The following is a 66,503-nucleotide window of genomic DNA, read 5'->3' as shown; positions in this document are numbered from 1 at the left end:
TAAGTTAATATTTTTTTCTTACCTGCACTGATGATAGTCATTGTTTGGATGCTTTTATCCATTTCTGCAGTTACACGGTCAATCAATCAGTAGCTGAACTGGGTTCCACACAGTCACAAAAACAAATTAACTGAAAAAGCCTCAAAAACAAAAATACAAAATAAATAGCAAAAACAAAAGTGCCAAACCTAATCCATTATGGAAGTCCATTTTACTTCCCAAATGTTCAAAAACCAAGGTGCAGCTTCTGATTGGTGCAGCCGCCCCGGAAACAATAACCAACAACCACATTGGCCGTTCGGCTTCCGAAAAATGTTCAGAAACCAGAACACTCCTGGGTTTTATGGGTTTGGGAACCAAGGCGTTTGAGAACCAAGGTACCACTGTGATGGATCCAGAAGTACCCCCAAGGCTTTGTAGCTTTAAGTAGCTATGTGTTAATATATGTAGATAAGTAGATATAAGCATTGATACTGGACTTGGATTCTTAAATCTCACCTCAACTAGCTATCACTGAGTGGATTTCAGCAGGTTGCCATCTCTACACATAGGTAATTGTTCTATGAGGTGGCTTGCTTCCCATGCTATTTGGCACATCCTCCTTCTTGCAGATAGTCATGCTAGCATGGTTATTTAAATCATCTGAACCATGTGGAGTCTAGAGACCAGCTTCACATGTGAAGGAACAGCATGCACACAGCATCAATTGCGAGTGACCACCATGGCACCGGTCTTCATTTGGCTACATGAACAAACACATCAAGTGGTGATTTGCCACCTGTAAATGTAGACTATCTCTATACAGTACTGCTGTTCAAATTCTGAAAGTCACAGTGTGGGTTCTCTGACCAATGGGTTACATGCTTTGAAAATCCGCATTGAAATCAATGAGACTAACACTGATTTCAGTGGATATACTCTCAGCAGGATGCAATCCTAAACATGGGAGTAAGTCCTGTTTAATTAAATGGGGCTAACTTCTGAGGCGCTGCGGTCTAAACCACAGAGCCTAGGACTTCCCGATCAGAGGGTCGGTGGTTAGAATCCCCACAACAGGGTGAGCTCCTGTTGTTCGGTCCCAGCTCCTGCCCACCTAGCAGTTCGAAAGCACATCAAGTGCAAATAGATAAATAGGTACCACTAAGGCGGAAAGGTAAACGGCGTTTCTGTGTGCTGCTTGGTTTGCCAGAAGTGGCTTAGTCATCCTAGCCACATGACCCAGAAGCTGTACGCCAGCTCCCTTGGCCAGTAAAGTGAAATGAGCGCCGCAACCCCAGAGTCATCCGCAACTGGACCTAACAGTCAGGGGTCCTTTTTCCTTTAACTTCTGAGCAGACATAGCCAAAATTGCACTGCTTACCAATTACTAAACAAGTGTCTGATACTTTACAGGAAATGCTTCTTGATAAGAGAGGTTAGCCCAAGAAGTGTTGTATCCTCATGTCAGGTACTGCATTATCTAGTAATGGTTCCTAAGGAAGACGCCAAATAGACACTTGAGTTTTCCAGTTTTGTTGGAGCAGTGACCTGTACACTATGCAGTTATACTGTCTGCATTGTGCTGAATTATTTCAGTTACAGAATAATCGTGTTATGGAATGGAATCCCGTGCCCTAGAAATAAGAGGAAAGAAGGACAGAGTATGTATTGTATCTCAAAAGGCCGTATCAATTTATTTAATTATGATTTGTCATCATGTTGACTTACACGTTTCCTTTTTATCACACTGAATAAAAAGTAAAAGATTTACCTTCAAATTATTCATCCTCTATTTGTTTAAATCAAAAGACCAGCAGATGGGCAGTTAGCAGTTCAACAAAGGCCCAGTGTCCTTCAACACCATTTTAATGCCTTTGTTCCAGTGAGAGAAGCGACCAAGAAACTCAATCACCACTCATGTGGAAACTGCAGGTGTTGTGGTAAAATTTACGCTGACACTTTTATCGCCTGGTAAAGATTTTGTTAGTCTTTAAATCAATTATCTCCACTTGGGGACATTTTACTATTTAAAATAGCTGAGACAAACCAAATGTAATTGTTTCAACATCTGCCCCCCCCCCCCAGGATCCTTCTGCTGTAGTTCTTGCCTAAGAGCCATTCAGTCGACAAATGCAAAAAAAATAAAATATGTAACTTTACACAGTATTTGGTGGAAAAATTAAAATGGGCGAGGCTTTTTTACTTATTTTTCCTTTTCATATTTAATTATTAAAGGAATATATTTTACTCAACCTAAAAATGTTGTACGAATCAAGTCAATACAAAAAAGATGTACAGCCCCCTTAGAGAATTGCTCAGTGTGACATGGATTTTTGTCGGTACAGCCTATTTCCATTTCCTTCCTTATATCTGCTAACAGTTTTCATGGAAAGTCCTTCTCATGGACCCGTCAGTGGGTAGGGCCTATTTGTCCTTAGGGTCCTTTTGCGGTTCAGTTGCTTCCCTCAAAGTCTCTTTCACTTTTCTGCATCAGCTTAAGACACATCTCTTTTAACTCCATTGCTGATTTCCTTTATTACTGGATATTGTGGCTTTAATTTAATAGTGTTCAGAGCTATTTGAATGGGATACTATAGAACAAAAAGTGGTTTAAAATATAATACATAACTAAATACATGAAGATGGTGGCTGCTACAGAATAACATAGTGTTATGGGCCACCCAATCTCCGTTGAGCATTGTGGGATTCAAGGGGTCTTGGACTGTGTTTCCTTCAGAAATTGGGCAAAGTGGAGACTGCAGTGTCTTTCAGCTATATGGTTCTAATTACACATACATACACTTGAGTCTACTGTGGAGAAACTTCAGAGCATAGATAATATTGGGTGCAAAAAGGGGACCCAGGCTTCCCACTTACTGAGCTATGCTATAGGCAAACAGACAATGGGCCTATTTTCCACATGGATAGACACAGAGCTGGCCCAACCATTAGACAGAGTGAAGCAATCACTTCAGGCAGCTGATTATTGGTGTCCTGAAATGGCAACAGGCTGTTGGTTATTACAGTATTTTGTTATGGTATTTTCACTGCCAGGGATGGGAGGAGAGACACTTTTGATATTTTCTACCTTAGGTGTCAAAGCAGTTTGACCTGTATTGGGGTGGGATGAGGTAGAAGGCATCATTTACTGCCTTTCCTTGGACACCAAAATGTATTGGGCCAACCCTGGCTGGAAGGATAGATAGGCCACATAACCCAGAACAGAGAAGACCTTTGCTTCAGGCTGTAGTTCACTAGAAGAACATAGACTTAAAATAGTACAAGTGCTCAATCACTGGCTTTTGCACCACAGGAGAAAAGCCAGGTAGCCTTGAAACAGTACCTTGGCTTTGATCCTAAAAGAAAGTTTATAATGTACCACCAGCAGTAGTAATCAACAATTAATTATTGTTGCCTACAAGCAAAAGATGGTCATGCCTCTATGCCTAACCTAGCTCCGAAGGTTGCTGTGGGGATTAAATAAGGAAGTGCGTCACCTTAAGCTCACTGGAGAAACAGGTGAGGTATAAATGCAATAGACTAAATAAATCTCCAGTTTAGAGTGATGTCACCCTATCAAGCACACTTTGGATGGGTATGGGATACTTGCTAACCTGCTCCTCTTTACCACCACATCATAATTCCATCCTTCACTGGGTCTTCATGCACCGGCACACAGTTCTGGCATAGCGTTTCCGCACTGCATAAAACTAGTGATATAGTAACACACTGCTGCCATAAATCCACTATGTGTTTGGTTGTTCCCTTGTCATCAGGGATTTAGTAGTCCCATTTCCACCCAGTGAATGTAACATGCAGATAGAATTGTACCACAAGAAATCCGTTAGGAAGATGTTGCTAAGGTTTCCCTTCAGTTTATGGTCCTGTCAGCCTACAGGACTCAAGTGCGTATGGGAACACAAGGCATTACTCCTGCCATTTTGAGCTGCTGGAGGACTAATGGGGTGGGGGAGCCTAAAAAGTGCTTATGTTATGAATGTGCACATTTCATCATATGAATAGCCAGAAATCTGAATTTTATTGAAGCAGACAGGTCAATGGGCTCCTTTGTTCCTCAGAAACAGTTTGCTGTGGATATTCCCAGACAGATGAAATTAAGTAACTATCCTCAACTCCCTGTGAAAGGACAGTAATTTTAATCAGCAAACATTTATTATACCATAAGCTGCCTGTCCTAATTGGGACATGAAGCTCAATTTATTGCAACTACTCATGTGAAAGAAAGGGGACAGTTTTAAAATATGTACAAGCACAACACACATGCTTTCAACCACTTTATGTTTTGCCAAACATTTTGTAGGGTTAAGGGGCAAGTTACTTCATCAGTGAAATATTTCTGCCTTCACAGCTTTTTCAAAAACATGTTGATTTGAAGCAAGGTACTTTTAATTATATGTTGTGGCGGAGCAAATAAACATCTTTTAGAAGTTATAACCAGCAAATCATAAGATGCATAATTACTTTTAACCAGAAGCCCTTGAAATCCACAGCATAATGCAAAAGAACTGCAGCAAGAAACAACAGTGCGACAGCAAGGTGTTTTAAAGTGTTTGGCTAAATGTAAACATCTGAAAGCCTGTCTCCATCCCTACCAACCTTTGGGTACTGATATTTCCAAGGGGGAAGGGGGCTCTCTTGATAGTTTCACCACCCTCAGAAGTGCAGGGAAGTGCCTGGAGTGGAGAGCCCTTCCCCTGTGGCTGCCCCAAAATTGCTGAACTCTATTCCCAAAGAGGTGTGTTTAGCATCTTCCTTGCAAAGCTGAAGATGCATTTTTTACCCTGGCCTGTGACAGTTAAAGTAATTTGCTTAGTTGGACCCACCCCTTTTATACGGTTCTGTTCCATCTGGCACTGTTTTACATGTTTTATTATGGCAACAGTGTTACCAGTTGTTATAATTATATAGTCTATTGTTGGATCCTGCCTGGGACCTTATGGTGATGAACAGGTAACAAATGAATAAATGCCCAAGTAGTTTCGTTGTCTTCCGGGAGTCAGTTCAGCTCTGTGAAATGTTAAACATACAGTGCAATCCTATGCATGTCTACTCCAAAGCAAGTCCCCTTAGGTCCGCTGAGGTTGACTGCCATGTAAGTGATTATATATGTCCGTCGCCTTATGTGCCTTGAAAAATGGGCCCATAACATTTCTGTTCCTAGTGACAGCTTAATTATTGAAACTTTATGAAGTTAGAAATGAACACTGAGACCAGCGCAAATGCAATAAAATAATATTTAAATAATGAGCTATTTGCTGACAAAACCCAGGAATGAATAAGCTGAGTCCTTTACTTTCATCCTTCAGCAAAAACATGGTTGAATTTATTACTGTTGCTCTTGAGTGGTGCTACTATAACAAAAGTTCTGTAAACACTCCCATTTTAAAGTCCTGTTTCTGAAGATTAATTCTACTGAAAAAAATTGCTTCAGGTTGACAATAGTGGGAATGTTTTCAGAATGAGTAGGCTATTTTAAAGCATCAGCTAATTAGGAGACTGAGATTTACCATTTTCAAGTGCATTTTTAAATTGCCTGATCACTATTTATTTTTCAAATTGCATTTGGCTGGCCTCAGTGTTTATTTCTAACTTCATGCCCCCCCCCCCAAATTAAGAACCTCTTCATTTTCTTATTACACCAACTTGAAAATTGAGTGTGCCGTTTAAACAGAGGCATTTAAAAAGCGAATGCACATTTCTGACCATGGGGTGGGGAGTATTTCACATGCAAGTACAGATGTGGGAAGTTCCGAAAACTGCTGTCAGCCTCATGTGCAAAAAGTTTGCAGAGTTTATTGATCTGAATCAGATGCACAGCGAGCTTCTATGCTTGCAAGTTTTGAGTTATGTGGTGGATACTGCTTTTGAATAATCACAACATTTTTATTATTTGAAAGAAAAACAAATATTTAGCCAGAAGTTTGAAGGGCTCTGCTTTAGTAAACAAGTTGTTTACTGCTAAATACCCGCTTTCTGTGCTCCGGGGGACGGGGCAGGTACTTGACTGTAAGAGAAAAAAGTGGTGGGGAGATCCGTAGCTCTTAAATCCAAATTTTGCTGCCCTGACGTGCTTTCTGATGTCAGTCTGATCCCCAGAGTTTCTCGATGCTGCTGTTGCTGTTGATTTGATGCCTAGCGGTTTTTATCATGTCTAGAGCCGTTTAGCAGGCCTGCTGTGGTGCTGGTTGCTAATATAAACATCTAGCAAACCAGGAGGGAGGCGCCTTCTCGTTTAGCAGGGCAGGGGCGGAGCGAGGCAGGGAGGCGTGGCCCGGGGAGCTTTGCCTGTCCCGAGCCGGGGAACTCGATTGCAAGCGGGAAGCATGGTCGGAGGGAGCGGCAAGCTGAGTTGCGAGGAGGCGGCGGCGGCGCGCCAGGATGGAGCCATCTGATGGCTGGGATCCCTACGGCCGCCCGGCCCGCCGGACCCAGTGGCTGGTCAGCGCCCTGGCATACCACTACGGGCTGGACCGGGGCGTGGAGAACGAAATCGTGGTGCTGGCCACGGGCTTGGACCAGTACTTGCAAGAGATCTTCCATCACCTGGACTGCGAGGCCGAAGGCAGGATCCCCGGCGAGGACTTCCGCACCCTGTGCGGGGTGCTGGGGCTGCAGGCGGACGGCGGCGAAGAGGCGGCCGCCGACCCGGAGGAATGTGCCGGCCTCTGCGAGGACGTCGCCTCGGAGCTGACTTTCCGGCAGTTCCACGCCAAGCTGTGCGGCTACTTCAGCGCCAAGGCCGGCTGCCCCGCGACGGGCCGGGGCGTCGCGGGGGTGGCGCGGCTGCCGGCCGGCAAGGAGAGCGAGCACATCGAGACCCAGATCCGGCTCCGCAGCCCGCTGCGCCGTCGCCGGGAGAAGGAGGCGGGGGCTGGGCGCGGGCCGTCGAACAAGAAAGAGGGCGGCCGTCGGAGCAGCAGCAGCAGCAACAACGCGAGGGGGTCTGGTTCCACTTCGTGCACCTCCTCGCCGTCGTCCTCGTCGTCCTCTCCGCCACCTTCTCCCCCCGGGCCCGGCTCGGATCGTCGGCTCGTGCCGTCGGGCTCGTGCTCCCGGGAGTGCTACGAGGAGATCGTGGCCCTGGAGCAGGCGGAGGACCGCATCGTCAAGCTCGAGGACGAGAACGCCAGCCTGCGCGAGCTGGTGGAGGACATGAGGGCGGCTCTGCAAAGCAGCGACGCCCGGTGCTTGGCGCTGCAGGTGAGTGGGCCGAAGGGGGTGGGGGGGGGAGGCAGCTGTCCAAGCGTGGGCCCACTTCGTTGGAATTCAGGCAGAAAAAGAGGTCATAGGAAGGAAGGGAGTGCCTGTGGGCTGTGGGTATGTGCAAAAAGGGTCTTTCTCTCAGCACCCTGTAAAGTTTCATCAAATAGTTTTCAGATAGTTGAAGGACTGTTACATTGACAGCGCTCTCTGGCCCTGGGAAATCTCCCCAGGCCACGCCTCCTCCACAGGCACGCCCACTCAAGGCCACGCCCTACAGCAGTGTCAGTTGCCACCTTCTACTCTGACCTCTCTTCAGATCTTATAGATCACCTTTAATTCCCACTTTTCTTGAGGGTTTTTACCTGAATGAAATGTGTCCTTAATTCTGAATAATGGCTCTCTTTGTTGCTTGGATGAAGGAAAGAGACATGGATATGGGGGTGGGTGTAGAAACTAGCCCACCGAACAGAGGCAAACTTTTCATTTCTTGCTTCATGCACTTTTGTCTCTGGTCCTGCCCAGCACTATCATGTGGCTGCCAGAAGGTTGTCTACATGGGAAGGAGCCCCTTGATGTGAATGGTGTTCAGAGTTCTGGCACAGGTGGTGGAGCAAATTTGTTTTCAGTTGCCCAGAGGGCAGGACCTGGAGGGAAAGGTCAACAACTAAAAGAAAATGGATTTTGACCAAGCATGAGAAATAACTTTCAAATTGTAGCACTTGTCGCTGCTGTCACTCCCCACAAGTTTTCCTCATCTCCTCCTCCTCCAGCCCAGGAGATGGGTAGTCATAAATACTCACCAGAGTTACTACCAAATCTGACTCTGCTATGCATAAGGTCCCTCACCTACAGACATCTCTGAGAAGGTGTAATCCCACTCTGTGATAACACAAGGCCTTATTAGTGGGAGCCCCCACTTTGGGGAGCTTCCTACCCAAGGAGGGCCCTCTGGCATCCATGTTTCCTCCTCCTTTTCGTATCAAAATTGTCCCATTTCAAAAGCCTTTTTGGTTGTGTGCCTGTGTGAGCACACTTTGTAATTTCCTTTTAAAAAATACCCGCTGTGCTATTTTTGTTGTTGTTGTTTTATTTATAAGTGATGATAGGTTGGAGCAACTCTTTTGAAAATGGAATATAAATGTTTTAAATAACATTTAAGACTCCTGCCTGTGCAACATGACTTCCTCTTCCTCTCTCCCACCTCCCCACGTGCACCCCCAGCTCTGTTCCAGAGGGACCTCCAACTCCCTGGAGCAGATTGTGAGGAATTCCACTGCACAGGCCGAAGCCTATTCTCATGCAGGGACACCACTGGATACAACCCAATAAAAATAAATAGTCATAAAAGCAGCTTTATCCTGTACTGATGTGTGGGTATATTTACCTTGAAGGTAAACTTAAATACAAATTCAAAAGAACTTAAGTTTGTGTTCATAGTGATGATACAGCCTGCACTTCTACATTTGGTGCAACAAATCATAGTATCAGACTGTTTGTATGGGTAGCCTGATGCACTTCTGAATTTCTGGCAAGCAATTACATCATAGTGTTTGTGTTTGTGACTTTGTGAGAGTCAAAGATACACAGAATACACTCTCAATTGTGTGTTCTGCAAGTTTGTTCTTGTATGGCTTCTAATGTGTTCATTGCTTAGCATGCATCATAATGGCCAACCTCAAAAATTGGCAGTTTTAGTACCATTCTCCTAAGAGCCTATGACCCTTCTTTTCACGGGTGTATTGTATGCCTTGATCAGTTCTTGTATTACAAGGAAGCTACCCCATGTAATTGAAATGGAGGTGGGGAGGGAAAATTTGAGTACGGTAAGCCCACAACTTACACACTTAACTACAGCACATTCAGCTTTGTACACTTGGCTCTTTTATTTGTTTAAAAATAATAATTGGGGGCAGTCTGGGGGTGAAAAAAGACTTTGGCAATCCCACCCACCACTGAACCCAACATGTTTTGACCATATGTGATTTTGGCTTTAGGCGTGATCCCCAAAATGTGACCCTGTGTAAGTTGCGGGCTGACTGTATTCATATTAATGTAAGAAAATGTAATGTTCGGTAGTAACAAGTCTGTGCATGGGTGGCTATAGGAAGGAACGTAAAATGGCAGCAGTTTTCTTTCCAGCCTGTAACCATCACAAGGCAGTACTGTTTCTGTTCCACTGCAGTTTGGTTTCCACCATATACTAGGTTATTTGTCTGACTGCCCACTATTTTAATGCTACTGTTTGATGTAAGCTATATAACATACCAAACTGTGGGAGGCAGTGGAAGACAGGAGTGCCTGGCGTGCTCTGGTCCATGGGGTCACGAAGAGTCGGACATGACTAAACGATTAAACAACAACAAACAATATAGCATACATTGTTTTTACATTTCATTTACATTAGAAATCAATGTTAAAACAATCCATTAATTATGTGTTGTTTGGGGACTTAAAACAGTGATGTTAACAAATATAGGTCATATTTGCTGACTGATTTCCATTCCTGACCATAGACTAAGATGCAAACTATAGCAATTTCATTTCCTTTTCCTGTTTTCATTGGAAATTTCTGACATCTATAGGTCTATGGTTCAGTCTTTGTGGTACATTAGCCTTGTTTGAGACCTATATGAGCTGGACTTTCTGAAACATCATAGACCAAAAGTGAATTTGAAACAAATCTGCTTGATTAAAGTTTAGCTTCTTTCCTTCTAATTTATATTTCTACCTCTGCCCTGTTGATTGTAGGTAGGATTGTGGAAGAGCCATGCTAACCATAAGAATAATGGGACCTGTTTTATAAGCAACCGGAGACAATTAGCTAATGGTCAGTCCCAGACTTCCAAGTGCCTTCAAAGTGTTCTAAAGGAGGTTGAATTAATCCGGAGTTCTAGGGATGGACAAATTGAAGAAGCAATTAGGTTCAACCAAGAACTGGAAAAAGAACTGAGGAATTCTCACGAAGCTCTGGTTGCCCTGGAAGACTGCAACCGCAGTCTAAAGAGAGAGCAAGCAGAAATGAGGAAAAAGGTTGAAGAAGCACGGTATGCTGTCCTTAACAGCCTTGGAAAAGTAAAGGAACTCGAAGCTAAAGCCCATAAATTGCCACAGCTGCAGATATATATTCAGCAGCTAGAATCAGAGCTACAATATTATAGGTAAGCCTGAAATCGCCAAAAATAAATATCAGATGCAGCGCATATGTGTGGTTTGCAAACTCAGTTGTAAACGTCTTCTGAAATGTGGTGGGTAAAGAATTGGCCTCTACCTAGTTATTTTCTTAGTAGGGACTCTCAGCAAAGCGTCACTTATCTCCCTTCTAGTTAAGGCCACAGCAAGCATGATTTAGTGGGAACAGGAAAGGCTATCAAAGAAAAGCCCAACACGCCATTGACAAAAATCGGCAGATGTTAACAATCTAATTTAGGAGACATTATTAATGGTCTTGTGGGAGTTGATGTTTAGAAAGGGCAACATGTAATCTAATGGGAGAGGCTGTGGGGGGGGCACCAGCTGGTTATCATTAAGGGCATTGGTTGCAGGCTGCATTTTAGCTTTATGTGAATATTTGTACAGCGCTACCCATTGGGAATCCTTGTGTTTTGGCACTTCATAACTTCTCTTTATGCTGTTATACCAAATATTTCGGGCTACACTTGAAGAAATTTTCTCCAGGAAGTTAAGAATGGTCATATATATTGTTGTTTTTTAGGTTAGGCAACAGCTGCTGTGGCAGGATGGTCTTTTAAAGTGAACTGCATTTGTGGGTTTGTCCATTTAAAACTAGTTTTAAAAATCGAAACTTAGTTATCAATATGTCCAGTTACAGGTGGGTAGCCGTGTTGGTCTGCCATAGTCAAAACAAAATAAAATAAAAAATTATTTCCAGTAGCACCTTAGAGACCAACTAAGTTTGTTCTTGGTATGAGCTTTCGTGTGTCTGAAGAAGTGTGCATTCACACGAAAGCTCATACCAAGAACAAACTTAGTTGTTCTCTAAGGTGCTACTGGAAAGAATTTTTTATTTTATTTTGTTTTATCAATATGTGTTACCATAACTATATTTACTAATCAAAACAGCAGTATGATGTGGTATGTGCTAGCATCTCGTTTTGTATATAGTTGTGAGCAATTATTCCCATTTCCCCAGTCATGATGAAAAGAGCTAAATGATCCTGAGAAAGGGGATCATGCCACTACATGGATGTACTATGGAAGCTTATTACTGTGCAGTCAGAAGGAAGTCCCATTCAGTTTAATGGGACTTGTTTTCCAGGTAAGTGCATATAGGATTCTTGCTTTAATGACTTTACTTTCTTTGCCTTACAGAGGTGGGGTGAAAATTTAAGGAGGGAGCCACCTCTGCTTGAATTGTTGAAGGGCTGTGGCTCAGTGGTAGAACGTCTACTCTGCACATGGAAGATCCCAGGTTCGATCCCTGGGATCTCTAGGATGCCTAGGAAAGATACCTGCTCCAAACCCTGGAGAGCTGCTGGGTGTTAGCATTCATAGACACTGTAGTGATAGATGGACCAATAATTTGATAAGGCAGATTCCAGTGTTCCTAAGTAATTTGACATACTAGTATCTTAAGTCCTAAATGGTGCATCTGCTTGTATTCGCTGTACAGTGCCCTGCCAACATAAAGGAGCTTTGAAATTTATTTATGCATGCAGGCACACATTTATTTATGCACACATGCATGCACGTACATTGGGGCTGTGTTTGGCACACTTATTTGCAGGTGCAGTACATTTTTTAGGACTGGACTGTAAGTGCCATTAGTAAAGTATAAATGTCTGCTTATAGTCCTTTTTTTAAAAAAAAGGTTAAGATAGTATCCATCCTTTCTCATGGTTAAACTCAGTTCATTGATAAGAACCCTTAGGCTCCATAGATTCTGGTAAGACAAGCATCCATAGATATGTGTAGAATTATGGGCTAGTGTTTACTACTGTAAAGAAGGCATTTTGTTGCTTCGTTCTGTGCTTCATGGGTAAAACCAGATGATGACCCTCCAAGACAAAACGAGCCAAGGTTCATAGCTCTCATTATTGCTGACATAGTACACTTGGCTCTCCAAACAAACTTAATAGTAACACCAGTTGTGGATAGTACCGATTCCATGCCTGGTAGCCACTAAATAGGCTTTCACTCAAGACGGACTAAATCAGAAACCAAAGCCAGAAGCAATTGAATAGACGGCTTTGCATTTTTTAATATACCTGGGAGCTCACTTTACTGTTTTTCTTAATAATGAGAACAATTACAGCATTAATTTGTATGGGGTATATCTGACCAAGCATGTTGCACTGAAATCTCATACAGCCCTAATGTAAAGAGGGTGGAGGGGGTTGTGGGCCAAAGATCTTTTAGCTGGAATGGTTATTTCCAGTGTTATTTTTCTAGAAGAAGAGGTGCCGGAATTCACCATAAACACCTCCCTCGTTCTCTAAGAATGGCAATGGCACCCAGCTGAGAGGTGCCGGAATTGAGTTCCGGCTGAAAAAAAGTCCTGGTTATTTCCAAAGTGGCCTAAAGTGCATTATGGGCTTAGACCACTCAAACACGCTATATATGTGCTAGGTGCATTTATACAAGTTATTCAAAAGCAGAGATTCTGAAATCTAGCCATTTCCCTCCATAACCTGACATTTCCTCCCAGTCGGCTTACAAGAGTTCCAACTGAGTTATATGGGGAATCAAAGCTATTTTGTCCTGTAATTGTGAGGTAAAATAAGTTTTAAAAATAGCCCAGTACCATTTTTATAAACATTGTATAAATTCTTATCTAGAGGTCTGCAAAAATGAAACAGTGTGTTAAATGGTTGAGGTTTTTGGTTTTTTAAAAAAAGTTAATCAAAGCTTTTGTCATTGGCAAGTGGATTCTTTTGACTTTCATCCCAATTTTAAGCACATTTCTTAAAATTTAGTTCCATTAATTTTAGTGGTGGACAGTTCCCAGTGCTGTGTAGAATTGGGGCACTGTATAGTTGTCAGTGGGACGCAGGAGGCGCTGTGGTCTAAACTACAGAGCCTAGGGCTTGCCGATCAGAAGGTCGGCGGTTCGAACTCCCGCAACCGGGTGAGCTCCCGTTGCTCAGTCCCAGCTCCTGCCATGCGCTGCTCTGGTTTTGCCAGAAGCAGCTTAGTAATGCTGGCCACATGACCCGGAAAAACTGTCTGTGGACAAACGTTGGCTCCCTTGGCCAGTAAAGCGAGATGAGTGCCGCAACCCCAGAGTCGTTCATGACTGGACTTAACTGTCAGGGGTCCTTTGACCAAGAATGCCCTCTGCATCATTGTTGGGAGAAAAAAGGCTCGCAAGTCGGTATGTGCTGGCCTTGGTACTGAGGACTGAAGCTCAGGTCTAGAATTTGCAAAGTTGTTTTTCCATTGTTTAATGTTGCATGAAATTCATCTTTTAAGAAAAGGAAGATTAACTTGTTACAGATCAATGGGAAATGAAGCCTGGGCTTGCCCAGGGAACGCTTCAGAGAGCTACAGCAATATGACAATCTATGGCTGGATTGTTTTATGTGTCTATCATTTGAGTAAAGGCATGTTCCTTGTAATAAATGATCAGCTTATCAGGCCTGCTTGGAGGAAAATGTGAAAGCATGGGATTTGGGAAATTCAGAATATGGCTTCCAATGCACAGTGTAGGAGGGCCCATATAAACCTGGAATCTTTACTTTAAAAGAGAGAGGAAGTGAAAGAGGAAATTTATGTGTAATTTAATAAACTGTAGAATTGTGGAAGAAATTCTGTAGGAACCAGAATACGTATGTGCTTACCTCTGTATCCAGCTAGGGCAGGTGTGGCTCAGATCTCTGTTCACACTTTATTATTTGATGAGACAACTCTTCCCCCTCCCTTCTTTCTTTTTTTATTTTTGGAAGCCCCTTTAGAAGCTTCAGAATTTAATGGCAGAAGAGGGGAAAGGAAACAGGATACACACAAGCAGGTCATGCTTCCTATCCTGTGTGCTGCTTTGTTGTGATGCCCAAAGCGAAGAGAGGTGTAAAGCTTGTTTTGTATTAACAGCTTGCACATTTTACCGCTGATGGTTATGTTTTCAGCTGTTCTTTGGGCCGTTTTAAAGACTTGGCAGAAAGCAGATGCGATTGACGCAGAGTCACCTCAAAGCCCAGACCTGTGCTTCCAGCCTATAGTTGAAAACATTCTGTTTGTTTTAGCTTTTGCTTCTTCTTAGAAGGCCATCAGTCACTGTTTGCAGTTAATCCTTTGATTATTAGATTGTCTGCTGGAACTTCAGTCTTGGAGTGAATTACCCTTGTATTGGTTGGAGGCTGCATTAACCTGAGCTGGGTAGGACACAGTGAGAGCTATATTAAAGGAAGCACTCCGTGTTTCAGGGGCCGGGATCATGTTTCTCTGAAGTGGGCCCAGGGGCTGATAACCTTGTTTATTTGCGGTGCTGAGAAACCAGGAGAAACTAGAGCACTTTCATGAATGTCAATGGACAGCATTAATTACAGCAAAATGTTTCCATTGTGGTTTTCAAGCACAGGAGCAACACCACCACTGCTACCTAAACTGGGTGCACGCCATACATTTAAAGCACATGGCTTCCTCTGAAGAAACATGGGAACTGTAGTTTGTCAAGGGTGCTGGAGATTGTAGCTCTGAGAGGGGTAAATGACACCTATTCATAGCTGTCAACCTTCCTTTTTTTGCATTGGGAAACGGCCATAGCTGTCAACCTTCCCTTTTTTGCAGTGGGAAACGGTGTTGGAATAAGGGGATTTCCCACAAAAAAAGGAAAAGTTGACAGCTATGCACCTATTTGCTCAGTCCACATGTCACTGAGGCAGGCTGGAGGACAGAATCTTAACAGATCACACGTGTTCCCTTGTCCATCAGCTGGGAACTCTAGAACCAACATTTTTGTTGTCGTTTCTGTTTTGAACAGTTAATTTATTTAAGAATTTACCTTTCCATGATGCTAAACTGTGAATATGTTGCAGGAGAGTCGAGTGGTACAATTCTACCCTAGTTTCTCCCCCTCCTTTCTTTCTTTAAATCTTGCTGTTCTTGGAGTTTGTCTTTCACAGCGTATGCATGAAAGTTGGTTATAGCAGGAAAGCAAGTGTTGCCTTGCCATCCACGGAGACAAATCTCTCGAGTAGTTTACTTGCTTAAAGTATCATGTTGGAAGTGGTCACAAATAGCAATAGGATTCAGAAGGGTTTGGGGGAGTCCTCAACCAATATTCCAATTTAATTAATTTAAAGCCAGAAGTGGGCAAAATAGATGAGAGTCTACTGGTGGATATCTGGGTGATTGGTGCAGTCTATCAAGGATTTCTGACTTAATTATTCAGCAACAGCAGCAACTCCCCACCCCCACCCCAATTTAGTTTGCTGCAATTAAAAAAACTTTTTTTGGGGGGGGAAGGAATGGGTTTTTGTGAGAAAGGACAGTGAGCTTACTTCCAGCACAGAAGGACAGTGAGCACACTAATTTGCATTTGGCTTCTGTTGGTGAACCAGTGAGTTCGGGGGGGGGGGAAGCAAAGTAGATCTTGCTAGCTTGGAGGCATATAGACTTTACTAGCTTAAAACACAGTAAGCTAAAAAAAAACACACAAAAAACACAGTAGGCTCCATTACATTGCTTCTGATGTCATGACCTCCACCTCCTTGATCCGAGAACCAAGATCTGCAAGTTTTCTCTCTGCTCCTTAAGAGCTCTCAGTTGTTGTGCCATTTCTTCCATTGTATTAAGATACCGGTAATAGTCTGCCTGAGTTCCTCTGGTGGCTTTCTGTATGCTAGCTGCCATTTTGGAAGCACCTAGAAGAAGAAGAGTTTGGATTTGATATCCCGCTTTATCACTACCCTGAGGAGTCTCAAAGTGGCTAACAATCTCATTTCCCTTTCTTCCCCAAAACAAACACTCTGTGAGGTGAGTGGGGCTGAGAGACTTCAAAGAAGTGTGACTAGCCCAAGGTCACCCAGCAGCTGCATGTGGAGGAGTGGGGATGCGAACCCGGTTCACCAGATTACGAGTCAACTGCTCTTAACCACTACACCACGCTGGCTCTTAGCAGCTACAGCAGATGGAGACCTCTGGGAGGCGTTTTTATATTTTAGTCTAAAAAAGTAAATAAGATAGGAAGCTTTACCTTTGCCCACTCCTGTCAGCACACCATACCCAGAGCCGCTGTTTATAGCCAAATCAGCATACATAGGTCTTTGTTGTTGGCCAGAATCAGTCAAAATTTTGAGGAGCTCCACCATTGCATGTCGTTTGACAAATTCTGCCTTCTCCACAAATTTCATTCCTTAAATTTCTTTTCCGTGAATATATTCAAGAAGGTGTTAACTTTTGTCTTTTCTTAGAACAATTACATACTATTTTCATCTTACTCAAGTGGGACCTGAAACAAGATGTTGAAGTGTGGAGTACTTTTGTCCAGCTGTACTCCATACCCTTTCCCAGGATACTCTGCAGAGCTGGATGTTTAATTAGGAACACTGAGACATGTGCTTTAGGCAGCAGATCACAAAGAGTGGTGGATTATGCCCAGCCTATTTGCCACCCATAGACCTGCCCTGACTCCCTGCCACTGCCACCAACTCTGTGACTAGCTGCTATCTGCTACCACCCCCGTGGCTGTTAGTGCCATGGCAGCTGTCACCATCCCCACTAATAATCTTCCTCTTGAACAGGCATCCCCAAACTCGGCCCTCCAGATGTTTTGGGACTACAGTTCCCATCATCCCTAGCTAACAGAACCAGTGGTCAGGGATGATGGGAATTGTATTCCCAAAACATCTGGAGGGCCGAGTTTGGGGATGCCTGCTCTTGAATGTGGCTGGATGCCATATTGGCTGCATAAGGATCCATACTTGTAAAATGTGTTAGCTATTGGTTTATATAATTTACTGATAAATTGACAATGGTGTTGTGAGCATGGACGTTTTGATTGCTGTATTTAAAGCTGAAAGAGAAATGCGGAACTGGGAAATGAAAATATGAATACTTAAGAACAGCTGACGCAGCTACCATAAATACGATCACTTTCAAGGTTAATGGGGAAACACACTGAATGGGTGTTGAACTAAGCACAGATTTCTCGTTTTTAGTTTGACATTTCAGCTGTTTACAACAAACCTCCAGCCTTTTCTAGTTGACTGCACCTCCCTTCTTTTTTTCTTGCCAGCCTCATCCCCTCCATTGTTCCCATGGTTTGAGTGTAGTTTATAATTAATTTGCATGCTGAACATAAAAAAAGAAAAGAAAAAGTGATTTCATGATACGTGAGTGCATTTTCTGGTCTGTTAACTTCAGTTATAATGTTGAGCTGTAAAGAGTATCCATTATGCTAAGTTATCCAGAATAAGGGATAAGAGTGTATTATGTGTAAGCTAATCACATTTTCAATATGCCAGCCTTATCTATTGTTGTCCATATCTGTTTAACATGACAACTGGACAAAGCAAAATCTACCCTTCACAAGCCTTTTCAGTTTAGGAAATTTTATGGAAGTTGCATTTTGTTGCACAGCATGTATTTTTAGGTAAGATTGCTAGACTTCTAATTAAATCTCCCATTTTCTCATTTGTTCTTTGTAAAAAAAAAATGGGCTGGGAGGCATTGACTTAGTTGGGTTAGAGCAATTCCATGGAAGCAAAATATAGTGTCACCCACTGTTCATTCAATCAGTTCTACATTTGCACAGTCTGAGAGATTCCATAAGCCTGTGTGGGAGCTGTTCGTTGCACATATTGTAACTGTCACTTAGCAACCTGCATTGTGATGCACACCTTCTCTATGCTAAATACTAAGGCTGTGGAGCACAAATGGAATGGAAAACGGGGACAAAAAAATCTTGCAGGCCAAAGGATCAAGGGAATTTTGTTACAGTGTGTGTGGTACATTCTTCACCATAACAAAGAATCTTACGAGGTTCTGCCTTAAAAAAAGAAAGAATAAAGTATGCATATATCAAGAATTAGAATGCACACCATGTATATTTCTTCTTTTTTCTTTTGTTTTCTGAAAGCCATTTTCAGTTTATTTGCTTTTATAACTCTTGTATTTTATTTTGTTTAGTATTTTAAGCTAAGTTCTATTTTGCGATTAATCATGTACTACCAGTGCATTGGGTTGTACACAATGTTAGTTGGAATAGTCCCATTTAAATTAATGGACGTTACTAACTTTGGTTCATCAATTTCAGTGGGTCTTCTCTGAGTAGAACTTAGCTGGATACAGTCGCCTGAGGATAAGTAGCGAGGTCCAGTTATGTTTTTCTGTTGACTCTATAGCTTGTTGTATTTTTCTTCAGGAAGCGATTTATGCAGCTGATGTTTTCCGTCTTACATGTGTGAACTGGAACTAACAGTGATACAGCATCAGGAGCCTAAACTTCCATGTTCTTAGCATAAAACAAACACGTGCTTCACTTCTACTAGGAATGTTCCAGTTGCCAATCTAAGTAAAACAATAAAAGCCTTTCCAGACTTTAAGCATTTTCATGATACCAACTGTATCATACTGAATGCACTTGTATAGTACCAAACTACAAACACATGACAAGTTGATGAAGATTACAAATGAGTGGAGCAATTGCAACTGCAACATTGCATTGTATAATACCAGCTCTGCAAAACTATTGAAAAACTTGTATCCCTCCTTTTAGGCAACTACTACCTTCTTGTTTAATAACCAAGGAATTTTAGCACTCGCATCTCAATACCTATAATCACTGAAATTTTGGACATTCCCTGTAACATCTAATCTACGTGTCCCTATTTGTGCACCTGAAAATGACCCAATAATGACTTTTAGCCATGATTAAACTTTGAGAAGTCTCTGATAAGTTAATGCTCAAGAGACTGGGAAAACACACGCAGTAGATGTGCATACTATTGATGAAGATGCTCGTGAGTTTCCTGGGTGTACAGAATGCTGGGTACAGAATGCTGGACCTTGGGCCAAATGCATAAAAGTGATCCATATGGTCTTGTGACCGAATGGTCCTTTGAAAATGCACATTCCTGTATGAAATAAAATTGTTTTACTGAAAGCAGTCTCTTTAGAACCTACTGTGTCTATGACAAGCTATGGAAAGTTCCCACAGCCTCTATCACTGACATGGATGATAGAGGTGCTAAGTACTACGTAGCAGGTGGCTTTGGAAAACCTCCAGAGATTCTTTTTTTTTGGCCATAAAACAAGATTAAGGTTGATTGCTTTGTTGTGATGGAGTGTTTGTTTTCATAGTGCAGTGATTTAGTGGCGACTCACGATGTCACATTAGTCATAACACTGAGAAATTGGCACACAGTGCGTATCTGCTCTGTTTTTTTATTCTCTACACTTGACACAACCCCCAATTCAGTATACTTGGCAATAGTTCATATAACACACTGGAGGTATTTAGTAAAGCATGTTGTGAGGTTAGTCAACTTTTAAGGTCTGGGAGATTTGAGTTTAGCTACTGGTTGCTTGAGTTAAGAATAATTGAAAATTCTTTACAGCAACCCAGTAGGTCTAGCATTGTGTTTAATGTAAGACTTGAAAGAAGCTGTTGAAGATGAAAACCAGCCTTTGGCCACCTGGTGCCAGCCAGATGTTTTGGAAAGCTGATGTAAACAAACAATCCAGCTTCATGTAAAGCAAAGGCACCAGCTTATGCTGTTTTGGATTGTAAATAAGAGAACACAGTGGCTAGACTTGTACTCTACTTGGCAATGAAACTTGCTGCAGAATTAGGTGGAGGAAGTTGAACTCAAGACCCTATGCATGCTGATAGCACTATATACCGGTAAGTCAGCCTTTCTCAACCTTACGTCCCCAGATGTTTTTGGCTTACAACTCCCATCATCCCTAGGTAGCAGGACCAGTGGTCAGGGATTATGGGAGTTGTAGGCCAAAACATCTGGGGACCCAAGGTTGAGAAAGGCTGATATAAGTAGTGAAAGTAATATTGGGATTTTGAAAAGGAACAGGACCAACTTCAGCACTGGAGCAAAGAGGATGTCTTTGGCAACTTCTACCCAAGAAGCCCAAAACAAGATTCAAAGAGGTTGGTCTTTCTCACAAACATTTGCATACACACAAACCAGGCTGCACATGCAAATGTTGGCATCCGTCTGGCTCAAGAGACAATGCAGTGCTCCTCTGGGGGTGAAGCCAAACTGCTGCATTAGCAGCACCGAAGTGACTTCCCCGGGGCGCAAGGCTGGGAAGTGTGTATGGAGGTCCTAGACTACCCAGACAACAATTCTCTAAAAATTATAAGATGACTTTTCATAAAAGAAAAGTGTGCTGCTGTGGAAAGGGATGGAGCCAAAGTTCATTCTCTTCCTCAAAATGCTCAATAGCAAAGCCCAGATTCTGGGTTTTTCACCAGCTTTTAAATAAGCGTGATAGCCCGGTTTGCATGTTTATCTCTCTATTCTGGTAGCAGGAAGTATACATCTCCTCTATCCTCTCCCACCCCCTCAATTCCTGTTTTCAATTTAAGCAAGTGAACTTGAGGGTGCAACGTTAATGAATTTGTGAATCATCAGGCGGGTCTATACAGGCTGCTACTTTTATTTTTATGTGAGTTAATTCAATTTCTTCTCTTTTCCACTCAAGAAACTCTTAGCTGGCTGCTTGCATCCTGATTCTGGCTTCATTTCTGCCCTTCAGTGGAGCTGGAGTACTTTATGTTTTCCCTGTGACACTAGGCTGTTTCTTCCTTCCTTTGAATGCTTTGTTTCTTTTCCCTCATTTCTTTTAACATAAAAAGAATATGAAAAAAAGATAAATCCAGAAATAGCAGGGCAGCATCTTCAAAAAGGGACATGGTGTTTCGTATAAATAAAACACTACGTTTTGCAAGAAGATGGATTGTGCAGGGATTCAAATCTCTCAGGATGTAGAGTAGTATTAATCATTGGCGAAGTGTTCTTGCGCGGACAAACCGCATGTGAACAAATCATTGCAATGAATCCTTATGGGATGATACCTATCAAAAAAGCTATGATGAATGTGTACACATAGAGGTCATGCATTGGGAAATGGTACTGGAAGCAGAAGAAACCACATTTGCTATTTTCTCCATTCTTATACTAGTAGCTTGTGTGCATGTGTGTTAGTTAATGTTTGGTCGGATCTGGTAGCAGCACATAGCAGAGGTCATGCACTGGAGAGCCCATGTGGTGTAGCGGTTGGAACTAGGACCTGAGAGGCGAGAGTTGAAATCCCAACTCAACCATGAAGCTTGATGGGTGACTTTGAGCCTAATCCTCAGCCTAATCCAGGCATAGGCAAACTCACTACAACTACAGTTTGGGACTACAACTCCCATCATCCCTAGCTAACAGGACCAGTGGTCAGGGATGATGGGAATTGTAGTCTCAAAACATCTGGAGGGCCAAGTTTGCCTATGCCTGGCCTAATCAATCTCATAGAGTTGCTATAAGGATAAAATGGGGGGCCTCTCTCCCACCACCTGCAATCAGGTAAACTTGGCTCTGCTGGGAGGAGGAGCCCCTTGCTTCTGGGTGGGAGGCCCAGCAGGCTGACTTTGATCACAGCCCTCTAAAACCTGGTGCCTGTGCTGACAAATATCAAAACACAAACAGCTGTTAAATTAAATGGGCAGTTGCTAGGGCAACGGAGAACTTTTCTGTGAAACAGGCCCAATATTGTCTTACACACTGCCCCCTTCCAATATGTACCAAACAAAATTCTGCTTATTCAGTCTTTTTCTGTTGCTCTGTTGCTCTCTAGCTGAGAGCTATCTCTCATTTTCTTGTCTTAGAAACCTTGGGCATTTTCTTTTAACTTGGAAGCTTAACACAATCAGGCTTGAGAAGCCTTATTGTAGACAGATCATGACAAAAAGTATATAATGGATTCTGAAGTGAAGTTGGAGCAGACCCATTGAGCAAAGACACCTTCCCCCCCAAAGTTGGAACATTTTCCTTAAAACAACTTAATTCAGAATATTGATTTTGCCAAAGACTCTTAAGAGGTTGTGGACCCACTTGCAGCATGCCCCATAGGCAGAGTCATGAAGTGATAATGGGTGGAGCAAACTTGACACAACTTTCTGGAGTTAAGACTCGGCCACAACTTAATTGATTACAGATTTAGGTAGGCTTTGGCTTAGGCATTGTGTGTGTATCCTATATCAGCCTTCCGTGGGAAGGCTGAAGTTTGGACAGGGTCATGCCTGGGTTATGGACCACCTCAAGACACAGGTCAACTAAGCTGGTCCTCCCCAGGCAGATTCCATAAGTTCTGTGGCACTTCTACACCCGCTTGGCTTCAGGACAGAAACTTCAACTCAGACCCCTTTACTAGGGTACCCTGAGATTGGTTATAGATGCAATAGCACCTGATACTGGACTGGAAAAAAATCTGTGTTTTGCTTTTGTAAAGCAAAGAACACAAAGCATCCGATTCTACAAAGATTGCCTCCTGTCTTCCTATCCCTTGCATGCAAATCTGTTTTGGGTTTTTTATGGATTAAAGTCTGACTGATACTGGAGATATAGCAGTAACCTTTTGGATCATTTAACAGATCTGAACGTCCTGTTTGCCAGTGTAAAGAAACTTTGTTTTTGATGAGAGCCAAAAGTCATTGGTGTACAGCCTGCACGCTTTTTGACTGCGAGGTACCCTGATGAAACTTTAATGCCATTTGTCAACAGATATCCTTTTATTGTATACAGGAAACAAGCAAGAGTTAGATAAGCTAAAAATAATCCTCGGGCTCAGCAGGGGCTCCATTGGAGAAGCCCACATGTGGAGGCACAGAACATTATATGTGGAAGAGACTTCTGAGCTGATCCCCAACCTGTCCCTCTGTCCCCTCGGGGTTCCTTTATAGAGGAAGAAAAGACGATAGTAAAAGGCCGGCAGGGAGAAGAGAGTGCAGTTTGGTTCATTACTGTGAAAAAGAAGCTGTCAATGTGTCACTTTCTTTCATTCTTCCTCCCTCGCCAGGCCTTTCTTGATCCAGGGAATGGAGACTTAAATCAAACAGTCAGGATGAATGATGAAACCTCACAGTGTGTGTAAAACAAAACAAAGAAGAAGAAGAAGAGGGCAACCAAGAGCGGGGCTGGATGTGGGGCACCATCTGGAAGCAGTGGAGAACAGTCAGCTGATTGTTTCCTTTATTTCGCTGAGGGCAGAGTCTGGTAGTTGAAAGGCCTTGGTGGGGAGGCATTCCCTTGTCTCTGTGTAACAAACAATAGCCAGGCCTTGTAAAGCTCTGACATCTTCGAAGCATAGGTACTGTTTTTTTATGGTACGATAGGACCAGAGGAGCAAAGAAGTAGCATTGCCTATCAGTCTTCTAGGTTGGAGGGACAATGCTTTCAGTTTTTAAAATGGAGCCTGATAGGTCCTTCTGTGTAGACTCCTGTTTTTGTTTCTATTTATAGTCGTACCTCCATTTACGTAACCCTCTGGTTACATAAACTTCGGGATGTGCATGTGGCAAACCCAGAAGTATTTTACCAGGTTTTGCTGCTGCACACGCATGCGCAGAAACGGCCCTCAGGTTGCAGAAACCTTGGGATCCGACCGGACCTCCAGGACGGATCCCATCCGCAACCGGAGGTACCACTGTACAGTATTTATTTTGCAAAGACATCGGTTCTACTGGGCAGATGATTGACCTGCAACACCAGCAGGTTTCTTGTAGCATATGCAACGTGGTGCAGAGCCACGTTTAAGGGAGTGCGGCCCATTTGCCCACACTGGGCACCGAGTTGAGAGGGTGCAGCAGGGGGCACCGCAACAATGTCTAACAACAGGGTGGGCACCAAATTTTGGCATCTCAGGGCACCGCTGAAATTTTGATGCCCAAAGTCTGCCATTTCCTAGTGCCCTCCTTGTTCAACTTCTACATTTCCATTTAGTCCAAAACATGTGGAAGGCACCAGGCTGGCAAAAATTGGTATATGCTATAAAGATTGCTTTATGCAGATGTTGCAAAATATAATCTCTTAGCAAAATCCTTTGCAAGCTGTAAGTGCAATGTATGTTCTAAATTGCCAGTGGTAATAATCATAATATTTCCAAATAAATACATAAGCACTGAAACCTCCTTGGGAAAATAGGGTTGGGAGACTGGGCCTCGCAAGAGAAGAGGCCCCATCTCCAGTAGCCACCCACTTAGCCTTTGAAGGTGCCTGAAGCTAGGCCTCAAATAATGTCTCAGCAGGTTAATACAAGCAGCCCTCCCTCAGTTTGCAAAGTAGTTCATCAGGAGTGTGTCACTTCCAAACGTAAGAAACACTAAGATTAGAAACCTGTTGGTGAAGTTGTCAGAATCTCTTGTGTGTTGTATGGAGACCAGGACTGTTAATTTACATTTGTTTATTTTTATTGTTTTCTGACAGATTTGAATATATTTTTTCTCGATGTTTGGGGATTTTGAAATTTTGAGGGGTTTTAAAAAAATTAATTTGCTGAGCTACTTGGAAAGGTTCTGTGGAAAGGCACACTATAAATGTGATAAATTGAACAGGGTATTTTTTACCTCTTTTTAATGCATCTGTTGATACCACAATGAACTGTGTCATTATGCAAATATGGCAGTTCTGTGGCTCATAGTTTCCTCAACGGTGTGCGGTCTAAATAGAGATGTGAAGGCCCGGAAAACCCCCTGGAAAAATTAGGAAAGAAACGGGGGTTTTCTGTTTTTCCCCTGAAGCCTTTTTTGTTTGTTTTTTTCTGAAAAAATGGAAAAATTGAAAAAAATAGATTATGGAATGTTTTATTTTAACATGATGAATAAAATATTTTAAGATAAGGGGTTCAAATATTTTATAAATCATTTCTAAAAAAATATGTATGGTATCAGATTATTCTAATTTCTGTGAAGACAAGCAAGTCCTAGGTTACAAACTGAACTCTGCAATGCAAGAACAAGATATATTTCTTCCTTTAGGAGGTGCTGTTGTCACCAGAAAAGAAAAAGGTTTCAGTTTTGTTATCTCTGCTAGAAAAAGCTCTGATATTCCATATATCAATATGTTGTAATGGACATTGGCTACCCCCCCCCCAAATGGCATGCATGGTTTTCTGCCTCTAAAGGTTCAAAGATCAGGTTCAACTTTCCTTTAGGAGACAAAATGATAATTTCTAAATGTAAAAATGAAATTCCTTAACATTTTAAGGAACTCATTCTTGAGATCCATCAACTGCTTCCTTTGTATTAAATGGCAAAAGCAATAGAACTGAAGACCATCAGCATTTTGCTAGTAAAAAAAGGTAAGGGACCCCTGACAGTTAAGTCCAGTCACGGACGACTCTGGGGTTGCGGCGCTCATCTCGCTTCACTGGCCGAGGGAGCCAACGTTTGTACGCAATTTTTTCGGGTCATGTGGCCAGCATGACTAAGCCGCTTCTGGTGAAACCAGAGCAGCACATGGAAACGCTGTTTACCTTCCCGCCTATTTATCTACTTGCATTTTGACGTGCTTTCGAACTGCTAGGTTGGCAGGAGCAGGGACTGAGCAACAGGAGCTCACCCGTCGCTAGGATTCAAACTGCTGACCTTCCGATCGGCAAGCCCTAGGCTCAGTGGTTTAGATCACAGCGCCACCCGCGTCCCTTTTGCTAGTATCTCACTCCAAATAAGCTAGTTCAGTTACTTCATGTAGATACAGTGGTACCTCGGGTTTCAAACGCTTCAGGTTACAAACACTTCGGGTTACAAACTCCGCTAACCCGGAAGTAGTTGCTCCGGATTGCAAACTTTGCCCCAGGATGAGAATGGAAATCACGTGCCAGCAGTGCAGTGGCAATGGGAGGCCCCATTAGCGAAAGTGCACCTCAGGTTAAGAACGGTTTTGGTTAGGAACGGACCTCCGGAACAAATTAAATTCGTAACCCTAGGTACCACTGTATTAAAAAAACAAAGTGGGGGACAAGCCAGAACCCTGTGGGACACCATAGTGCAAAGGCTATGGCATCAAACCATAGCCCCCCTGACCTGACAGGCCCAGAATTCACTGAAAGGCTCCACCAAACCAGGCAGAATAATATAATGATCTATGGTATTTAAAGCAGCTGAGAGGCCTTAGAGGTCAAAAGAACATCAGAAGAGCCTACAGGATCAGGCCAGTGGTCATCTAGTCAAGCGTCCTGTTCTCACAGTGACCAACTAGATGCCTATGGCAAGCCCCAAAACAGGAACTGAGCGCAACAGCACTTCTATCCTATGGTTACCACCAACTGGTATTCAAAGACAGACAACTCCAATAATGGAGTTAGATTTTAGCTAATCAGCCACAGCGGTCTTAGTCCCATATCCCAGCAAAAACCCCAATGGATATAGGTCTAGATAATCATTAACTTTATGATGTGCCCAGAGTTGTGAGACCACCACCATGTATTTCAGCTTAGATTATGTGATCCTAATCACACTTGTATGTAAGCTCTGAACTTCCTAGAATATCACCTGCAGGTGATGTTTTAATTTTATCAGAATAATTTGCTTTGGCCATCCTTACATTATGGTCATGTTCAGTTGTGGTACCTTCCTGTTTCCCATCTTTAGAAGATGGCTGCCTGTCTATTTCTTAGATAGGTATAGCACACAATTCTTCTCAAAATGTGAATAAATGTTCCATTGCTATTTCTGGGCAGAACCCTTTCCTGCTTATCTTCTAGCAATCCTAATTTATTGCTGTTTTAAATTATGTTACTTAAAATCTGGAGTTGTTTTTAAAGTTGTTTTGTTTTTGGAATTTGTACTGAATTTCTTGCATTGTTTCCTTTTTGTTAGGATATGTAAATTGGTTTGAGATTTTTGTCGAAATGCGAAGCGGTATGTAAAATTAAATAAATATTATTCCCAAAACTTACACGTGCTTTCATTCCTCAATCAGAGGCTGAAAGTTATATACAGGCAACTCCCCATTTACATACATTCAATATATGCGTGACTGCGCATACACGCATTGTGCCCAGCCCTGAAGTGACTCAAAAATATCACAAAAACATCACAGAAAGGGGTGGGGTGGGCGGAACGGAGTGTTTGCACACTTTTTCAAATATACGTGTTTTCACTTAAACGCATGTGGTGCCTTGAACCCCCACATAAATTTGGAGTTGCCTCCATGCATATGAAACTCCTTTGCTAAACTCTTACCATCTAACATTTTGAGGCCAATCTTGCAGTGCACATTGCCCTTGGTGTGCCACAACAATCTCTTGATTGCATAGAATGAGATTTATGGGGAAGGTTTGCTGTTATAATTCAACGTTGTGTAAAAGTATTGCAACCTTTTGAAGTTCAGGATAAGAGTGAAACCATAGTAAACAAAAATGGGGCTAAGTTCTTCCATGCCCTAGTTAGCTGGATCGTCACCTGAGGTGCCTTAAGAACAAAGGGTTACAAAGGCTGTTGGTATAATTAAAAGTTCATTTAGTCCTGCCCTGAGGAAGTAGATAGATGTGTGGCTCTTAAAATTGGATTTCCACAAGAGAATGCAGCCCCACACTGGTTGCAGTCCAAACCTCAGCAGGGTGTGTGCACTTGCTACCGTGTTCACTGGAGTTGTTAGTCTGGAGCAGTTCTGAATTCCTATGTCTTCAGAATCACAATGCAAACTTGCATATTATGACTTCCATATGGAGGAATCTCTCCTTGGCAGCTGTTACCACAGTGTACCTAGTTCATGTGCAGCAATTTGCCACATGGATCAAGCAGTCTTCATACCCCTTCAAACAGCCAGAAAGGAAGATGGTATGAGCATTGCCAAATCTGCATGTTGAGCCACTGTACACAAATGATTTCAAGTGTCATATTATACATGTTGGTCATTGTATGCAAAGCAGGCCTTAGAGAATGCCTCTAGGCATCTTGAAACAAGTTTATATATCGGCATTTCCCCCCATGTTAAACTCTTGGCAATGATGGCAGAGCCCTGCAGATAATATCTGGGTGGAGTGGTGATGGAGAGGGGTTATATTTTGTGGGACAGGGATATTTAATGCTTATTGCGAACATTCAAGATGAGCTGCTTATGAAGTATTGCTTATGTGATGCTCCATTGACTGTGCTTGCAACATAGAACAGGAGTTAAGTAAAGATCTATTATTTCATGACAGGTGAGTTGAGCATTCCAAATGAATGAATGCCCCACATTATATTTAGGACAAGTCTATTGATTTCAGTAGAAGCACGTGGAAGAAACCAGTTTCACCTATAGCTGGGGGTAGTATATGGTAAGTCTTTTATGAACTGAGAGACACAGTCATTAATAATGTTTTAGGGGAAAGTTATATACTATGGGGTAGCTATCCTAAACATTTCCAGTACAGAATCTATGAAGCACTACATCAGCATGCATTATTGTGTATAATGGTGTCCCAAAGTCTGATGAGAGGTACTAGTGAGTCAGTTTGTCCAGTCCCTGTGAATAAATAAATACAAATCTTTAATGTAAGTATAACTCTTATTATTCAGTGGGACCATGAAAACAAAGAAACAGCCTGGAAGCTTTATAATATATAGTTTCTTTTTTTTCTTTTTAAGTGCCTTTGGGTCCCTCCAGCCCCATGTATAAGATCACAGTCTGGGTTTATTATGATACTGTAAACAGAGGAAGTGGTCTGTCTATTCAGCTAATAACGACGAACAGCTGGCTGTCTAGTGTCTCCTGATGCAACTAAAGCTGGAAACAAAAAATAAATAACTTATGTCCGATTTCCATCCTGTATGGGGCCACCATTTTGTACGTTCCCATCCACCACCATTAAACTTTATGTGTCCTTGTAGTGTTGTATCATGCTGGCAAGAACAGCTATAGTGGGAAGATTCCATGAACTTGTGAAATTGCTTACTGAGCAGCCTTTAACACAGATCACAATGCTCAAACTATTAACCTGATAATATATCAGCAGCCCTTCACCAACACCATAGACTGATACATGATTTCCTTTAATTTAGCTCTTTTTGTAATTTCATTTGTTTAGGGGCGTAGGAAGCCTCTTCGCCGTCTGGGGCGGCAAATGCTGCATGGAGGCACCCCCTGGGGGCGGGGGCATTGGGGTCACGATCCATGTCAGACTGCGCATGCACGGAAATGCCGCAAATGCTCAGTCCATCCAGGCCGGCACTGCTGCTCCTGTGGCGACCGAGTAAACTGCCGAGCGAGTGGCAGCTTGTGGGGCTGCCCCGTCCGGGAGCAGCAGCGCTGGCTCGGATGCACTGCGCATGCCCGGAATCTCCGGACATGCGCAGTGCATCCGGGCCGGCACTGCTGCTCCTGTGGAGACTGAGCGAGCAGCTGCTCATAAGGCTGCCCCGGCCGTCCGTAAAGCAGCATGGACGGGGTGCCGGGTGGCGGGGCTCAGCTTGGGGAGTGGCAAGAGGGGCCGCCAAATGTCACCCCCCTCCCCTGGAACCAAGGGCGCCCTGCCCCCATCGCCCCTCCCACGGCATTTGTTGTTCTTATTATTATCATCCCTACTGTAAATTTTCTCCAACATAATTATTCCATTACATTGCCTCACTGTGGGTTTTCCTTATTCTGTATCCTCCTTTCTTACTCATTCTGTAGATGAAGAATATGCCGTTTTTCAAAAGCTGGAATTTATTTGGGACAAAACAACCTCTTAAATAATTAGCAGGTGATGCAGATGCAAGGAGACTTTTGTCTTGGAATCCTATAATGTTAACATTCGAATTCTAAAGTATAGTGTGAGGGAAAAGTGAAGCTTCTGTTGTGTTGTCCAGCGCCCGCTACTGACAACATCTTTGACTTTAGAAGAAACTAAATTGCAAAACTGACACTTCCCTCGCCATCTAGAATATTTTTGCTTGGTAAGGAGAGCCATTGCTGTGTTAGTTCTCTGAGCAAGATGTAGAACAGGCAATGTTATGCACCAAATTAAGTGCCTTTTTATTTGATCTTATGATCCTGCTGATTTTCTCATTGTTGTACATTCCTGCTGCGTGGTGTATATTTTTTTAAAAAAATCTTGATGGTTGTTTCTATTTTTATCACTCTGTGAATTGTACAAGCCACCCGGAAAGCTAGAGTGAACCCTGTGTCAGTAAAGACAGCTCATTTTCAAACAAAATTCAATCTGCCAAACCCCAAAGAAGGGCACATTTGATGTACTGGTTAGAGTGACAGACCCTTGTTGATATTCCTCCTCAGTAATTGGGAGTAGGACCAGGAAACGTTTGCTTCTGTGTTTGGCTTCCCCATATGGTGAACTGCTAGAACATGGGTAGGCAAACTAAGGCCAGATCCGGCCCAATTGCCTTCTAAATCTGGCCTGCGGACGGTCTGGGAATCAGCTTGTTTTCACATGAGTAGAATGTGTCCTTTTATTTAAAATGCATCTCTGAGTTATTTGTGCGGCATAGGAATTCGTTCACCACCCCCCAATATAGTCCGGCCCCCCACATGGTCTGAGGGACAGTGGGCTGGCCCCTTGCTGAAAAAGTTTGCTGACCCCTGTGCTAGAACTTCAACTGAGAACATCTTCCTGGTAGTGAACTATTTCTCATAGTCTGCATTGCCCCCCACCCCACCCAGGGTGGCACTGGACCCTCCTGGAGAGGGTAATAAATGGTGTGTTGTTTTTTTAATTGTGGCAGGGCAAGTCTTATTGACTTTGATGTGTTTCCATGGATTCCTTGAATGTGACTCACTGGTTCAGCTCCTGACCTGAAAGATGGTTATGGGTTCAGTCTTGACAGCCATGAAGCTCACTGGGTGGGCCAGTCTCTCAGTCTCCCTAATCTAGGGCAGTTTGTGAGGGAGAAAAATGGAAGGAAGGGAGCTGCTCTAACCTACCCACCCCACCCCTGCAGACTGCTATTCGCTAACAGTGAAAAATATATGGATACCTATATCTGCTGCTGATTTACCGGTAGATTGGAAAAATGAGGAGGAGGGAAGGGGTGAAGTTTTCCTTTCTCCTATGTACCATTGGTGCCTATAAATGCAGCTAGGAGATCCGTGGCTTACTTATTTTTCATCATTTGTCAGATTTCTTTGCGAATTCATTCAGCGTGAATATATGTTACAAGGAATTCAGATTTGCCACCACATATTAGTTTATAGACTGGAGAGAAGGCAAGAGTAACCAAATTGCAGCACACAAGGTACTATAACCTTTTCTCCCTCTGTAGATTTTAAGAAATACTTGCATCCCATTAAATGTAGCAGTTCAGGTTTTTTATAATTGTAAAGGGAATTGGTTTAGACGAATGCTGTAGTTTTGATCATAATATGCCCTTTAGAAAATGGGAGCTGATAAATGACTTCAGAATGATATATGATATCTGGTAAAGCCATTTGAAAAGGGAACAGCGGCAATGAATCACACTTTTCAGCGGTGTGGTTGCAAATATTGAATGTAAAGCGGCACATTTCCCCTGGCATTCAGTATCAGCGTCCTTTGCTGGATTTTCCTTCCCTGTTTGATTCATTATTTCATTTTTATTTCAAGAGAATGGTTGTCTGTTTTCTGTAGCAGTTGTTGCTGAGCTCCATAGCTTACTTATACAGACTGCCTACCAATTATATTTTGCTCAGAGAAATTTATCTGAGGTGTTTTAACACCTGTAAACTTGGAGGGGTGCACCTCATGTGGATATATATGGGTACCATATTGTGGATGGAATTATAAATCCAGATAACTCCCCCCCTCTCTCTCTCCCCCCCCTCCCTCTCTCAAATATGGCAGACTTTGGTCATTTTTACTAATGGGTCTGTATTTAAGTATACAAGATAGGGCTCCAAGCAGTCAGAGAGAATAATTTTGTCTCCTGAAAAGAAACCACTTTCTCTAGAAAACACAGATTCCCTAGCTTGAGCTTTGACCTTTAGGCCTGGGCAGGAGAGCAGTGAAGTATAGATGAGGAATGTGACCCTGGGCCAGCCCCACCTACCCAGACTGTCTTTCGTTCTTTGGATTCTGGTCACTGCTGCTTGCTCTGAGCCCTTGGGATTGTCAGTGCATCAAATAAACAATTTTGTGTGCAGAATCTTGGTTATTCTTGCCATGTAATTGTTTCCTTTTCACAGAATTTATGGGTTTGATACACAAAGACAGAGCAGCCTTTGAACTAAGGTACTCCCTGGTATACTAGGTATGGCCTAGCTTTTAGCGTTTTTATTTTATCTGAGCAAAAAAAAACCTATTACCAATCTGTTGTTGGTGTTTAACAGTAATGATACCCTTTGAGCTATCCTTTGATCCAGCCTAACCTTTCAAAGAGCTCAAGTAAACAGGCAGATGTTTTGAGTACTCATATTCTAGCTATAGATTTGCACTCCAGTAATGTTCCTTTCTGTTATTATTGTTTCATTTAAAATAATTTGCATTGAAAAATAATGTGGGATTCGGCAGGTGACTCACTGCAGTCTGTGCTGTGCTCATGTTTTCTTGTCGCCAACAGAGTTTGAAATGAAGCAGTTGCAATACAAATGCAAGGGGGCTTCAGAGGAGATTGGGGCAGACTTGTATGTGGGTAGCACCACTTATTCTGCCAATAATTAAACATTTTAATTAGAATTTTTCAGTCAAAAACCTGGATACCTCACAACTAAACAAACAAAATAATCCTGCAAAGTTTCCATTAATTTACAAGGCATACCAATCTGTACCAATGATTTCCATCAGACAGTTCTTAATGGAAGTTAAAATTCATTGTCAGCTAATAATTTCCCCTTAGATTTGAACTGGGATCAGTTATAGAATGATGTGTTCATTCTGGTGTTTCCTAATTTTGGACAGGACAAACATTAAACACCCTCCCTCCGACCCTCCTGATGGAATCCAGATTTCTGAATGCTTATGGGATGGCATCATTAATCCCTTAAGGAAATGAATTTACAGCTGGCTTCAGTTAGAGACAGCGGTTTCCCTCCTCAGAAGCATAATTTCTTGTGAAATATTTGTATTTACATAGTATCCTATTCAACTCGTTTACTTGTAAATCATGTTTGATGGGAAGCTGTTGTTATATGGGCAGTTAAAACTATTGGCCCATAGTTCCTAAAGGAAGTCCGATAAAATATATATATATATATTAACAGCTTATTTAGGTTGCAGCCCTGTCCACATTTACTTGGAAGAAAGTCCCACTAAACTTGATGGGACTTACTACTGAGCAGGCATTCATAAGATCCACCCCATCTACATACATTAAACTATGTGATCTTCCCCCTTTACCCCGCCCCTCTCTAGAAGCCATGTGGACCCAGTAGATTATTGGGATTTGTAACTGTTGAGAGTGAATACTGTGACTACCATAATCAGAAAGCATAGATTCAAAATGTCAAGATACAGGGTTGTATCCAATAAAGTCATTAGAGTAGAACATCCATTTCCTCACCTCTCCCATGTGCCTCCTGCATTCCTAAATCTGCTTTGTGGGGTTAAGGAAAACCATGGGACACAGGTGGAGCTGTGGTCTAAACCACTGAGCCTCTTGGGCTTGCCGATCAGAAGGTCGGCGATTCAAATCCCTGTGACATGACAGAGTGAGCTCCCACTGCTCTGGTCCCAGCTCCTGCCAACCTAGCAGTTCGAAAGCACAGCAGTGCAAGTAGACAAATAGGTACTGCTGTGGTGGGACAGTAAATGGTGTTTCCATGTGCTCTGGCTTCCATCACAGTGTTCCATTGCACCAGAAGCGGTTTAGTCATGCTGGCCACATGACCTGGAAAGCTGTCTGTGGACAAACACCAGCTCCCTCAGTCTGAAACTGAGATGAGCACCACAACCTCATAGTTGCTTTTTACTGGACTTAACCATCCAGGGGTCCTTTACCTTACCTTTACCTAGGGAAAACCCCAGGGATGATTGGGAGGGTACAAAGGGAAGAGAGAAGAGGGGGAGTGTTCCATTGTGGAAGCAGAAGTTGTTCCACTCAAGCAATGAATTCGTTGCATGCAACAACACATTTTTTGAGAACGCTCACATGTGGGAATACGTGTTTGGTTTCTCCTGCGTGCGATAGCCGCTGCACCGATCCTTCCGCGCTAACGCGCAGAAGGAGAAGAAGATCCGGCCGGAGTTAGAGCCGGGATCCCTCCGTGCTCCCAAAAGCGCGCTAGGAAGCCTCCTGCTAACGGCTGCAAGGCTGGTTTCCCGCCCGGAAAAGCTCATTATTGCTAAGTTGTGATTGGTTTATGCTGAGTTGGTGACGCTGTATGATTTGTCAATAAATAGCCCCTGCCTCAGTTTGAGGCGACGGAGAGCTCGCTCGCATTCAGTGAGTGCACTTCAACAACCAACTGCAGTCTGATTTATTTTGGCCTCCTTCTGCTTCTTCGGCCACTCCTTTTGCTTTCCTTGCTGCCTATCGCCTAAAACTCCTCACGACCTTCAAGAACCCTCATAACCATTGGAAGCAGGCTCTCCAGCGACTGGTTATCCTGACACTCACATTCATTTCTCCATAGCTAAAAAAATGAAAGGAAATGCAATATTCAGAAAAGATGGCATATATTCACATTGGGAGAAAAAGTAGTCCTCTCCTTTCCATATTGTGATGTAGCTTTATTGGTTGCTTTTGCATCAAATGTTACCTTGTGATTTGTAGCTTGAATTACATTTATTTCAGGTTTTCCTCCTATCACAGTGGCTTCCCTTTTCCGAGTGTTGTTCTTCTGTTTTCCTCCACGTTTCCTTCTTTTCCTGTGGTTATCCATTGAGGAAATTACCAAAAAACAGGAAAAAGCTGTGTCTGGGAACTTGCAAGGTTGTCAAAATGCATTTTTAAAAATAATTTCCTAAATTCATGGTGATCCTACCATTTTGAGTTGAAACTCAAATCAGAGGAAGTTGCGATTTCCATATATTTGCAAATGATGGATTAGAACTCTGCAGGACAGGCACCATTTCAGATTTTATTGATGGGGGTGAGGAGAGCAAAAACATCCAGGGACAGGATTATTCTCAGCAAGGATTAAAGGCTGACTCTTGGTTGTGTTGAACAGTAGGCTTCAAAAAGTAGTGTTTTTTAAAAGCATGTCTTATGGCTGATACATGCCGACGTTATCGACACTGTGATTTGTGCATTTGGCATGCGTACCTGGCACATGGATCCATTCCATTGTTATGATAATAGTGGCTCAGTGTATAAATTCAGAGAATTGGCTAGAAATCTTGGCGCCCCTGAAGAATAATTTAATCGGATTCTGAAGCCTGGGAGAATGCCCTCCTCTTTTCTCTCACTCCCACTTTCAGCAGTGGATTGTGTGAGTGGACTCCTCAATGCTGTCAGTGCATGAGAGATTGTTTGCTCTTCCTGCTCAGTTTCTCTTTGCCAGGGGTCAGCAAACTTTCAGCAGGGGGCCGGTCCACTGTCCTCAGACCTTGTGGGGGGCCAGACTATATTTTTTTGGGGGGGGAATGAATGAATTCCTGTGCCCCACAAATAAACCAGAGATGCATTTTAAATAAAAACACACATTCTACTCATGTAAAAACACGCTGATTCCCAGACCGTCTGTGGGCCGGATTGAGAAGGTGATTGGGCCAGATCCGGCCCCTGGGTCTTAGTTTGCCTACCCATGCTCTTTGCATTAGCTCACCCTCTGCTTTAGTGACTGCTCCCATAGGTATTCCATTGTGACCCTGTGATGCTGAAAAAAACATACTGCCACTTACATTGGTGTACCTAGAGGATGGGGCAAAATTTCACCAAAAGTAGCTAATGATGCACTGAATGAATTGAATGAATTTAAATGAATGAGTTTAAACTAATTCGAACAAATCCTATACCTAAATTTTTCAACTAGATTTAATTTATTCTGCCTGTCCAATATATTTAAAGTGCCAGTAAAATTGGAAGTACTTTGAGTGTACTCACTCCCCATTATAACTGAATTCTCCCCCATCCCCCACCCACTTTAGGTTAGTGTCTAGTTCTGCTTCCGACTTATCTGTTTCCAAACTCTGGAGCAACAAAAACTAAACAAAAAAACCAAACACAAACACAAACACACACACACACACACACACACTAAATAAACAAACAAAATCCTGGGACAAGATATTGCTACATAATTTACCATCTGTTTCTGGTTTCTGACAGTCTGCTAGGCTCCACAGAATCCGGATGAAATGTACTCCTGAAAGGATTTTGTATTTTAGCTGGAGATGAGAATTTTTCAAAACCAAGTTGAAAGCAGTCGGCATAAGCACCCTTCCAACACTGCCCGGTTTCCAAATCAAATTCTCTTTCATCTTTTTTTGAGCACTAACTCACCTATCCCCAGTTAGATCATACCAAAATACATTAGACCAATGATATAGAGACCATTAATTTAATTATTTATTAAGAAATTTCTACATCACTTTGGCCAAAAATTGGCTAAGACTTGCCTTGAAAAATAACAAATGGCCCCGGGTAGGTTTCATCACCACTGTACATGTTTCTAATTTGGTTCCATCCTTGACAAATGATTAAATATAAGAAGACTTCATTTAATAAAGAAGCAAAGCCAGATGGGTGGGAGAAAAATGAACGTGAAAGCAATAGTAAGCTTTGTTTACAAACGTGTTCATTAATTGCTTAGAGCAGTTGTCTTTCTTGTCTAACTAGAATTTCATACCCAAACCCCATTCTTATGGGTATTCTCCTAGAAGAAGCAAGGGAGAGAATGTTAGTGGTCTGTTAACGCAGCAGCCATTTTGTGCTATAGCTAAGGCATAATCACTTAAAGATTTATAAGCAGTACTTAAGTATGCCAGTCTCCAAGAGTAGCCCTCTGGAGGAATATAGATTGAACCCTGGGTTTAGACAGAAGTATATGTGTATCTATTAGGCACTGAAACACTTTCCCATCTTTTACTTACTCACCAGTTTGTGGAATAGTGCATTAGCTGTAATAGGAGATCTCACTGAACTGTAACAAGTACCTTAATTGAAGTAAAGGCTTCAACAATAAATTGTACGCAATGCATTAATTAGCAAAAGGGAATGGAATTATTTTGAAGGCATTGGAACAAAAATCCTGACATCCCTATTATCATTATTAATTGTTGTCTGAATTATGTGCTTAACAGCAGACACATTGGCTGCAGTCAGGCAACTGCTGTTTGGAGAGAGGATGCTCGATTTTAAATATTAGCTTTAGACTGTGGTTTCTAAGAAGAATGTGCCCATGAATAGTTGTGTTGAGATTAGAGACAGCTAATTTGTATATGGTTGCACTATATGGTGACAAATTTCTCAGGCCCCTCACAATGATGAGATGTTTCTCCTGTTCCTAAATTTTATTTTCTTTAGACCCATTTATCAGGATATTTAAAATCCTCTGAAGCAATTTATCACAATGTAATCAAAGTAATATCAGAGTGACGCCTAGAGGAGAATGAAATAACACCATGCTCTTCTGTAAAATGCTACATAACACAAAAAAATGGTGGATAGCTGCTGTTAATTGCATAGAAATAACACAGTTATTCAAGGTGCTTAAATTTGCAGTCTTGTGCACAGTTACCTAGGAGCAAGTCCTTTTGAACTCACTCAGACTTCTAAGGAAATAAGGATAGGATCCAGCTGAATATCTTTAAACTTTGCTAGCTGCTAATGTTAGGTTTCCTCTCCCCAGGCAGCTTTGGAAACTGGCCCTTGAGACAGTCAGAAAGCTGCTTCTCTTTCCCCGGGTCTAAACAGCTTTTCAAGCAGGGAAAAATGAAACTGGCTTAAGAACAGAAGTGCCAAATAGCCAGGTGTCAGGGACGAGGGAGGGATTAACCAGAAAGTCAGTTTCAATCAACCCTAGGATCCAGTCAAGCACGGGTGGTGTTACAGAAGCAATGGGTGGGGAGAGGAACGGAGTATCCTAAATTTATGAAAACCCCGTAGGGTTCTAAAAGCAGGAGTTACCATGAAATAGACAAGAGCCCCTTTCAGTATTAGCACCTGTGTTTCATTGTAGCACAGATGTCTGTATGGAGGAGGTCTTTGCCCATATAGCTGGATGCCCAAAAGGTTTCCAGAGAATCTGGTATATCCCATTGTTCAGTGTATATCAGGGGACAAGCAGAACATCAGGATAGTGCTTGGTACAGGCAGCAGCAGCAGCAGCAGCAGCAACAACAACAACAACAACAGGGAGTTAGCATCTGAAGGGGGCTCTTGTTGCTTCAGCTATGTAAGAGTTGATTTATTTTATTGTATTTATTACCTTTGTATCCCACATTTTTCTCCAAGGAGCCTAAGGTGCCATATGTGGTTCTTCCCCTCCTCATTCAGTCCCCACAACAACCCTGTGAGGTAGGTTAGGCTGGGAGGCAGTGACTGGCCCAATGTCACCCAGTGAGCTTCATGGTCTAGTAGGGATTTGAACCCTGATCTCCCAGGTCCTCGTCTGGCACTCTAACCACTACACCACACACAGTAGGCTTTAAGAATGGAATCTTCTATGCAATTTACATGCCAACAAGCCCCACTCAACTCAGTGGGACTTACTTCTGAGTAAATGAGCATGGGATGTTAGCCTTGCAAGGCATTATAATGTATGTGTGACAATCATATAGTGCTCTAGAGATCTGCGCAGATTATATAACAAATGATTCTGTTGTGGAAGAAAGCTGAAGTCAATAACGGTCATTTTTGTCAGAGAATAATGCTTTCAAAAAGCAGGAAGCATGCCTCAGAGTATTATTACTATAGAAGGCAATATAATTTAAATTAATAGTTTAAATAAATCCATTAGGCTCAAGTGCTCTGCATTTAATTTGATGCGAAAAAGCTCTATTTAACTCTATTTTAAGATGCTGTATAGAAAGGCTGAAATTTTAAAATGTTTTTATTTCTAGAGGAAATGCTAGTCAGTCCGCCATCTGTCTGCTTGTCTGCCTCCCAGTCACTCACTCACTCACTCACTCACTCACTCACTCACAAAAAGGACCTAAGGCAGACTTCCCCAACCTGATGCCCTCCAGATTTTTTGGACTACACATCCCAATGTGGCCAATGCTGGCCAGAACTGATGGGAGTTCAGTTTGATGCACCTGGAGGAAACCAAGTTGGAGAAGGCTGACCTAAGGAAATCACAGCAATGCAAGAACATTGTGATGTTGAGAGGAAGAAGCCTTGAAGAATGTTTACACCAGTTGTGGTTGGTTTGCAGAAGATAAATTATTTCACCTTCTGCTGGAGAGATGTTCTTAGGGAAGGGAGATCTTGGTAGACACAAGCACCCCTTAAGCTTCATTATGAAACCAATTTACCAACTATTTTGAAATGATAGTATTAAGCAAGTAATTGTTTAGTTGAGCAGTTGTCCATTAGAGAAGAACTGCTAAACCAATATCCTCAGATTTAATGACTGGAGGAAAACTATCATTGGATTGTGACATTATTTAAATTTAATTCACATCACCTACTGGCTTTGGCTGGATCAGACCAAAGGTCCAGCTAGTTCAGCTTTCTGTCTCCAACAGCCAAATGCTTTAAGAGGCCACAAGCAGAGCATGTTGGAAAAACTGAGCCTCTTTATTTAGAGGTTGCTACTCAAATTACAAGATGCTAGAGGAAACAACCCGGGGCAGTGGTATAGTGGGCAGGGAATACAGGGAACGTAACTCTGGTACTTCTTTCACAAGAACAATGATGTCATCTGCTGAAGTGGTATTTGGCCACACCCACACCATAAATTTAATGCACTTTTAAATTTAAGTATTGGGAACTGCAGTTTGTTAAGGGTGCTGGGAATTGTAGCTCTGTGAGGGTAAATTACAGTTCTCAGGATTCTTTGGGGAAGCCACATGCTTTAAATGTATTGTATGGATGTGACCATTCTCGGTGTAGGAAACTTGGGTAATTAGAGGACAGGCCTGACTTGGCACACAATCCCTTTTTTAGGTCGCCTAGGCTCAGTTAATGATTGACCCAAAGGCTGTTCAGGGATCTGATCATAGTTGACCAGGGATCTGAAGTCATGTCTTCATAAACAAAGTCCAGCAGGCTAACCATTACACCACCCTTTGCCAGTTCACTCTATCAATAATAAATGGGTATTAGGTTATGGAACAGCTAGATAGATAGATAGATAGATAGATAGATAAACACAGCTGCCTGCAATCCTTTGTGACATTGTTATGGAGTTCTTGGGCTATGAGGACCCCCATGATATCAACTTCTGTGTTGCAACATTTCCCACAACACCACTGCCCAGCCACTGATAGTCCTGTCCTCTTTAAACATGTAAGAATATATAGAAATGTACTTTTTATCCAGTTGGGCTAACAAGCCAAACTAATCTCAGTTTTTACGCTAGTAGCAGCTGCCTCGAGTTGCAGCTAAACATTTCACTGATAGTGGAATAGCCTTAATTAAAAGCCAATTAGTCATGGACATTACTTTGAGGTCCAACAATATGCAGTCTTCCTTGCTTCTAGATATTCCCTCTTTCAGGCTTCTCATTATCTTCAACACAAAAGCCTTAAAATGAATGTGGTCTATTTGGCTGTCTCTATGGAAACCTTGCTATACTGCATGGTACACACGCACTTCCCAGAGCCAACCTCTCCTATGATCTTTGCTCCACACAAACGTGCTGCTTATTCACTCTTCTTCGACGTTTATGAGATGTTTTATGAATGCTAATGAAAAGGAACCAAGCCCAGATATTTGGAGGGGGGGGGAGACAGAGGTTCGATGAGATTTATAGTGCTTGCCTTAGACATTTTTACATCTAAAGCAAAAAAAGCTAAAGCTGTTCATTAAGAACATACACAAACATATTTGTGGAATGAGAATTTGTATGCAAAAAAAAACCCAGTCCTATTTGAAATTTACCACCTACATTGTGGCTTCCCCTCACTTTGTGGTGAAGCAGGTCTTGGAAATTTGCAATGGACTGGTACAGACATTCAGGCCTATGACACGTCTGAAAGTCTCTCTTTTGGGAAGGGGAAAGATCACGTATTTGGCAACCCAGCCAGATGGGTGGGGTATAAATATATTATTATTATTATTATTATTATTATTATTATTATTATTATTATTATTTGGCTATCTTGCTATATCCAGCTTTTGCAAGATACTGAATTTAAGGCTGCAGAATATATTAGGCAAAAACAACAAAATCAGTAAAATAAGGGCTCCTTGGTGCATGGGCTCTAACAGAGAGAGGGAAAGAATGAGAGTTAGCTAGCTAAAGCAAGTAAGGCACTGTGGGTAAGTGGGGGGGGGAGAAAGTAAATAAGTAAATACATTGAAAACCTCGTTTTTCCCTAGAGCAGGGTTGTAACTGGGAGAGGGGGCTTAGAGGTCTAGGTCTCTTAGGGGTATTCCAGGGCCTTGCCTAGAATTTTCAGCTTTCTGTAAGGGTGGCGGAGAGTGGTTCTAGCCTTTTCACTTATTGTGGCATCAGAAAAAAGCATGTAGGGAATATCCACCCACATCTGGTTGGGTGCCCATTGGGAATGGCAGTGAATTCTAGTTCTGTCCCCATCCTCCCAGCTGAGTTCTACAAGGGCAAAACTGAGACTGAGGAGCTAGGAGGAAGCTGACAGCCAGAGCCACTGCCTGGACTTAGTTGTAAGTAGTAAGGCAGGCAAGGTGGGAGGCTGGCTGATGGCCAAGTGAGATTGGTGGGACGGTGCCCCACTTGCCTGCCTAATAAACCAACCTCCGCTGCCCTCATGAATACTGACATTTGGACCTTCTCTTTGTAGCTGGCCTGGACACCATTTAACTCTTCAAGGTGAATGATAACTCAACAGCCTTGTATGGCAGCTAGACTTTAGGAGCTTGGAAAGTCCTGTTTTTGCTGTCTGCCTGTGACTGCAAAAACAAGTGAGTTGCCAAGCACCTGGAAGGATGCAATACTATCTCCAGACTTTGATGGTGTCAGAAGGTACCTTTTCCATCCCATGTTCTTCTGAACAAGGCAATAATTGTTCACACTGAATCACTTAATACTGTCTGATACAAGTTATATATATATATATATATATATATATATATATATATATATATATATATATATATATATATATATATAATAACATGGAATAAAACTTTAGGATAATATTCAGCTTAAATAAATAAATAAATAAATAAGAACTCCACCACCCAATGGCAGTCAGTACGGTCAAATCCTAAAAAGGTTAACTACATATGGTGAGAAGGATTATTTTTCATTAAGACATTGAATGCATGGATAGCGTTCAACTCAATTATAGCCAGAATCCCCAGTGTGAGAAACCAGAATGAGCAGCAGGAACCATTAAACTGTGAAATGTTCAAATACATCTGTTAAAAAAGATTTTCACTCTGGCATGTGATGCTCGGTGTTAAACTTTAATTTGTGGGGTTTTCTTTGCATGCCCAAACAGTGTTTAGAAACTGTTACAAATGCCTCCATATTGTTCCAGCTTTGAAAATTTCAGATGAAATACAAATGTACTACATTCACTCCATAATAGCTGTACTATTTTGTTTATTTGTATTGCAGGGGCAGAGTTAGTTGTTGTTAGTCTTTTCGGCAGGGGTCTCTTTTTGATGCACTTCTAATTCTGCTGGACTGTACAATTGCTGAAGAACATCATGCGTGACATTGACACACACATCCCAATTGTCTTCGCAGGCTAGCACCTCTGGGTCCAAGAGTCTGTGAAACGGCCCTGAATAGCAAATTGTGGCTTTCCCATAGTGTCAGAACTGGGCCACTACTAACATGAACTGCACAAGCTGCTATCAGCATATACAGAGAAAACTGTTCCAACATTTGCCAGTGCAAACATATTCTTAGTGAAGCTGCTTGGGTGTTATGGAGCACCCTGCCGTGCAAAGTGCTTATTTGGCTTTCTCTCCGTTTGGCTTATTTTGTCTGTTTACCTTTGTGTGTTTTTTTTTCAGGTTGGAAGTCCTGAAGCACCATCTACCTTCACAAGGCAGCTCGGACCAGAAGACAGCAGTGGCTGGTGGCCAATATGCCTCATCAGTTGTACAGCGAGATAGAAGTTCACCCACTGGAGGTGCAGGGACGTCAGAGAATGGTATGGATACCTTGTGTTCATGTGGTACAATGGCCACCAGCTTGGATGGCTTTAAAATAGGTTTAGACAAATTCATGGAGAAGGCTGTCCATGGCTACCAGCCGTGGTACCCATGCTCTGCCTCCACTGTCAGAGGCACTAATGTTTCTGAATACCAGTTGCTGGAAAACATCAGTAAGGGAGAGGGCTCTTGTGCTTGGGTCCTGTTTGCAGGTTTCCTACAGGCATCTAGTTGGCCACTGCGAGAACAGGATGCTCAGCTGGATGGGCCATTGTCCTGACCCTGCAGGCTCTTTCTATCTTCTTAAAGGAGTGCACCATATAGATCGAGCCATCTTGTTGAGTGGCCATTTTGTGAGGGGATCATTTTGTGTGATGATCTTCTGTATTAGCTCACGAGGAGGCAGCCATCCTAAGGAGCAACATAATGTTTCCTCCCAGAAAGACGGCGGTTTCATTTACACCGTCTTTCTTGGGCTTGATGGAATTCTCTTTGCACCAGAACTAGCTGGGGCAATTTAATTCTAGTGGGTTTCTTCTGGCTTCCGAGCATGATGTGCTGCTTCTTGCTTTCAGATACTGGCCATAAACTTCAGGCACTCTCTGCTTCAAGAAAGCATTTTGCAGTCCTTTTCCGAATGGAAAACGCATTTAGCACATTATTCATCAACCACATTCATAAAGAGAGTGCTCTGTGCTTGTGAGTCTTTGCCTGTTATCTGACAGGATTGCATGCAATACGGAGTTCTTACTCATGTCTGCAGGTTCACCAGAACTGCCTTTTGTTAATATTTTTCCAAAGCAGTGCTAAAGAGAAAAACACACTTGCAGTATTCCACCGCCACCCCTTTTCAAATTTGTTCCCCATTCCAGCTTTGAAATGCATTGGAGGGTTTCATGTGAGTTTATGCCACTGCATGGCGCAAAAGCTCCTAAAAGCTCCCCAGGATGATCTCACGTCACAGTGCCTCACTCTGAAGAAGGACCCTAGGTCATTTTCTCAGAGAGTCATTTGTCATCAGCACTTCACTGTGGTGGCTTATGCTGTTTAAAGTTTAAAAATGACTTGGAAAACTTTTAAACAGTTGGCAGCAACCATTCTAGTCAGCAACAGACTGCTCCATGGCCAGCAGGCATATCCTACCCCAGCTGTCTCTGCTGAGCAGAGGACAGGCCGCTGACGGCAGGGCAGGGGGAGCAGATTGGCTGGTGGAAGCAGCAGATGGATGCCAACCAGTAACAGGCAGCCCTGTGACCAGCTGACAGCCGTGTGTGTGTGTGTGTGTGTGTGTGTGTTGTGAGGAAGGATGATGTTACCACCCACCACCCTTCCCAATCCACTAAGAGGGTTTCCTGAATCAGGTCATAGTTCACCACTTTCTGGGAAAGCTAGAAGAGTCTAAGCTGAGTCCCATTTCTCTACATTAAAGCACTGCTTTAACAGCTATTGGCAGCCCCTTCAGCAGCTGAACACATTCGTGCTGAAGTGAGGAGTATCTCCTTGAGTAGTAGGTGGCAGACAGGATGAAGCACAGAGGGCAAGACTGTTAATAGGGCAAGACTTGAGCATGATGAGAAATGTGTATGTTATAAAGCGGATTACAGGTACATGTGCTCAGTTTTATATGGGAAAGGGAATGCCAGACTGGCTGAAATCTCAAGTTGATACAGCTCAGTGAGTGGGATTTTACTTCTTTCCCTGTCTTTGTTCCCCCATTGCTAACATAAGTTTAGTAATCTCACTGCCAGCAACAAGAGCAACATTTGAGGAACTTCCAGACAGTGAGAACTGTGTATTTACCACTTTCAATAGTTATGATTCAAGCTGGTGTTTTGGTTTTAAAAAAGTGAGTCCCTGTGCAGGAAAGTGAGGCCCTGTGCTGGAAAAATGACAGCAACAACACTACCTTCCATTATCTGCCTCATTTCTTTCTACTGAATGTAAACCTTGGTAGGGAACCGTTTCAGGAACCACAGCAGACCTAGCATGCCTTGGAATTGCTTCAGTGACACTCAGTGACAATTACATTGAAGCCATTTCCTTTTGCTAGCAGCAAACCTGTGTAAATTAGGGGATGTACACTCATTGAATGTTGCATGTGAATAACTGTACAGACATATAGCTTAACAACTTGTGTACATAGGAACACAGATTGTACACTCTTTGAATGTAACATGGGGACACCCTTCTAGCTATTTACATAAGAAGAATCTTCTGACCATGCTCCTGGCTGAGATGATTTAGCCTAAAACAAAGCTTGAAGTTTGGTGTGCTTTGACTAGCTCCAGAGCACAGAATGAAAGTAAGGAAACTTTCCCCAGTCTTGTGGGATGAACTACATTTTACCACAGTGCAAATCCCACAGTGGTTGCCTCTTTTGGCATTCCCTTTAGCGGCTGTTAATTCTTGCAGTCAGACAGAAGCAGTGTCAGTCAGCTTAAGAACTAATCAGGAGTGACAAGGTACTGTATCTGAAGGAGAGGCTTGAAATCTAAACGTTCAGCTTCAAGGTCATGCCATGTCAAACTAAGTGAAAAGCGTCGGCATAAACAACTGTTTGGCAAATGGAAGACTTGCAAATGAGAAATAATAATACCGGATCATGTCTTTTAGCTTACTGTGGGCTAACGTGGTCAGCAGTTTGCAGAACAAACCCATGCAGAAAAGATATTTCCATTCTTGGGCAGGGGTGAGGGACAAGAATGATTGTTTAGCTGTGCAGGTAGGAAGGCTGCTTATAAGTTCGTGCCCCCTGCGTGTTTGTAAAGAGCTAAGCTGGGTGTGTACTGTACCCCAGTGACTCCTAAAACAAAAATGTCATCTTGGAGGTCAGCCTCATCATTGGCTTGTGGGTCAGTCTTCTCTGCTTGATTCGCTATTGACCATTCTCCTTTGAACTCTTATCACCAAGAAATGCAGACTGCTGCCTAGAGCATTTTAAATTGATCTATCACCACAGTGAGGTGGCAGATGATGGGGATGGGGCAGCAAAGTTTTGGGAGGACAGGGGTGTGAATGCCACATAGTCTGCCCTTCCCTTCCCAACCTCGCCTCCTGCCCTCCGGTGCAATGGAAGACGCTGCAAGTACTGAAATAAGATTAAACTGCAAGTCTGGTTGGCAACTGTACATGGAGTTGGGGTGGGAGCAGGGGAGAGCTTGCCCTTTGCCTCAGACAGCAAAAGGTCTTGAGCCAGCCCTGTCTATCACAGCTAGAAGAGCAGTAAAGATTTGTGTAGTGCCAAAAGAGAGAGGATTTGTGAGGGAAAGGGAGATGTGTGGGGGAAATTTGCATCCATAGCAATAAGGATGCAGGTTTGTAGTACAGTATTCTCACTGTAATTGAAGAGCATACGATGCTGCTCTTTTCTGTTATTATCCTGCAGCCCTGCAGTGAGTTGTTTTGTTAAGCTCCTGCTACCATGTTTCTGTGTTTGCTATTAATGAAGAGTTGGGAGTTACATTGAAATGGAAAGCTGTATTTCTTCAGAATGACGCTCCCCCCCCCCCGCTTTACGCTTTGTGCTATGTCACTTCCTGGCTGAGGGCGTGTTACGTCAAATGATGTCTTTCCCTGTGCCACTGACTTTCTCCTCCTGGCTGAGTTCCTCACTCTCTCACTTAGTTTCACAAACTTAGTCTGTGTGTGTGTTGTTGCAGTAGAAGAGGAGGAAAGTTTACATGACACAGTAACTTCCTTTCTGCTAAACTGGTCAAACTGTATTGGCTTCTTGTTCATTTGTTTGTTTTACAACAGTGCCCTCTCCTGGGCAGCATGAAAATTGTTCAGCATGTCTCGTCACTGGCAGCAAAATATGCATAGGAAGATATTAAAAGTCACACCCCCCCACCTCCCACTACCACTCCATGCTGCTTTCTCCGTCAACCCAACCTTGTGCCATCTCTTTTAAATACCTGTCAAACATTTGGTACAAAACAACAAGCATGTGACGTGATCCAAGAGGCTTAATTTCAAAATATCGTAGCTGAACATCTCTCACTGCCCACAACATTAGTCATTTATTTATTGCATTTGTAGCCTAAACCTTTCACCAGGAGGGCTTATGGCAGCATCTGCTATAAAAGGCAGCAAAATTGGAACAGCTGTACAAAACAGCAAAATGAGACTGGCCAATAAAACAACAGGACCAGAGAGTGAAAACCAGATAAAAGCAGCAAATAAAGCTGTTTAACTGGGTCATGGATATCACTTAAAGCAACAAAAGAACTAGGTGGAATTTGACACCTCGAAGTTAGCAAAGACAATGCCAGGCCAACTTATTTAGGGAAGGAGACAATTTCGTCACTGCCACAAAAAAAGACTCTCCTCCAGCTGGTCAACTAACCTCTGAAGGCAGGAACACCCAGAGAAGGGGCTCTGATATGGTCTTTATTATGCCGGAAGTGAGACCTTACTGTTGTCAATTGACATTGTCTATCTGTTGTTGTCAACCCACCCCTTGCAGACACAGTTCTACTTTAGATTCTCATTATTTCATTGGGTTCCTAACACTTTGCCTTCCCAGTTGGGAGCCTTATATTCTCTGTGGTTTCAGTCTCTTTCTTTAGATGGATCAAACTAGCACATTTTTTAACCTGAAATGTAGAAAGATGCCATGAGTATACATGCACATCAAATTCCACAGCTCTGTCTTAATGTTAAAGAGAGGCATCAAGTGTCAAACCAGCATAGAAAGAAAAAAAAAAAAATACCAAACAGGCTCGTTAAAGCGGAAGCCCCGTCTTGCGCAGCCCAGTACTGAGCAGCGGTAATGCAGGTGATGGCTGATGGAACTCATTCTTTTAGCATATGTGGCAGAGATTCATCTCTTGAGAAGAAGGCTGTTTGTATTTCCCTAGCGACACGTACTGTGATTAACGGAAAAACCTAGCACTCCAGTTTGCAAAACAGCTACTTACGATGAATGTGTGAGTAATGGCCAGCAGCACTCTTCCAACTCCAGTCTGTAAGGAAATCCATGTCTATAAAGCAGGCAATTATCTTAATCCCTCAGCCTATTTCTTTCTCCCTTGTGAATACACCCACGTAGCCGGAATTGGAGTGACGCTACCTAAAAGCTGCAAGCCTCTCCTCCTTTGCAAGCTTCTGTAACTTGACAGCATTGCAAAAATATGGCCCTTCCTCTGTGTCCCCACTGTGAAAGCTCTGCTTCACACCCTGCTCACTACTTGCTGGCCCCCCTGCTGCACTGACTTTTCTGCCTGCTCTTCCATTGCCTCACCTTAATCCTCTTACCTCTGTTCAGCATTCTGCTGCTACAGACCATAGGAAGCTTCATTGTACTGAGTCAAAGCCATCGGTCCATTTGTTTCACATTGTCTACATTAGGGGTAGGCAACCTAAGGCCCTTGGGCCAGATTCAGCCCAATTGCCTTCTCAATCCAGCCCGCAGACCCCCCAGGAATCAGTGTGTTTTTACATGAGTAGAATGTGTCCTTTTATTTAAAATGCATCTCTGGGTTATCTGTGGGGCCTGCCTGGTGTTTTTACATGAGTAGAATGTGTCCTTTTATTTAAAATGCATCTCTGGGTTATTTGTGGGGCATAGGAATTCGTTCATTTCCCCCCAAAAAATATAGTCCGGCCCACAACATGGTCTGAAGGACGGTGGACCGGCCCCCTACTGAAAAAGGTTGCTGACCCCTGGTCTACATTGACTGGCAGCAACACTCTAAGTTTTCAGACAGTAGCATTTCCCAGGCCCTGTTGAGAGATTCAGAGATTGAATCTAGGACATTCTGCATGCATGCAAAACAGACACTGTGCCATTGAGCTTCCAAAATAATTCCCTTCTCTCATCACTCTGACTATATCACTTCATAAACCCCTACGCCGGCTCCTTATCCACTACCAGGTCCTGCACAAGCTTCTTCTTCTTCTCCTCTTTAAAATTCTCCATGGCCTTGCCTCACTCCTTCTTGTTATTTTATCTGTTTGCACTTATATTCTGACTTTAGTTGCATTTAGAGGGCACTTCCGGACCTTTCATTTCATTTCCTGTTCATTTTTGTGCTTTACATGGCCTTTCACACACTGCAAAAACAACCTTTGGAAATCTGGTGGAAGTTTAGTGCTCGTTTTGTGTTAATTCATGTGCTTTTTGGGAAGGCTAGTTTTACAGTATGCTTCGGATCTGGGGGAAAGGTTGGTTTATATGAAAAAATGAGAAAAATATATGTGAGAGCATGGGGACAGGATGTGATGGTCGTGGGCAGGGCCAAGGACTAGTATTTGGTCCTATGCTGGAACAGGGCTGAGGGGGGATCCATTCACAACCAGGAAGCTTTCTCAGATTTTTTGGCTTGCCACTAGTAGACTCTGATGCAGCTGTACTAGAAATTGACATCGTATTTCACTTCCTCCTGAGCAAACTCCACTGTAATGAATAGGGGTGGTACTTTAGTGTGCCTTCCATTCATTTGCAAAGGGCTTAGATAGAGGCAGTTTCAGACATATTGAGCCAACTGTTCTTAATTAAGAAAGTGACAGGAGCTTGGGGTGTATTTTTTTTTTTTTTAATGTAACAGAGTCATCATTTTGGCTAAGTCTTCCCAAGGGGAAGTTCTCTTCTATCTAGTAATGAAACCTTTAGCATTTCTGCCAGTTATTCATTTAATATTATCCACTTGATCTTGCTTAAATTGAATCTCATTTGAAACTACTGTTTGAAGAAGGTGTTACGGTGAGCGCCGATAGATTTCAGGAAGAGGTTGTTCTTTGTTTCCAGGGGAAGAACAAATGTTTCGTTCTGTGGAAGGCCAGGCTGCTTCTGATGAAGAAGAGGAGAAATGGTCAGGGGAACAGCAATCCCAGGTGGCCGAAGTGAAGAAACTCCTAGCTAGACTTCCCTGTTGCAGTAGCGGGTATGTCCCAACGAGAGTTTTTGTAGGATACTTCTTTATTGTCTGAGAAAGCTACTGGGGTCAATTAACGATGTATCGCATTTGAAGCAGAACATGCAATATGGTTGTATCAAATCAAAAGGGTGGTAGTACACTGAGTACATCAGTGATTATCCCCTGTAGTTGTAGAACATATGTTAATTAAATCCATCCGATTCAAGTGGATGTTAGGGATGAGAACAGAGCTTCCCACACTGCTTTCCCTGGCATCTACAAGGTTCAGATGGCAAATGAAATTATTCTGATTCAGTGCCAGAGAGTAATGCCAAGCCCTATAATATTAGACAGCATAGCAGCACGTTCGGGGAGAACTGTGCACGCAAGCCAAGGTGTCTCTGCAGCTTCCACTGCAGTCACTCACGCAACTCGACAGGCTAGCTGATCTTAAACACGAAAATCAGCTTGCCTGTGAAACCCTGTGAGCTGCTGCTGTAGAGAAACTTCAAAGATTATCTCCAGCTGCATGCACCATGTCCCATTGTCTAAGCACATAACTTTCTGGGATTGCAACCACAATTGCAATCCACAATTTAGTGAAGAAATTCTTTTAAATACCAACAATTTCTTATTAGTTCTAAATTCCACATTTCATTAGCAGAATTATTTCTCATGGCCTATTTTTCATGATTTCAAATTGTGGAGCTTCCACAAGTATTATTATTATTATTATTATTATTATTATTATTATTATTATTATTATTATTATTATTATTATTATTATTAAAATTTGTTAGTTGCTTTATCTTGACCAGGGCAACGCAAAGCGACTTACAATCAAAAATAAAGCAAAAGACAGAGAAAGGCATGCTTTCATTTATTGCCTATGCAGTTGAATCCTGTTTTGTTTCAGAAAGGGATTTTGTTCCCAGGGGTGCACAATTCAAATATTTTATGCTGTGCAACGAAGGGCATTCATTTCTAACTTTATGAAGCTATAGTGGAGAAACACACAGTCACTGGAGTCTTTCTGCCCACAGATGTGATGACACAATTCTGAAGAAGCTGATGGCCTCCTTTGGGAACATCAAAAAGGACGACCGTGAGAACACCATTGTGGAACTAGTTAAGCGACTCTCAAAGTTAACAGAACAGCTTGAGATAAAAGGGCAAGACGTGAAAACACTGGGAACAAATATGGAAGAGGTAGATGTGTATATTTTGCAAATGCAGTGTGTCAGTGCAGACTGGCTGGGATCCAATAGAGTGCACAAATATTTCTGATCTCTTTGTTTTGTCTCTGATCACAGCTTGTCAGAAGCGACCTCCAAAAACCCTTCACATTTCAGGAGTTGTTTGTCAGGCAAGTGGTTTCAGCTGGAGGTGCTCAGAAGCTCTGCCGTGCAGGTTCACTTTTTGCACAGTATCAGGAGCAGCTGGCAGAAAGGGACACCAGGGCCACACCTGGCTTCCCAAGTACCAGTGCCACTGCGGCTTACCAGGAGGGGTGAGGTGGCGGGGAGTTTGGTGAACTGGCGGAGCTGATGCAGCACTTCTCCCAGTGCATCTGCATTGTGCCAATCTCCCAGCCACACCCTCCATCACCTCTCACCTTTGCCCCCTAGTAAACCACAGCGATGCCAGTGGTAGGACAGGTGCATGCCACTGTCTCTGCTGACTGCCACTGTTGCACAGTCCTTTGGATCACAGCCAATGCTAATCTCTGTTTCTGTCAATCTCTTTCTCAACAAGACTCTGAAACGCTTAGGGCACTATCTAGTGAAATAGATCAGCTAGCACAAGGACAGAATTTGCCCTCCCTCTCTTCTCCGGGATAAATTCTGTCTGTACACACACCCTCCCAAATCTGTTTCCCCAACTCTTTTGGAATAGATTTGGGGAGGGAACAGGGTGTGGAGGGGAGAGAAGAGGGAGGGGAACGTCCATTGCACAAGCAGAAATCCTTGCACTAGTGGAACTGTCTTGTTGGATATCACCCGCATTCTCTTACAACGCCCTCCATAGCTTGTTGGCAGAGAGCATTTGCGTGACACTGTCCTGCCACTGTGGAGTAACACTGTATGTATTGGGAATGTATATTTGTATGTAGATACAGTACAAGTAAATAATAGCTTCAGCAAGAATGCAATATGAGGCTGCTTCGGGCCTGTATAGATTGAAGTCCCAAAGCCCAGTAGTCTGTCCAATCTATGCTGATTACTGTTAAGAGGCAGATTTCATGCCTCAAAAAAATGGATGAAATGATTCAGTTCTCAGAATTTTCAAATAATCTGTGCATCTTGGACTACGTGTACACAATTTTATAGCATAACAATTATGATATACCCTCCATCAGTAAATAGCAAGCATCTCTGAACCTGGAATAAAATCTAAGAGTGGGCTGAAATAGCCTCCTACTCAATTATACATAAAGCTTTTAAGTTAATATAGGAATTACTGCCAGACTGTCACTTTCTATAGGCAGTTTGCTAAAACTGCGCCCAAATGGCATGGTATGCTCTTACTTACGCGTTCAAAACCGTACCTTTAAAGGCCGTTCAAACAAATGAAGCACAACAAAATTCCCTTCAGCTGCAGGCCGGCCAAGAGTAACAGCCACACATATAGATCAATAATTGATCCAATCTAGAAGTACAAAGGCCAGGAGATGAAAAAGGTTGTTATCTTTGATTCCTTTTTAAGTATGCTCCAGTATGTAGCAGCAGTAAATTCAAAGAGCTGTCCTCCAAAGAAAGAGCTTAATGAAGGTGTCAGGTCATAAATGATAGATTGAAGAAAACATTAGTAAATTTTGAAGATAAGTTGATGCTTTACCAAGCCTAAAGTGATAAAACATTGCCAGTGGCATAGAGACTAATACGAGGCTTTTGCTAGACAAATGAATCAAAAAGCGGAGTTGTTTTCATCCACCAAGAAAGATGCCTAATCTTTATATAGGCATAAGCAATTGGGCATAAAACCTGCTCATACACAAACACTGTCTTTGCATGGTGGAACCATGGTCATGTAATAATGTCAAACCATGGTTTGGTGGTGTGTGAATGGACCCAGTACTCACATGTGCACATCCTCCTCCCTCCCTCCACCCACCACTCCCATTCCCTTCCTCAGTTCCAATCTTGCATTAAACCATAGTTTGATGTGGCATCCACAGTGGGCAATCATGGCCAAATCAGAAGTGAAAGAAGGGGCTGGAGCAGGAGAGGGAATTAGATGGACTGGGGCTTTGATCATGTAGCGCCAAACTATGGTTCCATTATATCAGAACCAATCTGTTGTCTTTATTTCAAAATGACCTTATGCAACATAAATTCTATATTAAACCATATTGTAGAGCTGCAATCCAGAAAACCAATTTTTAAAAACTGTGTGCCTCTAATGGCTGTTGGAGGGAATGTGCTTTTGGTCTTTGAGAGGAAATGGGAATGGGGTAGTAGTCTAAATAGCCCTTTCTAAGCCTTGCATAAACCTAAAGGTGCTATCTGGATTGTGTTTCAAAACTCTCTGTTTCCCAGTGGCAATTGCGATGTAATAGTGGTTTTCAGAGGCAGAGGTACCCATTACCAGTGTATGTGGATCCTGGCCAATTCCAGTTGCACTTTTGCCATCAGGACCTTTAAAAATCTGTAGCAGCAACCATGATTATAAGGATGAGAAGCATTACCATCTACATCCAGCCTGTAGTGCTACGTAAACTTCAAAGAAAATTATGAACTTGTGGCTGCAGCACAGTTTGCACAATAATTACAGCACCATTCAATAGCATTGATCAAGGAGAAAACAAGCTGTGTGTGTCCAACATGATAAAGACGCTGAGTTGCTTTGTGGAATTTCTTCATTGGCTCTGAAAAGGCAGGTAGCAATTAGCTTCTTGATAGGCTGAGGACTAATGGATACTTGCAAGAGAGCTCATAATTGCCTTTGTTTGTTCCAAACAAGGAGAAACAGGCAGAGAATAGAGAACACTGTAGAATATTCACGCAGTCAAAGTAAGCGTGTGTCGAATTGAAGCTCAAGAGATCCGACAGCGTGGCTAAAGAGCGACACCATTTTTGAGGGTCTTGGTGTGTTGTCCTGTTAATTGCTTCAAGTGAAGCAAATGCAGCCCTCCTGGCCTCTCTGTCTGGCATTTGGGACTCTGTCCAGGCCAGATCCTTCCACAGACCACTCCTGTGGTTCCACCCACTATCTGCCTCTCCTTGCTGGGGACAGGAGAGAGATTTGATTCAATTTGAATTTCAAGTTGAATTTATCAGATTTGTACTTTCTGAAACAGTATGCAAACAAAAACAAAGCAATCCATCAAAATTCACGCGTATCCAGGTTTTGCTATGTAGTTCTCCAACCAATGGTTTTTACACACACACACACACACACACACACACACAAGGGGGAACATTAGTGCACAAGAATGAATATATTAGTTAAAAAACTTACAAACATGCATCATATTAGGAGTGATTACTTGCAAAAATGCGTACATTAGTAAAAAAATGTGTTTATTAGGATAAATTCACACAAGTGCCACGGAATTTTCATCATAGTTTTGTTTTTGTTTTAAATGAAAAGTTCCTGCAGAAATGTGGAGAACTAATTTTAAGATTTGAAAAATGAGAACTGAGAGAACCAAAACAGGTAATATTGCATCCCTAGTCCCTGCCTACCATTGTGGGCCCCAGGAGATCGCCCATAAATGTGAGAATGCATCCTTTGGCTTGAAAAAGGTTCTTTACTACTGGCTTAATGGATAGAAGGAAATATAGACTTTGAAATGTATTCTGGACTTGGGGACACCTTTCTTGTAGAGTGTCAGTAGTGAATAGGAAAAGAACCTTGCTAGACCAAGTGGGGGGGGGAGTGCAGTGAAAGTAATCTACCACAGAGTCACACTGTTCTTGGGAACCATGGATCAGGGGTACGCAACCTAAGGCCCATGGGCCGGAAGCAGCCCACGGAGTTTGTTTGACCAGCCCCCGAGCCGCCCCCAAACTGAGCTGCCTGCTCGCACACTGCGGGGACTCGCTTCTGTGGCGCCGGAAATCACATCTGCGCATAGACGCCAAAAATTGCGGGCACGCACGTGCAGACTCCCAATAATTGCGGACACGCACGCACACACGATCAAGCCCACAGAGGGATCTCCGCGGGACTGATCCGGCCCAGGCAAGATAAACCTTGCCGACCCCTGCCATAGATACTTCCCCGGAGGCAAATCTAATATTGACAAACGCTGAGGGCAACTATTTGTTTATGTGTTTCGATGCATTGGAAATGTAAAGGGAGTGCAGAAATCAGTTTGGCAGATGTCCTCTACCCATGCTGCAGACTGACAGAGGAGGCAAGAAGGAGCATTTGCCCTAGGCTAAGACATGGTTTAACAACCTTTGGGGGCCTGTGAGGCAAATTTGATCTGGCACAAAGTTGATTTGGAGCTCTTGTGCAACCAACATGCTTCCCCTCCCCACCTCACTCCAAATTGGCCTTTTTGCAATAAGGAAAGTGATGGGGAAATGCATTTGAAAGCCTGGAATAACAGTTGCTTGATGCAATGTTGTCTAATCTTCCTGCAAACATACCTGCGGGTGGGATTCAACTGATGAGCCCCACTAGTGGAAGCCCACACAAGGATTTATGCTAGTACAAGGGGGCCTACCCCCTCTCTTCCCTCTGTGCTCCTGTGTTGCACAAATTGGCTCCACAAGGGTCAGGAGAGCCCATAAAACAACACAGGGGAGTGGAGAGATCATTCCATCTGGCAAGCTTAAATGCTTGTGCTGCTTGAATTATTACCATGGCACTATGTTGGATACCTCCCCATATAAATGCTGAATAAACAGCTTGTCTGGAAGGGTCCTCATTAAATAGGCAAGCTGTCACAGTTTTGGGGAATATATTTCTCCTTTAAAAATAACAGTGACAGTATTGCTTAAATAGAGCATGAACTGGTCCATGTTCGAGAGCATTGCCCCATGATTAGCTGTTAAACTGAATGGAACTTGTGACCACACAGTAGATTCAAGATGAAGCTTGTGTGTTGAATTATTCAGCACAGGTGCCAAGATTCAGTGGAGTTGCTCTGCTTCCTGCATTGTGACATTAACACTGCAAACCGCACTTACCTGGAAATAAGTCCCATTGAATTCACTAGGACTTACTTACGAGTAGGCATGGTTAGAGTGTGCTTTAAACTTCTAGCGCGTGTGAAGGAAATGAATATTTTGGTGACAAAGATGTTTACTTAGACCCAGCTGGGTGGAAGTGGGTATTGACATGACCTTCAATTCAATAAAGCCCTTGACTATGTTCTTAAAAGAAAGAGCCAACCAATTTTAAAGTGCATGTTTAACTTGATCACACAGGTGGTCCCCCTGAAGTTAATGTATATGCCAATATTTTCTCTCCTGCTAAATGGTTCATACACTTAAACTTTAAGCAATCAAAAGTGTTTCACAGGAGTGCAGTGAAGCATGTGTTTAGTTAAGTAAAGGCTTTGCAAAATACTAATGGCTCAAGGAGAATGAAAAACACCAGCTGAGATCTTGATTTTATTTCTGCTACAGCGGACCCACCAGGCATACAGGTGCAATAAAAGCCATGGGACAGAATTGGTGGTAGAAGAGGTCAATCCTATCTGTATTGCTTCCTTTTGAAAATATATGTGAACCCTCAAGGCACATTATTATTATTATTATTATTATTATTATTATTATCATCATTCATTCATTCATTGTGTATACCACCCTTTATCAAAAGATCCCAGGGCGGTAGACAACATTAAAAACACGTTGCAGATCAATGATAAAAACATGTTGCAGATCAATGATAAAAACACAATAAAAAGCATACTGACAGGCAACCTAATAATAAGATAGTAATAATAATAACAACAGTCCTCTCCCAAATACTTTCACAGGCCATAGATTATTTAATAGCCACAGGCCTAGGTAAAGAGGAATGTTTTTGCCTGGTGCCTAAAGACATATAATGATGGCACCAGGTGAGTCTTTCTGGGGAGGGCATTCCACAATCGGGAAGCCACCACAGTAAAGGCCCAGAATGCAGATATTTGCCTTTACTTCCTACTCACTTTATCCTTTAGTGACACTTTCCACTTGGCAAAATTAAGTTAAATTCATAATGGGCATTTACCACTGATTAAAGAGTTGGGGAAGACATTTAATGCTTGTGCTCCAGTACTTTTCATGTCATCTATCGTTGTCCAGATGAAAGGCCCATTGCTAGGGGAACTACAGCAGAAGGTGGAGGAGACTGAATTGCTGAAGATGGAGATGCAGATGTTGGAGACAGAGAGAGTAAGGCTGTCCCTGGTGGAAGAAAAGCTCTTGGATGTTTTGCAGCTGTTTCAGCAACTTCGGGACCTGGTATGGCAAGAAAATAGTGCGAGGTAGCTGAGAGTCTGGACCCTGCCCCTCCATATGGATACACAACCTTGTATCTTTCCATAAGCTTTCCGTTAGGGTTCCACATCCAGTGTCATTTTTAGTTTGCTGCAGGAAAGCTTGGCAGCATATGGCTGCATTAGGAAATGACAGCCCAAACATCCAGATGAATAGCTTTTCCATCAGATATTCATCTTCTCTCTCCCCTAAGGAAGGTTTAGGTCTAAGATTTCTTCAGATTGATCTAAAATCTGTTAATCTACTTCTCCATTCAGAGCAGTTGATACCAGGGCTGAGAGTATTTGGTTGGTGTGTCTGTGCAGAGGGAAAGCTTCTTGCGAGAATCTTTCTTAACAAGGCCACTTCATGTGAACTGTCGTAGCATCACAATTAAAAGACTGAGTTGCAAATCAGGAAGCCCTTGGTTTGGATCTCACCTCTGCCATGAATTCGCTAGGTGGCCTTAGGCACTCTTTCTCAGCCCCCACATATAATAATACTGTCTGAATTTGCAGGGTTGTTGTAAAGATTGCAACTAGTTAACCGATGCGAAGTGCTTTGAACACTTGGAGCTGCTATGCAAATGTTTAGTGTGAGTGGGGCAAAACTATACATTTGGAGAAGACCCAAGTCTGGAGAAGTGGGTCTCCAGTGAACATCCAAAGAGGAGAAGAACTTCTCATTGCCTTAGAACCACAGGGTTGTAGAGCTGGAAGGAACCACAAGGGTCATCTAGTCCAACCCCCTACAATGCAGGAATATTTTGTCAATGTGGGGCTCAAACCTGCGATCCTGAGATTTAAGAGTTTCATGCTTTGCCATCTGAGCTATCCCTGGCCCAAGTTATTACGTGATTTAGATGGAAGGAGCAATAGACAGGGAAGTAGTTCTAAATCTTCTACCCCTGCTCTCTCTTCCTCTCATTGTTCTCCCACACACTGCAAGCACATAAGGAGGAGTGCAGGGAAGAAACAGCAATTGAAGGGGGATTGTACACCCCTTTGATACCCTGCACAGAAATCAGCATTGTGAGAATCACAACTTCTCCAACCCTGCTTTTTTAAAAAGCAATAATAGTGGTGGCAGCTTCATCATTAGTACAACCATGAAGTGCTAGACCTGATCCAGCATCCATGCTTGTACAAACATGCAGAAAATGGTGGTTACAATGAGGGAAAGTCTGCTCGCTTTCCTATTTTATTCTTTTACATGTCTATATTAAAAGGTGGGTAATTGGCTTGATCAGGTTGTAAGCAGCTACCATTCTAGCTAATGTTATTCCTAAAGATTGTGTTTAAAGACAGAACGAGAGAGAGAGAGAGAGAGAGAGAGAGAGATTGTTTTATGTACTAGACAGAAGCTGTTCATATCATTTTTTAAAAGTGTTTTAAAGAATAATGAAAATATCTACACAAGCAAGGAAGAGAGCCTTACCAAAAGGTTGTATGAATGCTCATGTGAATACATGAATTATGATATATGTGGGGGTAGGGGTAGGGAATCAAGAAAAATATTAAAAAATTATCCAGGCATGCAAGTGAGTGGGTGATCTCATGGGATAATTTGCATGTAGAACGTCCCAGATTCAATCCCTGGCAGTTTTGACCAATGCACACATTTTGCAAGCTATTTTCCCTAATGTAGCACAGTTTGTATGTTATTTACACTACTACATTCATTTTTAATGCACACTTACCTGCAATATTTTTATAAACATTGTTTGGTTGGAGATCTGTGTCACAAAATATGGAAATTTGAAGGATGATTGTGTTTCAGTTCTCATATTGTTTTGGGAAGTGCAAATATAACAGATACGTCTCTAAATTCAAGCTGAATCAAACTTCTCTCCATCCCTTCTCTGTGCACAATTGTTCCATCTGGCAGGCTGAAATTGCTTGTGCTGTCAGAACAGTAGACACAGCATGGCATGGATTTCCTCCTTTAGTGGAACGGAAGACACATGTATTTTCCTGAAAGCATCCTAGGGCATTTAGCGATCAGATGATTTTAGTTTCACCTGTTAGCACATCAAACATATAACAAGCTGTACAAATATTATATATACAACAAGATGTTAAGGGTAGATCATTTATAAAACTTGCTGTCATTGATTCGTAGGACTGGAGTAATGGTGACTGTGAGAAGCAAGGTCTTTCAAAACCATTTGAACAGAGCAAATTGACCTGCTCTGGATCTGCATCTGGAGTTCACTCCTCTTGCTTTTAAATGCATGCAAAGCTGTTATTTATTGTGAATGTGATTGACTTGATGATTGCTTTACCATGCTTGAAATATGCCTCGATGCTGCTGGAGGCTCTCCAGAGTAAGTGTAGCTTTTTTCTATTATGTTAACTCGCTGCCTGGCTTGGCCGAGCCTTCATATCCTGAGTGTGGCAGTGCTCGCTCTTTGGATCAATAACAATCCCACGAAGGATATGCTATTAAAGCGCCATGACTGATTATGATTGGCAGAAAGCATTGCTGCATTCTGTGTCAGGATTCTGTGACATGTCCCTCATTGACCAGCAGAAAGTCATCTTGGCTTAGCAGATGATCCATCAAGCAGCATGTCACACCACTTTGGGAACAGTGTCATGAGTCCTGTATGCTGTCATATATTGTAGCTCAAGATAGTGATAAGATCTGTTAATGAATAGGGTGAATTACAGCACCCTGGGGGAAATGCACAGAATGCCCCCACATTGTTAGGGTCTTGGGAATCGGTAAGGCTTTTGTTCTCTCACATGAAACTGAATGGCACTCTTGTAACCCTGAGGGAGACCAGTTACATTTCTTGCCTTCTCTGATGGATAGGAACATTTGAAGACATGGGGGGCTGGGGGTTTCTAGACACCAAAGCTGCCTTCGAGCGGACTTCTGCATCCTGAAAAATTCTTCACTCTCATGATGTCCAGTCCTTGCTTCTGTGCTCTGAGTATCCATTGCTGCCTACGACTCATGTATTTCTGCTTTTCACACCTCTATTACCATGGTGCCAGGCAAAAGAATACAGTTTGATCACATATGGATAAGCTGTGTTCAGATATCCATTGTTTGCATGCATCTGTCTTGAGAGACAATGGAAGAGTGCACCATTGGAGGTAAAGTCAAACTGTTAGAGAGTTACAGTGTCTGCTGTGGCTGTAGAGACCAAATGGGAGAGACATGTTTTATTGCAGGTGGAGCAGATGAAGGTGTCTGGTTTCACTGTTACAGATGCACCATGGCATTTCTTCTCTCTGCACACCTCTCAGCTATCATTTCTCCTCTGGGCACTGCTGTGGATACACAACCTGACTGTCTGTCTCCAGGCACTGCAGTCGTCTGCAAGGGATACCCACACAGTGGGGCTAATGTTCCAGCCTTCATGACACATTTGCAGACATCTTTGTAATGCAGAGTTGGTCTGCCGGTGGGCCTGGTGCCTGAAACCAGCTTCCTATTGAGCAGGGGTCAGCAACCTAAGGTCGTTTAACCAGCCCATGGACCCCCACCACCCGCTTGGTTGGCTCCTGTGTGGCACGGAGCAGAGCGGGGACCACCTTCCACAACGCTGGCCAGATTCCCATTCCGGAAGGAGCGCCGGAAATAGCGTTTGTGCATGCATGCACACGCACTCTGGCCCACCGTGGTGTCTGTGGAACCATGAACCAGCCCAAGCCACAAAAACTTTGCCGACCCCTGCCATAGAGCATGTCCTTGGGGATCCTGCTATCTTCCATTCTGCGTACATAACCAAGTCAGCATAGATGTCGCTGAGGCACAAGTGCAAACATGCTGGGAATGTGGGCTTGGGGAGCACGTCTTTGTTTGAGACTCTGTTCTGCCATGTGGTGCCCCCAAAACAGGTAGCTGGTTCACATGAGAGGCCTACTTATATATACTTTACAAGTTTTACAAGTGATGTGGTAGGCTAAACCCTCATGTGCAAAAAACTCATGTGCTGGGGCAATATGTGAACTGGACTCACTTCTTCCATTGCGAACTGATATGCTATCCACTTACACATTTGCTTAAACTGCCATTAGTATTATGCCATTAGCCCACAATCACTTTGAATGCTTTTTTTATTCCATATCCTCTGCTTGCATTCATGGTTGTGTATTCCCATGCACCCAGGTGTGTCCATGCATCACTGCATAGGTACTACCCTCTGAAACTGCACTCTAGAATTTATCTCTTGGTCAAAATATGACAAAGAATAAAAGAATGCCCAAAATAAATCCTGTTTATGCCAGTTTATAGTTAGCAGTCTTTAGCTTTTTGTAAGGAAAAGGCACAGTATAGATCTTTTAAATAAAATAATGAATATGAGGTGGGTTTTTTTATAGTATTGAGTTTCCTTTTTTGTTTAGGGAGACTATTACTAATGTGTTTCTCTTTAGAAGTGTGCATATAAGCCTCTGTTGAAGCTAAATGTTCCCTAATATTTTGTGTTTTGAAGAACATATCTAAGCGAGCCTTGGGGAAAATCTTACTGAGCACTTTGGAATCCTGCTGTGACCCAGAACATGGTAAGCAAGTAAAGCCATGCATGGAGAGCCTTGCCATTAGGTGTCACTGTCCATAGAAAGGCCGCCTAGAGCAGCAATTTGGAGGGGAACATGATTTTGCTATTGCAGTGGATGGAAGAGACTTTTCATTCCACCACTGCCTGGTACATTCTTTTGATACCCAGAAATGGCTAGGGAAGGAATGGGGAACCTGTAGCCCTCTGGATGTTGTTGGACTCACAACTCCCATCATACCTAGCCAACATGGCAATGGCCAGAAATGGTGGGAGTTGGGAGTACAAGAATATCAGAAGGACCATAATTTCCCCATCCCTGAGCTAAAGAGAAGATGTTATGCTCTTGAGAGTCAGGGATAGGTCCAGTTAAGGAAATTAATCTAAGCACCTGTCCATTAGCAAGGTTTTCTATGAGCTCAGGCATTGGTCAAAGGATAGAGCTCATAAAGATCTCCATGACTGTTCTCCGATAGTTGGGCAAGAGAAAAGGTGAGATGGGTGAACAGCTATTGGGGCTGTAGGAAGGCAAATGAGGTAGCAACCCTCGTAGAGAAGGCACCACTTTCTGTTTTTGTTTAGAGGGTCAACATGTCTAATTGCTGTCCTGGCATAAAGCAAGTTGCAGGGGAGATGCTTTTGTCATTTGACACTTTTGGTGAGAAATAAATAAAAACTTAATTTCACCATTGCTGTGCTTTGAGAGACAGGGAATTGTTACTTGAAGACATCTATTTAATCGAAGGTCTTCCCATCTTTGAAATTACATGGAAATGGAAACATAACTAGATTCTGCCATTAGCATGAACTTTGTGCATAACTGGAGAAACCTCCCTCTCACTCAGTCTTTTTATCATTGACTGTAAGCTTTGCCCAAATGTATGTTCAACCTATTCCTTTTCATTGGGATTGTATGGATATGTGAGAAAATAGAACACACCCTCTAGGCTAATTTTTCTTCACTGCATAAAAGTTTCTTTCCTCCCTACAGTGTAACAAAAGAGAATATAGAGAAAAATAGCATCCTTTAGTGAAGGAAGTGGGTCAGATCTTCTCTGTAATAACCTTTCATGTTCATATGCAAAGCCTAAATCTGCTGAGTCCTCTCCTCAGGCAGTAGCCCCACTGTGCATAAGCTGTTGTTACAAGAACCTTTATGACCTGATGGATTTTATTTGATTACTTGGTTTCTAATTGCAAAGTTTTTGCATTGACCTCCTTGAGAGGGAACTGGCATGTTACACATGGACAGTTTGCAGGGAAAGGCAGAGCTTTTCATAGAGCAAAATGGGTTGAAGAATGGATGAAAATGCATGAGAGAACGATTCGAAATTTAGTCTGAATGATGTAAATGCAAGTAATGGAAGGGAAATAATGCATACAGAAGGTTTTTGTTTTGTTTTTCATTATCTCTTTGTTTCCAACAGGGATTGCTTATCCCTCAGTGCTAGGCATCTGGATATTTGAACCCTTCAATACGAGTCCTTCAATAAATGGCAAATAAACTAAGGCTGTGCCAAAATCCCCTCCCTAAAAATATCCTGCCCCTTACAAAAGTGAGGCCTGGTTTTCTGTTGTTTTCTTGAGGGAGTGGCATGGAAGAGAAATTTCTTTGAATTTTTTAGGAGTCTTAGGCTGAGAAGACGCTCAGAGGAATTCAACATGATGCTAAGGTGATTATCAGGCCAAGCATTTCACCAGGCAGAATGACCACCCTCCTCCTCCTCCTGTGTGCTGTTCTAGGGGTTCTTCCATCCTGCCCCATGTAGGCAATTTAGGGGGCCTGCAGGGGGAAGAGAACAGAGAAAGGCCCACTGCACAAGTGGAAGTCCCTTTTCAGGGCTTATGCTGATGGGACTCCTTAGTTAAATCCTGCCCTGTACCTTTAAAGCACATTCAGAACACATTTTACACTCAAAGAATTCTGGGCACTGTTGCTGGTTGCTGGGAATTGTAACATTGGCCCTGTCTGCACTATACATTTCAATCTGTATCATACCACTTTAAACAGACATGGCTTCCCCCAAAGAATCCTGGGGACTGTGGTTCGTTAAGGCTGCTGAGAAGTGTCAAGAGACCCCTGTATACCTCACAGAGCTACAGTCCTTGGAGCTGTCTGACAATCAATCCACACTCCCAGGGAAATCTGGGAATTGTAGCTTTGTGAGGAGATTTGGAGGAGCATGTATGCACCTTGAACTCCTTGGAGGTCTGCTGCTTTTGTCAACAGTCCCGTGTGGAGCTTACAGTGCAGTTCCCCTCCTTACTTCCCTCTCCTCCCCACTTCTTTCCCCAACAAATAGAATTCCCTGCGTCCCAAATGAGAAGAAATTCAGCCCACAAGCATTCTATTTTAAGTCTGCCTCATTTGCAACATCAACTTTCTTTGTACTCACTACTGCACAAATTGCATCCCGAAATCTTCGTGCGCAGCATCTGCAGGACATGGCTGGCATTAAAATTCCAGCCCATATTCTCCCCCATTTTATCTGGACTTACCCATTCCATGGAAAACCAGATAGGTTATCTATTAAAAAAACACTCGTGTTGCCAATGACTGGGTTGCAAAATCTGATTAACCCATTTGTAATATTCAGCACCTGACTGGAAGCACCCACAATCAAACGTTACCAGGTGGATTTGGTTAGCAATTTTCTCTCATTGTGGTGGGAACTCAACCTTGATTTGGGCATGGCATGAGATTATTTTTACAGCCCAAAGGTTTTATCTGTGGCTATTAATTTGTGACTACAGCTTCATGAGGTTTAGCCTTACAGCACACTGCCAACATACAGAGACAGATACATTTCAAAACTCATCTTTGTGTGTTCAAGGATGTGGATTAACTGACCACAGTGTGTGAAGCAGAAGGAGTAGCCAAGATAACTGAAGATTGCTCCACTCTGCTTCACTTTGATATGAACAAGAATGTGTTCACAATGCAGTCCTTCAAAAAGTCTGCATCAAATTTTGGCAATTATGCCTACATTTTGTAAGAAAGGACATGTTATTGATATTCATACTGTATCGTCTTTGTTTTGTTTACCTTCCAATTCACTATTTGCTTTTTTCTGTTTTAAAGGAAAACCACATATCATTGAAGTCTTAGATACCCTCTACCATGAACTGATTGCCTGTGAACTCATTCAAAGCAAACCGCTTGAGAAAACTCCAGGTCACCAATCCTTGGCTAACTCTTTGGTTATCTCCTGTTGAGCAACAGTGCCACCCACAATGCATTGTGATTGTTACCACCCAGAGGGCTTAAAAGCTACAACACCAAAGCACAAAGTTCTCCACAATCTATAAAAGCTGGAATAAAAAAAGACAATTGCCAAAATATGAGGAGTCATTACAGAGCCCATGCACTGTCAGCAGTGACTTGCAGTGAGTCTTGAACATATCTCTGGCGTCTGTGGCGTGTGTCTTTCTCAGACCATGAGCCCTGCTCCACAGGAAATTCCAGAAATTCAAACTTGAGACCTTATCTGTATACAACCTGTGTTCTGCCGCTTGTTCATTCTCTCGCTTTGAATTGTGAAATTGGGTATGATACTTCTGGGAAGTTCTGTAATCTCTCATCTAATTTCTAAGCAAGCCTTATCCAGGAGACTGCTTCCTGCTCCCAAGGATAAGTGGCACCTAAAGCCTTCATGTTATTGGTACCAGAAATATTCTGATCCATTGTATTAAAATTATCCTGTTACTAACCCTGTAGAGCTTTAGCTTCCTGGTTATGATAAGAGAGATTAATGTTATCTGCTACATTTCAGTAGTTTGTCTTCCCTGGAGCATCTAACAGGTGTATGTGTCAGGGAACCTTTGTAATGTACAAAGGGAAAATGAGTGTATAATGAAAACACACCAAGGTCGCTAAACCTGAGGTAGCTATAGGTTGCTATCACCACCTATAGTTATGAGGGACTATGTGTCCTGCAAAGGGCATACATTTGTATGGTGTCAGTATGCATGCTTGTAAACACAAACCTTATTTAATTCTTATAGTTATGTCTGTATTTCTGTCCAGCCAGATATTTCATTAAAAATGGTAGCCACTCTACAAATGTAGTTTTGCTTTGATAGTAGCTTTTTCACTACTGTCGTATTGCAAATTTTAGATTGCTATATTAAATGCTACCTTTATCCTTTTGAAATGATGGCAGTGAATCTTTTGACTGGGTTGTTGGGCATTGAGAATACCTGGTGTAGTAGGAAGGCTGGGCTCTAGGGAGAGGGGCAAAGCCACAAAGAAAAATCTGCACAAAGAAAAATCCTCTGAATTTTGCCATGCAGTTCTTCAGTCAAGTAATGTGTACAACTATACACAAATCAAGTCAAATGAGCATAAAAATGCATATTGTAGTGAAAGTAACATACAAATTGCATTTTATTGTGGAAAATTGATTTGCAAGCTGATATGGAAATGTGGAAAACTGAACTTCTGACTGGAGAAAATTAGAAGCCAAAAATGATGGATGTGCCCATCCCTATTCTTACCCCATTGTTCTTGAGCAAAG

General features: G+C 42.6%; 1 protein-coding gene across 6 annotated transcripts; it reads left to right on the top strand.

The window, feature by feature from the left end:
- Positions 1–6,285: 6,285 nt before the first annotated feature.
- On the top strand, positions 6,286–66,140 carry EFCC1 (EF-hand and coiled-coil domain containing 1). Of its 6 annotated transcripts, none has more exons than XM_033140824.1 (8): positions 6,286–7,200; positions 9,952–10,361; positions 43,058–43,197; positions 49,947–50,082; positions 51,099–51,264; positions 57,303–57,392; positions 61,924–61,993; positions 65,069–66,140. In XM_033140824.1, exons 1-8 carry the CDS (start codon positions 6,379–6,381, stop codon positions 65,200–65,202), a joined length of 1,968 nt encoding a protein of 655 aa, XP_032996715.1. In that variant the 5' UTR covers positions 6,286–6,378; the 3' UTR covers positions 65,203–66,140. The 6 variants fall into 6 exon arrangements, with proteins under 6 accessions (XP_032996715.1, XP_032996714.1, XP_032996719.1 ...); XM_033140823.1 differs by having other exon boundaries at positions 57,303–57,461; XM_033140828.1 differs by lacking the exon at positions 61,924–61,993 and having other exon boundaries at positions 65,069–65,232.
- Positions 66,141–66,503: the final 363 nt, after the last annotated feature.

Source organism: Lacerta agilis, chromosome 2 (assembly GCF_009819535.1).
Source record: "Lacerta agilis isolate rLacAgi1 chromosome 2, rLacAgi1.pri, whole genome shotgun sequence".
NCBI classification, from domain to species: domain Eukaryota; kingdom Metazoa; phylum Chordata; class Lepidosauria; order Squamata; family Lacertidae; genus Lacerta; species Lacerta agilis.
Note: the sequence above shows the minus strand (reverse complement) of the source record. Positions and strands in the feature narration are given on the sequence as shown.

Bases quoted from the DNA above. Each gene is read 5' to 3' on its own strand.
- EFCC1 (XM_033140823.1), top strand. From the start codon at position 6,379: ATGGAGCCATCTGATGGCTGGGATCCCTACGGCCGCCCGGCCCGCCGG. The intron at 10,362-43,057 runs GTAAGCCTGAAA...TTTTTTTTTCAG, and splicing joins TCAGAGCTACAATATTATAG to GTTGGAAGTCCTGAAGCACC. The intron at 61,994-65,068 runs GTAAGCAAGTAA...TCTGTTTTAAAG, and splicing joins CTGCTGTGACCCAGAACATG to GAAAACCACATATCATTGAA.